This window comes from Lucilia cuprina, chromosome 4 (genome assembly GCF_022045245.1).
Source record: "Lucilia cuprina isolate Lc7/37 chromosome 4, ASM2204524v1, whole genome shotgun sequence".
NCBI lineage: Eukaryota > Metazoa > Arthropoda > Insecta > Diptera > Calliphoridae > Lucilia > Lucilia cuprina.
The window spans coordinates 69,328,729-69,393,217 of record NC_060952.1 but is presented as its reverse complement, the minus strand read 5'-3'; the positions used below and the strand labels follow the sequence as shown (position 1 = coordinate 69,393,217).

The 64,489-nt window shown below is 28.7% G+C and overlaps 2 protein-coding genes across 3 annotated transcripts; both read left to right on the top strand.

Moving 5' to 3' along the window:
* The first annotated feature begins 4,069 nt into the window (after positions 1 to 4,069).
* Positions 4,070 to 27,753, top strand: LOC124419546. Of its 2 annotated transcripts, XM_046949515.1 has the most exons (7): positions 4,070 to 4,234; positions 5,243 to 5,386; positions 5,662 to 5,922; positions 7,658 to 8,107; positions 15,557 to 15,897; positions 18,330 to 18,609; positions 26,567 to 27,753. In XM_046949515.1, the coding sequence occupies exons 1-7, from the start codon at positions 4,105 to 4,107 to the stop codon at positions 26,875 to 26,877; spliced, it is 1,917 nt and encodes a 638-aa protein (XP_046805471.1). In that variant the 5' UTR covers positions 4,070 to 4,104; the 3' UTR covers positions 26,878 to 27,753. The 2 variants fall into 2 exon arrangements, with proteins under 2 accessions (XP_046805471.1, XP_046805472.1); XM_046949516.1 differs by lacking the exon at positions 7,658 to 8,107.
* Positions 27,754 to 38,824: 11,071 nt separating this feature from the next.
* LOC124419267 lies at positions 38,825 to 39,952 on the top strand. Its single transcript, XM_046947899.1, has one exon. The coding sequence runs from the start codon at positions 38,825 to 38,827 to the stop codon at positions 39,950 to 39,952; it is 1,128 nt and encodes a 375-aa protein (XP_046803855.1).
* The last annotated feature ends 24,537 nt before the right edge of the window (positions 39,953 to 64,489 follow it).

The following is a 64,489-nucleotide window of genomic DNA, read 5'->3' as shown; positions in this document are numbered from 1 at the left end:
AGAATATATATACTTTATAGGGTCGGAAAATTATATTATAGAAATTACAAACGGAATGACAAACTTATATATACCCTTCTCACGAAGGTGAAGGGTATAAAAAGAAGACTAAAAGTTATTTTTGAGCTACACAGAAAAAAAATCAATTCAAAATCAAACAAAAAATTCATAAAGCCAAGTATTTTTTCTTTACTAAAATAGAACCTATCAGGAAATTCGTAAAACCAAGTACTCAAATCCGTAAATTCTTTATGCAAAAAATTTAAGGATTTTTCTTATTAAAATATTATACTATTTACGAAAAACATTAATTAATTAAACAATAACGCAAGTTATTTGTACTTGTACTGAAATTCAAGCAAATTTTTTATCTGAAACATTGTATTTTCAAAATACTATTTCTTATTGAACCTATAAAATTTTTTTAAAAAATATTAATTTTAACAAACATTTTACTAATTCTATAAAATTAAATTTGTTGTAAGTCCTTAAATACTTACAACTAATTTATTTAGCATTCTGGAAACTACTATTTTTTACTGAGAAAACTGAAACACTTATACATTATACATTATAAACCAAATAAGAATTATATCAGTACATTTTAGTACATTCAAAAACTTGTTTTATACAAAACTCAATAAAACTCAAACTAAAACATTTATTGAATCAGTAAAAAAATTTGACTGAAAATTAAATTTATTTCAATAAAGTGTTTGTCAGCATATGGAATACAACAATAAAACAAGTTTTTGAATGTACTAAAATGAATTCTTACTTGGTTTATGGCATTTAATGTATAAGTGTTTCAATTTTCACAGTACAAAATAGTAGTTTCTAGAATGTGAAATAAAATTGTTATAAGTACACAGAAAAAAATGAAATTAAAAATCAAACAAAAAATTCATAAAGCCAAGTATATTTTTACATATCACGAAATTCGTTAAATCAAGTACTCAAATTCCATATGCTGTTGTATTCCATATGCTGACAAAAAAAAACTGAAACAAAAACATTTATTGAATCAGTAAAAGTATTTACTTAAAATTAAATTTATTTCAATAAAGTGTTTGAAGTGTTTGTTAGAAAATGGTTTACTTCTGTGTGAAAACTCAAACAAATTCGTTATAAACCTAAATATAAATATTTATAAGAATCGAAATTAAATTTAAGCAAACGATTGTTAGAAAAAAAATGGGCTTATTTTTTCTGTGTATATATGTAAAGGTAGAATTATCCGAACGTTGCTGTCCACGTACTGTAACGTACCGTACCGTTGCCACGTTTGTGCACTTATAGAACATATAAAAACGTAACGCTTGCCTTGGAAATAAACAAAATAATTTAAGCTATTATGCGTTTTTTTTTAATATAAAGGTAAATTAATTAGCAATAACTTGCCTTTTTTGTTATTTCTTTAAAACTATTTTATGTAGGTATTACAAAAAATTCAAAAATTATAAAAAGCAAAAATAAATTACATAAATATTCAATCAGCTGTTCGAAACAGTGATGGTTATTGAGAGGCACTTTCTTTAAAATGGTTAAGTAGAAAAAGGACCAAAATTAAAAAAATATATATGTATAAGTAATAGCGTTTAGCTCATCAAGCGTTTTTTTCCTGTTGTTTTTAAAATTATTTTCAACTTTTTTTTAGAAAGTATTGAAAAATTTAAAGCTACCTTTAAATACAAATCAATGATTTTAAAAATATAAATTTTTAAAATAACGTCTGTATTTAATGAGATGGAGCTCTCAAATTTATACCATTAAATAGCCCAAATTGTTGTCTACAAAATTTTATGTAATATGAAGTAACGTTATATCGGTATATTTTTCAGATAACAGAGATAACGCCTGATTCTATAATTCTAATTAGAAAGTATTTTAAACAGTTTAACTTTGATTTGTTGGAGTTTGAATTAATTTTGTTTGTTTTCTATTAAATTTTATGTATACACATTACAATCATCACATATGCATCCTAAAAATTTAAAAGGTTTATAAAATTTCAGCATAATAATATAAAATTTCAAATTTGTGCAAACAAATAAAAAAAAGTATGAAAAAAGGAAATTTGTACCACAGTTCTATTCTACATACAAAAGTGCCATCACTGTTCTACAAATATCACTTAAAAACGTTATAAAATTCTATTTTATACAGGTTGAAACGTTACGGCTACATTTTGGTAAGCATTTTCATAGTCTTTCCTTAATCAAAAACGATCAGCTGACACATTTTCTTACAGTTACAGTACGTTGCGCTTGGGTAATTCTACCTTTTTTACTTTTTTACAATTTTTAATTTTTTAGAATTAGTAAAATTTTTGTTAAAATTCAATATATATTTTCAACAAAATTATTATAGATTCAATAAGAAAAAATATTTATCTGTTTCAGATAAAACATTTGCTTAAATTTCAGTACAAATACAAAAAACTTGCGTTATTGTCTGGAAATGTTGCGTTATTGTCTGGAAATGTTGCGAATATTTATATTTTAATAGGAAAAATTCTGAATTTTTTTTCAATAAAGAATTTACGAATTTGAGTACTTGATTTTATGAATTTTGTAATAGGTCCTATTTTAACTAAAAAAATACTTGGCTTTATGAATTTTTTGTTTGATTTTGAATTTAATTTTTTTCTGTATATAATGAGCTATGTGCGTTTAAGTGATTTTGGCAAAAATATTGATACACATTTTCGGGGAATATATATTTGTATGGGAGATTTATGAAATTGTGAACCGATTTGCAAGCTTTTATAGAGAAACAAAAATGTTGTGATTTCAATGGAATTATATTGCACAGTTTTTGTGAAAACTGTGTAAAAAAATCCTAAATAACATATCCCGAGTGAATCTTTTTGCCGAAATTCATTGATTTACTTAGTTTCGTCTTTACATGAAAGTGTTTTAGAAAGACGAACTGAAATAACTAAATCAACTCAGAATTTGATAACGATCATAATATATATACTTTATAAAAATGAGACTGAGGCCCCAAATCGTTAGGGAAACTGAATTTAATGTTCTTAATTTCTCCAAATCGTTTGGGAAATATTCTAGTTTAACGGAACAGAACGGAATATAATATTTTGAAACCAGTTGAAATAATTTGAAACATTTAATATCATCTTTTTATCCCAATAGAATAAAATCTTTAAAATATGTTGAATTAACCAGGAGTATTCAAAATTATAAAATATAACCTTTCTAACACAATCTTTCAACAGGAAATTTTGGAAGATTTGGTTCTTTTCTTTGTAATATATGTACATTATTATAAATATTGTTATTATTTTTTATAAAGATAAATGAAATTATAGTTGGCTTTATGATTTAGCGCGTTGATGATATTTTTTATTGCCTAAGGAAAAACAATATTTCCAGTTTTCAATTTTAATACAATAATTTTACATTTAACAAACCACACCAATAGAATGAGAAAACTTTATTGTAACAAATTAAATAAAAATCGCACCACATCACTTTTAATACAATTGACATTTTTATTTAATTGTATTTTGTGGACAGTTTAATATGAAAAAGAGGAAATTGAAAAATCTTCTTTAGAGATAAACATGTTAACTTTTTTTATTTTTATTTGCTTTCTTTAATTTCTGGATTTGCCCAAGGAGAAACAATACAAATAAATAAAATCGCACTTAAGAAAATGTGAAACGGAATTTAAGTTGAAAATTGGCAAATAAAAAGGATCTAAACGCTGATAACTGAGGTTCCTCTAAGCCCCATTTCACTTTAAAGTCTTTGAAAATTATAAGTTTTTTGTTTTTTGCTACTTGTTATGGAAATTTAATGAGAATAAAGACATTTTCTTTTTATTTTAGTATTTTTTATTTTGCTCATCTTCAACGCAAACTTACATAGATATGTGCATACATATATATTATATGCTTTTGCTTCTATACAACAAAACTTGTAGTTGCAAATGTTGTTTAGTTGGAAAAGAAAATTAAGTGTATGAAACTAATGGCTTCTCTAGCATTTTTCTATTTAATTCTTTTTTTATATAATTTTCGTTTTTTTTTCAATCTTTGCAGATGAGTTTCGTTCGAAAGTAGCTTGTGAAAATGACAAAATGCCACTTGAATGCAATCCTTATTCAAGGATTGCAATATACAGTGCTTCCTTTGGCTACATAGAACGCGAAAGTGTACAATGCCCGCATAACAATTCACAAAACGCTCCAGACACAAATGCTAAACAGAGTAAGTACTTGATTATACTACAATATATTCAAAATATTTGATTATAAGGGTGTTTTTAACTTTTTAAAAATTGTGTTTCGGGTTAATGTAAAGCATCAACTGAAATTTATATGATATATAAGTTAACTTGTTCGTCATTTCTACGGAAACATAAGTGAATGTCAAATATCTTGGCATAACTTTAGACTCTAAGCTACTCTAAGTGTATCCGGCGTACACTCATGTACACCACGGTCTTAAGAGCTATTTTGACATACAGTTGTTTGTTTGCTGGAGAGCGGTGGACATACGACTCGCCTTTCTATTCTAAACAAGATAAAAAGATCTTACAATTACTGGCTCTATAAATTACCCCCATCAGGCCACTCCAAAGACAATGCTAAATATAACTTCCCTTATAACACACCACACTACAAAAGATAGCCAATAATGGGGCAAGAAACGATCTCAATAAACACTGATGGTTCAAAAACAGAAAGACCTACAGGACCTAGCCGATGAACTAGACTTTTTCTTGTCTCTTTAACTACCCAATACTTGCACTACCCGATATCCGCAACCCACAAAACCTAATCAATCTATCATCCATTTAATAGGAATCTTCAAGTGTAAATTTTAATATGTAACAATAATGATAGAACCAAAGTGATAAAACCAAAAATTCCCAATATTAAAAAAGTTTAAAAAACACCCTAATCTGCGTACAATCTGTACAAAGAAATATGCAATTAAGGTTGCCACCTTAATTTAGTCAGACATATCAACGCACTCACACACATACATTCATATATGTAGTAAAATATTACACCATAATTGTACGAGTCAATGAATAAGAAGAAGAAAAGAATACAAGATGGAAAATTCTTATCAAGTCATTGTTAAAATTACATTTTAGTCGGTGTGTGTGAGTGTTAGTGTTAGTGTTGCATGGAATAATGTTTTCTACTTTTTTAATTCTCTTTATATTTATTTGCTCTTCTTTGTGTTTTTCATTCAACAACTATTTAGCTTGCCTGGTTTCTTATGCTACGGAGACTGTTATGCAAATTTGTCACGGGCGACGACGTTGCTCTATAACTGCGGATGCTGGTACTTTCGGCAGACCCTGCAAAAACGATATACCCATGCATTTAAAGGTCGTTTATACTTGCAGTAAGTACTATGTAATATATACGTAAATTATTTAAATCTACATTCATGCAAGTGTAAATAGAGTAAATTATACGAACACATACATACACAAACGAACAAAAATTAAACAGAAGAAAAGATATTCATTTTAAATTATATGCATAAATACACACATACATATCTACTTTACTATTTATGAAAAATCTACTTATATATGTGTACTCATATTTAAACGATATTTAATCGTCAGTTTTTTCTCGCTCTTCGTCATCATTTATTTATTTTGCATTTTTTAGTACCGCGTAAAGTACTTAAGGATCGCTATGAAACTGCACCGGAACCAGATGAGCCTCAACAAACTGAATTGGATTTAGATCAAGATGAACTCTATGATGAGGATCAATTTTACAAGGAAGGCGAGGCTATACCACCGGCACCTAAATTACAAGGGGCAATACCAAATTCTGGCTTTCCCTATGATTTCAATATGCGTTCTAGCGAACCCACAACAACACTGATGCCATCGATACTCTCACGCAACGATAACTCATTGGAGGGTAAGTATCGCAAAACTTCATTTAAAATTTTTAATTATTTTTGTTGTGTTCGATAACTAATAATGAATTCATACTCCTTAAATTGTTTAAAAGTGTCTGCTTGCAATTAAATATAATAATGAAAAATGTATTGCAGTCCTTTATTTTTCAATTAAAAACTCAAATATTTCCATTGCTTAATATATGTTCATACATACATGCATATATGGAGAATTAAACGCGTTCTCATTTAGTTATTTAATAATTGAAATATTATTTATTGATTGCCAGTAATAAATTATTGAATGACTGACTGACTAACTTTTTGTTTGCAAGTGGGTATGTTCATACTATTTCCCAGAAAAAACTCTTTGAATACGATTATTGAGGTTAATGAGTCATTGAAATTAATATAAAGAAGAAAAAATCATCTGAAATACAAAAACTTTTTACAATTTCAATAACAATAAACGCCATTAAGGGAGGAAATGCAAAAGCTTTAATTGATTGTTTTAAGGGCATTGAAAATACAATACAACTATATGTAAGAGCATAAATAAAAGTACACGGGTGTAAATGTTTTTTAATAAAACGATTTCATTCATTATGGTTTACCAAAATATAAATAAACTGCAATTATTCTATAATTAAAATAATGTAAGTTAATCATTTTCAGTTGGAAAATATTTAAGAATGCCTATTTAAAGTTATTTGTTCTTTCGGTTAAAGTTTTTTGTCTGATCGATTTCACTTTTATAATCTAATGAAGATAATTAATTATTAAAAGGTATTATTTAAATTTCAGTTTAGTTTTTGGCCATAAATTCTATAAATTAACTAAAACCATATTAATTCAAACTATAGAGTTTTTAATTCTTCTATTGTTAAATAAACCATTCTTTTTTAATTTTAGATATGTCTATTATTTTCGGTGTGAGATCGATTTTTTTGTAAACCTTAAAATTAAAACTTTTTTTAAAGTTTTTACTTAATAATTTTTAAATGTCTAAACAAATACTCGTAATTTCTATATGTATAAAACAATAACATTTTTAACTATGTTTTAACAAATTGTAAATTTAGGTATTTAAACACCCATGAATAATAAACCAGCCCTTAAGAAATAATTTACTTTTGAACGGAATACATATTAGGTTTGAATAGATGCAAAAAATGTTATACATTTGATAAACAACATAAATGAAAACACTCCTATTTCTTAAGAGCAAGTCTAATTTATATATATTTTTCCAAAAATTTTCTCTTCTAAACGAATCTTGTTTTTTATAGAATTGTTAAAAGTTTAAAAAAAACAACTGAAATGAAAAAGAATGTCTGTGAATGAATGAGTAGATGTTAATTGTCAAATATTCATTAGTAACAAAGTTTTCAAATGTTAAAAGGTTTCTCTTTCTAATTTTACATACAAGGAAGTAAAATGAACATTGTTAGAATGTGTTACACATTAAACTTGTACCAAAGGAAACGAGAAACTTCCTACGTACATACATTACATTTTCCTCCCGTATATTTAAAAACAAATAAACAATTCGTCGTAACCACCACATTTGTAACTAGAATTCGCATGTGTTTGTGTTCTAACAAAAAATTTTCATTCATACAAATATCCTGCATACTTCAACATGCGCCTTTAGTCTTGCTTTTTCACCTATGAAGTCTCCTTAAAATACCTTAAAATGAATTGCAACTAAATTAAAGCTCAATGGCTTCCTATGTTATATGTGCTATTTCGCAGATGATCATAATGATAGTGATAATGATGATGAATACAAGTATAATAATGACAAGGTTGTTGTTAACCATGATGACGAAGATAATGATGACAGAATTGACAATGATGATGTTGAATCATCATTATTCAATAAAATTAACACAATTCACAACCTGTCAAAAATATTCTTCAGTAATGAATTAGAGTCTCCAGAAACTACAACAATTTTCTCATCAACGAAAACCTCAAGTTCTGAGAATTATCAAACTGATGTTGGAAATGGCAGTGATGATGATGATGATGATGATGATGAATTAGCAATTTCTCATCATTACATTTATCGCAAAAGGTGTCAAATGGAGGATGATTGGGGTACAATTGGTTTAAATTGCACTGATGATGACATTATCAAAGAGCGTGTTGTCGTCATTGGTTTCCTTGTCAACTGGATGAAAACTTTTATTCATATTAAAAGTGAGTTCTTTCAAGAAATCTTGTTCAATGACTATAAAAAATATTAAAATTAAAATAAATCATAGCATAGTAAACTCCATTGCACATTTATAATTAGTACTACTAAAACTATTTAATGATGTTAATTGGATAATTTTGATTTAAATTATATTAAAATTAAAACGTTTGTTTGTGTGCAAATACTGTATTAAGTTTTATAAACTGAATGAATAATATATGTTTGTCATATAACGGGGAGATTGTTTTGGTTCCAAATAACGCGCATGACATTCCTCTATTCGACATACCTATCGGAAAATCTCTTGAAGAAATCAACTTTATGCATTAAATATTTCTTTTTTTAAACATTCTGAAAACGACTTACAACTGAGAAAGTCAATAATGCTAAAGATATTTTCAGACTACAATACTGAGTATTAATACATTTCATAATAAAAATATTATAGAATTTGGTCGGTATATCAAAAAATCTGTAAGAAAAATACATAAATATTTCACACATACTCTTTATCAATTCTTACCTTTATAAATTCAACTGTGTTCTTAAATTTTTCGTTTATGTTTAATTTATTTTACTTGCCTGTTTATTTTTTTTCAGATGAAAATTGTTTCTAACGTTACTTTTTTTAATTACAACTTTGATACATATGAAAAATTAGAAATTTTTAAAATTTTTCAAAAACTTTAAAATACGGTCGGTATGTCATAAAAATCAGAAGTATTTTTTGTCATAATCAATCCAATTGTATTTAGACTACGAAATTGTATTATACTACATGATTTTCTGACAAGTATTAATATTCAGTATTGTAGTCTGAAAATACCTTAATATAGACTATATACACTTGTGAAATGACTATAGTCCGTAATTAAAAGTTGTTTTTTGAACAAATTTTTCAAAATTTGCAGTGTTTTGGCATAGAATAATTGCGGTTCCTCGGTTATGTAAAATGTATAAATGAGAAAAATTAGACATTTTAATAACGCGTTGTACAACTTCAATATACCCAAAAATTGAAACCACAAAATATTAGCATGCTCAGGAAGAATTCTGGGTAACCGAGGAGATCAGGAACCTTGGGAAGGTTCCTGACGGCGTAACAAGACCGCAGTATATTGGGCTGACTATCGTAATAAACTTGGTGAATATAAAAAATCTTTCGAAAAGCCAAACTAGACTCCTGTAAACTTTTCGTAAATGACGTACAGAAGATAAAAAATTTCCTATCCAAAACTCATGTTAAGCCGGAATCTATGATCGATGACACGGCAGGAGGCTGGAGTATATAGCGGAGACACCTAATAAACTCTCATTTCCCACCCAGTATATCGAATAACAGGTTTTCGTACATCTGTCACAAATAAGTATTTACTGCATGCTTGAAATTAAAATATACCCCATTTAAATGGCAGGATGTAATGGTTATATTTATAACCAAAACAGGAAAACCTAGCTATGCGATACCTAAGTCCTATCAACCGATATGACATACATCCTTCCTACTTTAACCGTTCCAAGGTTAAAGTTAAGTATACCAGAAAAAGACCTTAAATATAAGCAGCATGCTTATGTAATGGGTTGTCCACTACATAGGTTCATCCTTTGATAGTAAACTGTAAACACTGGCGGTATGGTATGCATTGACATCGAAAGCGGCTTCAAAAACGTGCACACTGGTACTCTTATCCTATTCCTAGACCAGTTTTATGTTGACCGGGTACTCCGTAACTGCTAAGGAGCAGATTGATAAGCTGCGGGATGTACTATGAAATTATCAGGAAAATGGTATTTCGCGGTATACCACAGGGTGGCATTTTGTCACCTTTACTCAGGGTTAGCATGATTAATAGCCTTCTAATAACCTTAAGTGAGAAAGGACTTACCCCTGTCTGCTATACAGACGATGGGGTAATACTTTTAAAGAGAAAGAATCCAAATTACTTGTTTAGAAGAGCTTAGGATACAGCCTTGAACGGAGATCTGTCTTTTCACAAGAAAGGCAAAATTTTCTACGTACAGTGAATCAACTAAGTTTTTGACTACATTTTTTTAAGAGAATTTTGTTTTTTATTCATAAATAAAATTCGAAAAAACAGGTAAAAAGTAAATATATGTTTTCAAAATTAAAATAGAGATTGTGTAAAATGGATAATAATGAGGGAATTCCGATATAAAAAATTAGTTAAGATTTCTAGAACAAGTGTAAATCAATAAAATATAATTATGAAATGTTTAATCAATAACATTAAAAAATATAAAATAGAGTAATAGATGAAATGATCCAAAGAATTATTAGAAAAAAATGCACTGAGTGCTCTTTCAAAATCTCAAAATCAAATAGTTTTCCTTGAATCCAAGGAAAACTATTGAACTCCTGACTTATCTTTTTCAAAATCTATATATGAACTAGGAGGAATACTGTGTTTAAATTTAGACCTCTAAACAGACCTTAGGTTGCTTGGAACCAATGTAAAGTGAACTGTCGTGTAGTACAGGAAAAATACATAATTTAGATATTTTAAAATAGAGGTGGTTATCATACCGTTACGTCAACAAAAGCAATATTTTTCACCTAATACATATACTCATATATATTTAGAACCCAAATCAAAAATAACTATCCAGATCCAAATACGCCTACTGTATCTTATTCATAAAATAAAGAATTAAAAATATGAGGTTGAAAATCAAGATTTTAGCATTTAATAGTTCTATAGTGGCATATGGTGATGTCCCCAAAATGACCAAAAACCCGGATTATTTTTGTTATAATATATAGATTTATACCTCACAAAACATTTTTTCTAGGTCCAAATCCATTGATTATCTAATATATCATGTATCCAATTCAAAATTACTTATTATTTTCGAAATTTAATTAAAGAAATGATATATTTCATGTTAAGTCAAATATTGATACATTCTGATATGTATATAGGATAATAAATCGGTTAAGAAATGTCCAAATTTATTTGTACCACTACTAAAATATCTAAAAAATGTTATTCTAATATATAGGAGTAATAAAAATATTAAATTTTAGAAAATAATGCAGCAATATTAAAAAAATGAACAAAAAACCTAAAAAAGCAAAATACGTTATTGACCCAAAAAATTAACAATACGTTCACATTTTATCAAAAATCTCGTTAATTAATATAACAATTTTACATTTTATGGTAGAAAATTAAAATATAAAATATTCTTTAAAAAATACAACAAACAAATTGCTTTATTTTGCTAAAAATTGTTGTTCAGATAAAGTTTTTTCTTAAAATTTATAAAATTTTACATAGGCAAATTATTTAATTGATTCATTGTATACTGAACCTTGCTTCCTGGCAAGAAGATACCAGTAACAGACAAAGTTAAGTACTTAAGTGTAATCCTTGACCGGAATTAAAATGATACCACATAGAGGATAGGATTAACAAGGCACATGGGAGATGGGCGATATAAGGCATGAAATGGGGTCTTAGTACTACTATGACAAATTGGCTTTATAAAAGTTTAATTCGATAAATTCAAGCTTCTGCTTCAATAATCTGAAGGACTGCTTTAGACGTAAAGTGCAATATCAAACTTCTACAGGGAGTTCAGCGTACATGCTGCTTGGGTATAAGTGGTGCCATGTGTACTTCTTTAACCAAGGCTAGATATTCCACCCATTGAAACATATTTAAGAAAGTAAGTGCTTAATATATTTACCAAAAGGCACAAGGCAATTAGGGCGATATCAGGTGATAGAACTAAATCTAAGACCGTATTTAATTGTAAGAAAACTTTAACTTAATACTCTCCCAGATGTTAGGTTTATATCTTATGGGTACCAGCCCACAGCTCGAGGCAGTTAACCTGACAAACGCAAAACCATTCGACGCAACAAGAGCTAAACTAAAACTATGAATGAGAGAATCTCATAAGGCCTCTTGGAATAATGAAACAGTGGGTAGAACCACGAAAATCCTATGGGGTTTCCCTGATGAGAGCAAGACGAAAATCACCTCAAAATGAGCAAGTCTGAAGTTAGTATGATGGTACGTATTCTGAGTGGATACACACGATTACAAGGACATTTATGCAATATTGGACGTGCGGATTCATTCGAATGTTGAGCATGTGGAGAGGACAGTGAAATCGATCACTTTTTTTGCTACTGCCAGTCATTTGTCGAAGTTAGATCCAAGTATCGTGGAAGTGATGTTATTCCGGAAATAACATTCCTGACTAACACTGATTGGAAGATTCTTAGAAATTACGTTCAGGAAACTGATTTTCCTTTTTTCACGATAAGGAATGCACAACAGGCTTGATAGCATTTTTTAACTGAATTTTTTTTCCAAAAACATTAATTTTCGAAGTCACAAACAATTAAAATATAAATAAGTTAGAGTTAATTATGGACCGATCTTCATAAAATTAGGTAAATAGATTTCTGCCCCTATGTAATTTACTTGTATCGAATTTCAGCGCTAAGTCAGTAATGGGCGTTAATGTCATTTTTTGGAGAGGACCACATATGAAAGGTAGGGTCAATTATGGAACGACCCTCATAAAATTTGTAACAGAGAATTTGACTCATATAAGACTTATTTATGTTGAATTTATTTGCTAAACTCGCATTTTTAAAGTATGTATCACTGTTGAGGCTGTATTTCGGAGACTATGTAAAAACGTGAACCGATATTGCCCATTTTCAAAGAAAATAAACCTTACCTATAAGAAAGATTTGTGTAAATTTAACTCTCTAGCTTTTTCCGTTTGGATTCTATCGTGCTTTCAAAAGACATAGAGACAGACAGACATTGCTAGATCGAATTTAATAAGGACCCAGAATATCTTTTGTGGGTCTATGATCAATAATTCGATGGGTTAGAAACGATATGACAAAACCACTGTCGTATTTGATGGTGGGTATAAAAATTAATTATTCAACCACAGTGTAATGAAATAATAGCAACGAACGTATACTATGCTAATGCTATTTGACACTGAACACTAAGAAGTGAAACGCTGTCATTTTTTTACAACAACAACGTTACGCTCTTCTCACAGACGAGTTCTGTGTAACACATATGTAAGAAACTTACTCTCTCTCCAAACTTCAAAACTTTGTCGCGAAAATTCGTGGCTTATAGAACTTGAAAATATTTTTTATCACTTAACGTTATATTTTATTATTTTTTTGCACACTTTAGATATATTTAATAGCCCGAAAAGATTTAATTTTTTACAAACGAAAAAAAATATTTTTTATTTTTTTGACATTTAATTTTTGTTGTTGAAATTAAAACGAAAAAAGAACAATGTTGTAAATTTTCGTATGGTACAAGAAAAAAATATTTCAACTAACTTAATTATTATTTTAATATTGCAGATTAAAAAGCAAAGATACGTTCATATATAATGTTTATAAATAAGTTATGTTGCAAAATATTTAAAGAAAACTTCTAAAATATAAATTCAAATGAAATATTTTTTTTAAATTTTTAAATCCGATTTTTTGCAACTATGTTGGCTTGAGAATTCTACTAATACATTCTTAGAGTTAGGTACCGACTGACAGTAGACTTAGGTACTTTTTGACAGCGTTTCACTTCTTATTTATTCTTTGCTATTTGATATAAAGTTCTTAAAACTAAATAATTTTCTATGTTACTAGTAATTTTTAAATATAAGTTAATAGATAAAAATACATGTAATTTTCATAATATTTAATTTTATTAAACAAGCAATGATGTTATTCGGATTTTAATTCGGAGGTTAAATTTTTGAACTTATGCCCTTTTCAAATATAATTTGTATTAATACTATAAAGGCGTTCTAAAATGATGTCGTCAAAGATATGTATAGAATGGTTGTGCAAATAAATATGTATTTAAAGGTGTGAACGTTGCTTTACAGATGGACGGTCGTGAGATGGACTAATTTCAAAAAAATGAGTTTTTTTTAGATATGAATGAACAAATTTTATGTTCAGCAAATTCCGAAATAATAAAATGAAATAGTTTTTTTTTAAGAAAATAATTTGCGACTACAGTTGATATCTTGATTTTTGAAATACTAATTTCAATAAGTAATTTAAAATGTGCATATAAACACTTTATTTGTTTGTCTAATAAACATTAATTTTTATTTACATTTCTATATGCACAATAATTGAATATAATTTGTATGCAAAAAAAATGTATTTTAAAGATGTTGGAAAAATTCCTAAAAGGCGAATTTATCCACGAATATTTAAAATATTTGGCTATATTTAATTTGTATTTTTGGTCCTTCGTTGCGAGTTATATCCATGATTATATTTTAGAGTATTAGGAAAAAACGCAATTTTTGGAATCTATTTTAACTTTAAACCGTTATAACTTTGGCGGCTTTGCTAAAAATTATTCACGAGAATATAATTGTACATATAAGATGTAACACACTTTTTACACTTTTCAATCGATTTCTGTCACACGATCCCCTTAAAATTGTACACAAGTCTTTTTTTGGTTAAAGGACGATCGTTATTGAAAATGATTGAAATCGGTTCATTATTTCTCCTAGCCCCCATACAACCGTACCCCCCGAATAGGGCCATTAGGCTCATAATTACGTTAAATGTTTTATAATGTCAACAAAAATCAGCAAAAATTTGTTTTATAGAACAATAAATAACAATACTAATTTTTATTGTGATCGAGTATCATTTGACCCTAGCCCCATACAGACTCCCCTTCAGAAAATGACATATCACTGAGATATTTTTGAAATAGACGGACAATCGATTTCTAAATGGAAATGTGATCCATATTTATACGTCTTATGAAGTTATGACACTCTCCATTTTATAGTAGTGTAGGCAGAATATGTATTATCAAATTTAAAGGTACTTTTTCTTGTTAAATTTGCTCCCACTTAAAGACAAATTGATAGATTTTGTATTCGATTACATTTGCTAAATTTACAAGGATGTGGTTTGTGTCCAACCAATTCACAAGATGAATATTTATTTTATATTTACAAGCAAAACAAAAAATAATATTCATAAAAACATGAAATCAAAATATTGGAAAATATATATGTATGTATGTATGTATGTATGTATGTATGTATGTATGTATGTATGTATGTATGTATGTAGGTATGTTATTCTATATTTTTCCCAGAGTATAAAAAATGTCTAAGGAGTATGAATAAGATAAAACAAAATACAATTGGCTTACAATACTTGACTAAGATATTGTCTTGTTGTAAAAAATAATATATACAAAAAAGTTATCTAAATATAGTATGATAAAATGTAAAACCACATTATTTGTATTTTATTTACCAATATGAACTATTTTTCAAATAAACATTTATTATTTTTATTGTTTTCATTTATCATGTTTAAATATTTTTTGTATTGTTTAATTATTTGCTTTGTATTTATGAGCTTTTTCCTTTTCTTATTTTTATAGAAAATCAAGAACAATTCTATCTGTATTTAATCATATCTGTCGCTGTTGGCATGTTGCTGAGTCTGACTCTGGTAATTGGTCGTCTGACCCTCCAGCGAAGGCGTTCTTGCCGCAAAAATAGTCTATCGAGCTGTAGTAACAACGAGAAAAATAGCAGTGATAAAATGGGTAGCACCGGCGGTATTGGTGGTGGTGCTGGTGATAATAATAAATTTCAACATGAGCCAACAGCACGTGAAACACAATTAAGCGGCTCCTTTGCAGATGATATATCTGACATTGATGCTGACATTGACTTGACTAGTCCAATGCCAGTGCCAAGTCTTTCAACGAGAAATGAGGTAAATAAACTTATTTCTTTTGTTCATATTCTCTTTTGTTTCATGTCCTGTAGTTAAAACTTTTATTTTGGGCAAACTTTTGAAATGAAATGTGACATTTCTTATATTTATTTCTGCATTGCTCTTCTCTACTTACACAATTCTGACAAATGTTGCAATTCGAAATTCCTATAATGTTTTAAACGATTTGCATAATTGTTTTAACTGACGGATTCAAGAAATGTTTACAATCCATATTTATTTCCGCAGTTGAATTGTATGTTTCTTGTGTTGAAGTGTACAAAACAATTTAATCAATTTGTTACGTTGCTGTTTGCCATAAGTATTGCAAGCACTTGGGAAACCTCGTTAAATATGAGTTAAAGTTAAGTCAGGAATTTTTGATTTTTAGTTAATAAAAAAATGAATCTTATTTTTCAAAATCCTGTGAGATTTTAACTTACAAATTTCAAAAATTTTAGGAACGACATTACAATAACTTTTAAACAGCAACCAAAAGGTACTGATTTTATTTCTGAAAATCGTGGAGCATGTGTATTTTTAAGTTAATCAATAGTTGCAGGTGGTCGTAGACGGAATTAGGGCCAGTGGGTAGCACCTCGAAGTTTGTCACCTCGGGTATCTATGGTAAAAATTCCAATTGATACGAATGAGCTAAAATTTAAAATATGTGTGTATAACTCCTTTAGAAATTAAAAATACATTTGTATTTATGGGTTATCTCTTTTGATATTTATAAAATACTAGATATACCGATCGTGCTTTCTAACCTAAAAACATTATAAATGAAAAAGCCTACTTTTCATTTGTCACGCAATGAAAAGATAATAATAATAAAAGTTAATTTAAATTTGAATGTAACCTATAAATTTTATTTATATAGAAAGTGTGAAGCTCACCAGCGAAAGTCCGACCATTTTTCATCAAATGTCAAAGTTTTTGTATATTTTCTTACAAATTTTTGAAAACACAAAAACAAATTATATGAAAATTTAAGTGAAGTGAGGGCAAGGAATTTATAAAATAGCCTTCTAAATTTCTTTGTACAAAACTTTATGATTTTAGGTCTATTGGTTTCATAGATAAACGAATTTGTATATTTAATCCATATTTCTTACACAAAGTCCACATGGGTGTCAAATTTCTGGCAAAATTTTAGGATTTTGGCTCTAATGGTTTCTTAGATATACGAATTTTTTGTATTTAATCCATATGGGTGGTTCCGATGCCCTCTAATGAAAGTCTGCTCACTCACCTCCAAATGTTAGGAAGAATATTGAAGTTCTTCGTTCAACCTTTACTCTATAATTTTCCCATATAAACAAATTTATGTTTTGAATTCATATGCGAGGTGCGACGTTCCCCATTAGTAGTCGGCCAATCTACTACCCAAAATGTTTAAATGAATGTTAACGTTTTTCGCGCAAATTTTGACTATTCTAACTTCTAACATCCGATTTTAATACTAATTTTGTATGTAGGCGTGGCTTCTCGTCTATTTGAAATAATTTAAATTTTTTGGTCGTGTTGAACTTATTTTTAAGAATTAAACTGTTCTTTTCCATTTATAGAAATCGGCAGTAAGTCTATTTATAACAATATTTAATTCAAAAATTTTAATTTTTATTGGTCAATTACAACGATTTTTGATTGATCTTGTATGTTCAAACTTTATGCCAGAGATATAAATGAAAAATTGATGTTTTCAATTTGCAAATTTTTAATTAATTCCTTTCCACAAATAAAATGCATTTTGTTTCCAATTCATTTGAATAGAATTGAAATGACCATGAATTAATTCAAATGAACAAAAAAGAATTAGCAAAACACTTCCAACTAATTGGAATTGAATTGTTTTTTGTAAGTTTTTTGTCTATCGGCTATTTAAGCTCATTTTTACAACTTGCCAATAACCTAAGGTAAGATTTTATAATGCTGATAAATTGTATTATATTATATGTATACGGGAAGATAAGCTGGCAGAAAATTTTCCTTACGCTTTATAGATATCATTTAACTAATGCACATTCAAACTAATTGTAATTCATTTTACAGAAACATTTGAATTAAAAACGAATTGCATTTAATTTTTACAAATTAATTTGAATTAGAAATGAATTGAAATTAATTTCTGCCTAATTCGTTTGCTTTGATTTGAATTTCATTCAATAATTTTTTCTTATGAAAATAATTAAAAATGTATCTAATACGTATTTACAACATTTGTATTTTGTTTAAATTCTATTAATTAATTTAAATTATAACGAGTAAAACATACGAAAATTAATCTAATGTTTAAAAATTTTAAATTTATCCACGCAAAAATACTGCAGAAATTAAATACTAGTTAACAATTTGCGATAATCTGTATTAACATTGTTATTAATTTGTTGTTGTTATCATAATTTGTACTTTATCTCTTTTTCTCTTAGACCTACATGACATATGCCCCAATACCAAATTGTACATACGGCTCATTGGGCGACCATTCATCTACAAATTATGGCACAGCAACAACGATGCTCATGCCTTCAACATCTCAACACAATAGTTTAATGATGCCCGCAGGACACAATAGCAATAACAGCAGTGGCAAGCCAATAGGCTGTCCAACAGTGGTCGGAAGTAGACAAACAACGCCACCTCCACCTGGCTCACTTTACACCAGCATGGGAGTCTGTTCGCCATCCGTTAGTGGGACAATGACAATGGGTAAGTAATAGAGTTCAGCGACTAATAACGATATCATCCATGCTACTCTATGTAAATAAATTATTTTTATTTCAGTAAGTATGTATGTATATTAGGGATATAACATATTAACATTTTGCAAATTTTGAATGCAAAATGCTTAAATTTTTACTTTAAATTATATTTTAAGACCACTTCCACCTAGAGACACTCCAAATGTTCAATAAAATTTAAAAAAATGTCGTTTTATAAAACCTTATTACGTTAGTTATACCCCTAATATAAATATCTATTTATTGGATACTACCAACAATTTTACAAGTACTTGTATATGGATTTATGTATGTACCCAGGCCAAAACAAAAATAAATTGCTGTAAACAATAAAATAAAAATCTATAAAAAACTTTAGGTACGAGAAAAAAAAAACACTGAAACACATGTACGCAAAATTTATGATTTTTTTTCATAAATTTGTACATCTTTAGTATCACTTGAGAAAGGAAACAAGCTCTTTATTATTTATGAACTTTTATTTTTTGTTGCTGTTTTGTATATGTATGTATATGCACTAAGGTGGTCCGGTTGTATGAAAAAAGTAAAGTTGTTGCTACAAAAAATAATCTTTAGTACATTCTAAGTTACAGTCGGTCAACATTTTTATCTTGAAGTAAACATTTGTTGAGCTGAGTAAAAGGATATTTTATATAATATCAAGTGAGTGAGCTTTGGCATAATGTATTAGACATTTTTGTTTTAGTTTAAAAATTTTACAACAACTCAATGTATTTCTTTTTGACAAAATTACAGCTTAGCTCACTAGTTCGGACCACCATCCAGAACTACAGGGAAACTCAACTAATTGCAAGAATGTAGCATATGATTTTCAAATTCAACTTTTTAAAAAAAATTATAGCCAAAATAAGTTAAAGGGTCCATAAAACGGATAATAAAATATATGTCAAATATATTGAGTATCCTTTTTTGTTTTCGAACATAAGAAGCACACAAAAAGCAACAGGTACCCAACGTCAAATGAGTTTCGTAAATTTAGGAAGTTGGGTATATGTATAATCCATCTTTATGTCATGTTTTATTTTTCGAATCCTATGATTTTAATAAAAGTTCTATATGAAATCAGAAAAAAAGAGAATATTTTTACTCGAAATGAGATTACGACAAAAACAAAAACAATGTTCAAAAATTATTCTTGTAATAAAATAGTCATATACCAATCACATGAAATTTTACTACGTGAGAATTGTTTTGGCAATTTAAAAAGACACCTGAGAAATGTGGACATTCAAAGTGGGAAAAAATAAACTAGCAAACATTTTCTTGAAAATATAACGAAAATAAAGCTTAAAAGTGCGAAATATAATATACATACACAGAAGTAATTTTAAAGAATCGGTCAATACTATAAGAACCTAAATCTCTTTGTTAAATTTTATAAGAATCGGTACATAATTGACCTTATCCGCCATATAAGTTCCCCTCATAAAATTACTTTCAACTACTGCCTTAACTGCAAATATGTTTAATACAAACCAAAATTTGTCTACCAAATTTTATAACGATGGATTAATAATGACTCCAACCCCCATATAAGGTCCCCTTAAGAAGATTGGTTCATAACTGATCCGATCTTCTTAAAAAATACTAAAAATTACTTTAAATCTAACAACTGGCAATGTAGTGCTGAAATTTATCATAAACAAGTTTTATAGCAACAAACCTCTCCCTATCTCCAAAATGTTCTTTAGTTTTACGGCACAAAATTTTATGGTGGGTATAAGATTCAGCATGGCCCAATATAACTTGAATACTTTTTTAAATAATATTTTATTTAAACCATAAAAGCTAAATATATGGTTTCCAAAAAAAGGAATTTTTTTATGAAAATCAAAAATGCCATTTAAACGGCTAACTAAATGTCACAATGTTATTTAAAACAACATGGAAACATATTTACAATATTCTAAGAAAACGTTAATAAAATTAAAAATTAATATGTTTTGGAATAGATAAATGGACGTTTTACCTATTGATCAATATTCGATTTAAAAACGAAACCAGTTGGTATTGTACTATCCTAACGGTATGATTGTTTTGGGTTCGGTTCTACCATAAATTCTGATTTGCTTCACTTGAACGGCCGTATGCTCATGCTTGCTAAATTAGATTAATATATAATTTGCAATTGTAATATAGTGGATAAATAAATTTGTATTTACTAGCGATAATATAAAATATGTTACAAGAACTCAATATAAAATAATTTGAAGTAAATTTGTCAAACTATAGAAATTGAGAATTTTTTGGATATTTAAACTAACTATTATATTAAACTTAGAAACATGAAATTAAGTATGTAGAATTTGGATTAAGTGAGAACCCATACAAGGGACTTTTTGGTACTTTTTTGTTCTTCAAAAGGTACTTTTTGAAATTTCTACAATATTGAACTAAGAAATAAGAAACTAAGTTAGAATGAATAAAATGTGAATTTTTGGCACTTTTTTAGTCTTTAAAAGGCATTTTTTGAATTTTCTATAATATTGAACCTAGTAACATGTAATTATGTATGAGGAGCCCTGAAAATCCTTACCGTTTAACAAGTGGTATTTTTGATTTTTTGTAATAAAATCTGTGCTGTCTGTTTTTTAACACATCATGGTGAAGGGTATATAAGATTCGGCACATCCGAATATAAAACTCTTACTTGCTTTTTAAGTCAATTTGGTGAAAAAACTTACAGCACCGAAAGCAATTTCCAAAAAGTATTTGCACGTTTTTTTTACCAAAATTATTTTAAAATTTTTCATGTAAATGTATACTATTATCTATAATGCACACTTATATTGCGATCTTTTATAAATTACATAACAGGCTTTAAAATATCAATATTCTCTTTAAGATAATGTAATAAAAATGCAAACATATTGGCAAAAAGATTAATTTTTCTCATCTCATTCCATTTGCTTTTGGAATTTAATATAACTCCAACAAATTAATGTTATTTACTGAAAAATTTTGAAACTTAACAAGGTTCGTGGTTTTTGTTATATAGGTTAAACAGTTTATAATCAAAAAAGTACCGTCACACCTAAAGGGTTAATGATAAAACTTTTGTACCATTTTTCGACGACCCTATAACTCATTAATTATATTTATAACTGTAGAACTGTAATCTCGCATATTTAATTACGATGGCATAACTATTAATTGTTGATCGTTTATTATTGTCAGTTATAAAGTCATTTTATTGCAAATATATGAATGTCACATATATACATACATATATCATGCATATTTAAATAATAGTATATTTGTCAACAAGTTTTTTATATAATCCATACATATTTATGTAAGTATTGAAAACCCAATAAACAGTTATACAACCACCATTAGTTCTATATTTGTAAAAGTTTATCATTCGGTGTATAAGGCTAAGAAACTTACATCTAAGTATATTTTGGGTTCTTATGAAATTCTGAGTCTACTAGCTATGTCGGTTTGTCTGTCTGATTAAAGGAAATCTACAAACATTTCCCCAGCCATTTGATAATAAAAAGCAGCCAAATCAAATAAACTTTCAGGCAAAAAATATATATTTTGTTTTAATTCGTAAGAAACTACTAAAGATAACTCTATGAATTTTGACTTTTTGACAGCAGTACCTAACTCTAAGCATGTGTTAGTGAAAAGTACCTAACTCTAAATATGTGTTAGTAACAAAAATGTATATGTATTGGTGCATTCTAAACATACAGAGTTTTATAAAAAAGTTACAATTTTAAATTTGTTCGAATTTTCAATACCAAAAATTGAAACTCTGTTTGTAAATTAAAATTCAACAACAACAAAAATGAAATGTCAATAATTATACATTTTGTGTGCACAACCGTAATTTCGCGTTAAATCCTTTAAAGTGGCCAAAAAAGTAAGTTAAACATTTGAGTGTTTTGACAAGTTTAAATTTCTCACAAGAGAGTCGAATTCACACGACACTCGTAGATGTGAGAGAGTAATTTCCTGTATATGAGAGTCGGACTACTTGTTATGCTTTGTTTAGTACTATGTTAAATTTTTCGATTTTTTTTTATTATTGCAATTTGATCCTTTACTGGTAGTACTTATGTGCACAAAAGCATTTATCGATATCTTTATTGGTTTGGGATTTAGCAAAAAGTCATATGTGTTTAAAATTATATTGATTTAAATTTTAAAACCACCATAATATTATTTTATTTACAGTAGTTAATCTGATACCGTTAATAATGGGTCCATATTCACCTTTTGGTGCACTGATCAATTTAAAATCACTTTCTAGGACGATCAAATCTTATCCGTACTTCCTTCAATATTTTTATAGGAACTTTTTATTTAAAGTACATATACTCTTTATTTAAAGTACTTACCATATAGTAGTACATATAGGCGAAACTGAAGGGGTTTTCAAAGAAGCATTTTTATTGTCTTCACACAGACAAGCTCTGAGAAAATAAAACAAACTTATGAGAACTAAACGCACTCACTAAACATCAAATTTTCTTCACAAATTTGCGAGGATATTACCACTTATTAGTTTTTCTTATCACTTAAACTTAATGTTTATTATTTTCTTCAACACTTTTCATTTATTTAAAACCCCGAAAATAATTTATATTTTACAAACGAACAAAAAAATATTTTTTATTCTTTGACATTTTATTTTAATTAAAATTGAAAAATGAAAAGCTGTACACAAAGAATAAACAAGAAGTGAAACGCTGTCATTTTTTTACAACAATAACATTACGCTCTTCTCACAGACGAGTGCTGTGTAAATCCAACACATACGTAAAAATACGTAAAAATTGTATTCTCTCTCCCTAAACTTTTTCGCGAAAATTTGAGGATAATAGCACTTTGAAATATTGTTGATCACTTAACATTATATTTTATAATTTCTTTGCACAATTTAAACACATTTAATAGCCCGAAAATAATATATTTTTTACAAACGAAAAAAAAAAAATATTTTTTGTTTTTTGGCATTGAATTTTTGTTGTTTGAAATTAAAACTAAAAAAACAATGTTGTAAATTTCCGTATGGTAAACGAAAAAGATATTTCAAATAAATAATTTATTTTTCAATATTATAGATTAAAAAACAAATAGACATGTTTTTTTAAAATGTTTATAGATAAAATATGTGCAAAATATCTTAAGAAACCTTTCAAAGTATAAATTGAAATGAAATAATTTTTTTCAATATTTTTCAATACTATTTTTTGCAACTATGCTGACTTGAGAATTCTACTAATACATTCTTAGAGTTAGGTACCGGATGACAGTAGACTTAGGTACTTTTGACAACAGTTTCATTTCTTATTTATTCTTTGGCTGTACATTTTAGTATTGAAAATTAAAAAAGTATTTTACATACTTTTTTTTTAATTCAACAAAAAAAATAACAAAAAGACGTTTTTATAATACGTTATGAGATAAAATATCTTTTCAAAACAATAAATAACTAATACTTTCATTCACTGCCATATAAAATTTCATTAATAACACACAAAGAATAACGTAACAAAAAATACATTTTTTATTTAGTACCTTTTGAAAAACTGTGTTTATTTTTGTGATTCTACTAATACATTCTCAACAGTTAGGTCTTTGACAGGGGACTTAGGTCCTTGACAATTATGCAAAGCAGAGATACAAGCCGATGCAAAATGATCGGCGGCAGCGGCGTAACCATTTTAGGTCGGCGGCGGCATATTATAGAAAATATCGGCGGTGGCTAAATTGTCGGCTCAATTTAACCTTTTCTTCAGAAATTGACCTTATAAGCGTTTATTATATTGAAAAATCTCTGTATAATAGTCTGTTTAATGAGCTAACATATGAAAGAAATCAATAACTTTTGGATAAAAAAAAAAATATATAAAAAAAATAAATCATTAGAAGTCACACTTGTGTGATTGTAAACGCACACGATCTTTATGCTGTGATAGCAGAATAGAAAGCAACTACCAATATTACGAACGTGTGACAAAAGCAATGCCGAAAAAATTACATTTCGTGCCTGTTTTGCAAGACTCTTTGCCAACAAGTTCGTAAAGCATGACTGGTGTCCCTACCTCAAAATGCATAGTCTGAAACAGGTCATATTCACGACCTTTGACTTCCACTACATAATTAGGACCGCGAATTTTAGATCTTTATTTAGATTTTCTGGATAAAACGGAACATTAGTTTTAATTTTATTTCGTTAAATTCTTATTTTAGACAGTGTGTAAAGATCACAGGTAAATATCGCTGATGCAAAATATGGATGCAATGCTAACATCCGCTACATAGTATTATATTAGTCACATATATCGTATAAATTCTCTTAACCCATATTTTGAAAGAAATCTTAAACTCTGCGCATAAAATGGGGAAAACTTCTAATATAAAAAATGCTTTTCAAAAAGTGGAGTTTTTTGAATTATGCTAAAGCGCGATAAAATTTCTATTATTTTTCATAATACGTATTAATTATATTAGTTAACAAATCTGCGAAGAGACATATTTTTTAAAGCTTCGCCATATATCTAAAAATCACCTAAACTAAAGAGGTTTTTGTTACTCTGAAAACTTTGTTAAAATTCACATAGTAGTCATATTTAAACAGGGACGATATGTAAAAAAATACTAAATGATTTATCATTGAAAGTAGATTGAATTTAAGCTTTCGCAATTTTTAAATGTGTAAAAATATTTAACGTATTTAAGATTCGGCAAAGCCGAATATAGCACTATATTTATTGGGTAAATGTAAATATATAAAAAAGTTATTTTATTGAATGTATAATATACATTTGCTATAGTAACATATTTAATTATATTTATGTATAAGTAATACTACTAATAATTGAATACTCATTTACTAAAGAATTATTAATTGTATATTTATAAAAAAATAAATACCAGAATTATTTAATTACTGTTGCTAATAGCTTAATCTAGCATTATAAGAATTAATTTTAAAACACTCCAGTTTTATAATTCAAGATTAACACTGGGATTTGTCTTAATTATACCCTACATCACATTATTGGGAGGGTATATTGGGCTTGTGCTTATGTTTGTAACTTGGAATTTCACATTTGTCCTATACCCAGCTTAAAGTATACCAATCGGCTCAGAATAATTTTCTGAATTTTCTGTCCGTCCGTCCATGCAAACTTTGTACTTAATCAACTTACAGGTCACAATTTTGAAGATAAATCAATGAAATTTGGTACATCAACTTAGAGGTCGCAATTTTGAAGATAAATCAATGAAATTTGGTACATGATATTCTATTTCCCCAGGTTAAGATCGGTCCATTATTTCACCTGGCCTCCATACAACTGTACACCCGAATAGGGCATGTAAACATTGTAATAAAACTACAGGGCGCAATTTTGGAGATAATTTAATGAAATTTGGCACATGATCTTCATGATTATGTTTAATATACTCTTATCTCGACATAAAGCGGCATAACCAAGTTCTATACTAGCCTTGATGACCCTCATTAACTTTCTAATTATAGGGTCTCATTTGACCCTAGCCCCTATAAAAAGCCCCTATCAACATTTTACTTAAATATCCACAGTTTTATTAAAAATGGCTTATGTACATCTGAGGCAAGGTGCAATTCAACTTAAATGCTTTATTATGAAAACTAAATTACATTTTATTCGTATACAGGTGTAGGTTATTATATGGTCGGCCTCGCCCGACTATAACTTCTCATTTGTTTTGAATTGAAACATAACTGTCTATTTCTCAATTTTCGAAACAATATTTTCTTTCTTCTAAATACATTGAAAATATAATTAAAAATGTTTTGTTGTTTTCAATATTTTGTATTTTCAATATCATTAAAACAATTAAATAATATTAATTACAAAAAATAAAAATTTTACAAATTCAATTTGTTCATATTCTTTTAGGTCCCCACATCCTTACACCTTCAATTTTAAATACAGCATCCAATCAAAATATGGGAGGTCCTTCATATTTAAGTGGAACGATAATGGTCCCAGGGCATCATCATTCACATACAGGAACATTACGAAGGCAATTAATACCAACAAGTATGGGAATGATGAACACTACTCAGTCTTCTTTAGTGGGCGGAAATACAGGTACACATTCAATGGTAGGAGTACCAACATCATCCAGTGTATACTATGACACCACAATACCCCGACATCTTAACCGAGGAGTGTCAGCAGATAATACACAATACTTTTACGGATGACATTCATTAAATCGTAAAGCTTCGTTACCAATTGCAATTGCCGTGAGACCAGCACAAATGAATTTAAACATGATGCCCCTAACAGCTACTATGGGTTCGATGACGGGTTCACCGGCCCAAGCAACTTGTAATAGTCGCACGGGTACACCTACTGGTACGGCATCATTAAAAGGTACCATGATACCAGAAATACCATCTATAACCGTGACTTCTTCACCAAATCCGAATTCAGCCCAAACATTTATGGGTCCACGACATACATTAAAATCGACAAACAATGATGACATACAACAAAGCCAACTACATAATTCGCCCCAGCGGCAACCTACATCGCAAACTCACAATGTAGCTAATGTAAGTGGTGATGAAAAGTCACAAACAAATCAAGATAGAAGTAATTGTTTCTAGAAATTTTTATACCAAAAATAGTTTATTAGATTATTATATAGTATAAATATCATTTTTTTCTAAATATGTACATAAACATTTTTTATTAAGAAATTTAGCAAGTTTTAATCCTCTGCGGATTAAGTATGTAGTACTTAAAAAAAATTATAAGTTTACACATAGATATGTACATATGTACATTTGTATGTATCTTAAAACAATTGTATCTATGTATTGTTAAGTTAAGTACTCTTATGTTGTAAGTACTAGTAGTACTGTAAGACTTGTTTGAAACAAAGTTAGTGACTTTATAGTAATTAACGGTTTTACAAAAACAAATACAAACATACGAGTAGATTTTTTATTAATTACAATTAATATGTATTAAATGAGAAATACTTATTTTATATGTAAGTCTATTAAGGAAATGTAATCAATTTTTCCATCTATCTCCTAAACTATAATAAAGAAACGACATCAAAGCAACAATTGTATCATAATATACTGTATTTCCTAATTATTAATTCAAAAGTTAAATAAAAGTTCAACTTAGATAAAATATAAAAACTAAATAAATACATATTTATAAATAAATAAAATTCGAAACAAGTATGATACCCTACACCAGAGCATGTTAAAAAATTTTTAATTTTTATAATAAAATTGTTATTACCTACTGTAATTCGAAAATATTTTTACAAGGGGTTATATGGAGGCGAGGCTTACTGTGGACTTATCTTTATTGATTTTGGAATAACGGCCCGTTGGGCCAACAGAAAATTATGTGCCAAATTTCATCATAATATCTTGAAAACGACGACCTGTAGCGTGCGCACGAAGTTTACAAGGACACACAGAAGGACAGGAATAACTTATTCGACTCAAAAAGAGATTTTGCTTTATACTATAGTGGTGTAGGGTATAATAAATAATAAATAAATATATTTAATGACGTTGTAGATAACATACTGGTACAATTATATATCATCGTACATGCATAAATTAAATATTTTATAATAAAAAATTGTTATTTTTAATATTTTTATTGTATATTGTATTATGTATGTATAGATTTATAATTTTATTATTAATTTTGTTTAAATGCTGAAGGATTGAATACGTTACAGAAAAAATACATGAAATTTTTTAATGAATTGTGTATGTATGTACATTAATGTCCCGAGAAACGGACCTTTTAAGAATTTCATGTATTGTCAATCGATGCGTATTTATGTACCAAACATACAAAAAATATATATTTTTTTCTAATGGTCCTCAGTTTCCTACCAGCGATTGAAAATATTGAATCAATTAAAAAAAATATATATATTTTTCTTGTAATAAAAGATTGCAAACCTTGAAATAAGAAAAGTTTTTCAATCGCTAGTAGGGAACTAATACTCTTAAAAAAAATATTTTTCTTGTGTTCATTACGTTAATACGCATCGACTGAGATTCCTGCATCCTAATGTACATTAGGGTGGTTTTAAAAATGTCGAATTTTTTTGGGGAAACTGTTTGTTAGGTCCTTAAAGTTTTAAAAATTCGAGAACGGTTTAATGCATTTACCTTTGTCATACATCAAATTTAAGTCGATACTGTTTATAATATTTTATATGGAATATAAAAATGCATTTCTTTTTTGATATTCCCCACTTCTTCTTTGGGCAGTAGCTTCAAAATATTCTCGTTTACATCTATCTTAGATTTATCAATCGCCGACCTTTCTTTTTGAAACCTTTTGAAAATGACTGGTTGACTTATTCGTTTTGTGGTATCTTAAGTTTGTATTGAATTTCTTCCGTGTATTTTTTACGGTTTATTCTACGCTGTTCGTGGATTACTATTCTGAAGATCTTATATCTTTGGGATCTTCCCCGAGAGCTTCTACTGCAGCCAAAATGATACAGAAGCATTCCTATCGTACACCTTAAGATGGTATTAGACGACATGTATTTTACATATGTACTGTAACTATTTTATCCTTATGAAATTCCGAAGTTATGTCAAAATTGTTATATAGTTGTTCATAATTTTTGCTATCACATCTGTCTTTTTTCGTATAACATAACCTATACATGTCATTAAATGTGTAAAAATTGTTAAAATTATAAATTTGTTTATTAAAAATTCAAAAACATTTCATTTTTTTAAAAATATTTCAAAATAAAATAGCTGTTTTGTTTATGTTTGTCACATGAAAATAGAGAACGCTTTAATCGAAAAAATTACATATGTATTTCCACATATATTTTACACATGCAATGTTTCATGTATGTATCAGAAAATATGTATGTACAATAGATGGAAATTTTGACAGTACATATGTAAAATACATTTCGTCTATTACCACCTTTACAGCGATCCAGCAACAATTACAATTCTTTTTTTAATTTAACTTCTACTTAAAATATAACAATACATTTTTAAACTAGTTTGGTTTTACCTGTTTGGGGTCGCCAGTGATACTGTAAAATTAACGGTATACGATAGCAAACATATTTAAATGAAATAAGATTGCAAAGTATAAGTTCATAATAACCAATAATAATACAAATAGTACATCTTCGCTCACAGGGGTACCAGTCACGTTTTTAGGAATAATGACTCTATTTTTTCGGTTTCAGTACTACTGGTTCATATATTATGTACAATATAAAATATATAAAATATTATAAACAGTTCCAGAGATATGAATCGCCGAAGTCGCAAAACTAACAAAAAATCTAATAGAAACAATCTAGGGAGTGCCCAAAAAAATTCTGAAACTTTTTACCCTATGAGATAAAACGACTCTAATGTACATATGTTTGTAGTATGTATAATAGACTAACAAAAATGGTGCTTGAGTTATCCTTCATAAAATATATGTATATTGTTTTGTCAAATGTGCGATGTTACCCATAATATTTTGAATGTTATCCTTTCGTGTTGAAGAAAATATTCTAAGAGTAACCAGCTTGTTCTGTTTTATGATTTCAAAACCATGTTAAGTTTATCAGTGACCGTTCGTCATTTGGTCTCGTTTCAAAACAGAACCTTTTTGTTCTATTTTATATATTATACCGTATTTTCTTAAACAATATATTGAAAATGTATTGAAAAGTTAAAAATGCGTCTAATGCTGTACAAAATTTGTAAAATTGTGCTTATATTTTATTTTAATAAAAAAGTTTTTTTGATAATATCCCAGATTACGAACGGCTATCGCTAAACGTATTTGATTATAGTATGTAGTAGTTTCGAAGAGTGCGTGTTGAAATATGATAACTATTGTCCAATTCACAGTCATTGTAGCGTTGTATGCCATAAAAATTTTTCAAATAAAATTTAAAAAAAAAAATCAATAATAAAAAATTACGATATATTACGATACAACCGTACAACACCAACTGTGGATTGGACATAAAAAATTAATATTTAAAATTAAAAAAAAATTAACACAGGTAATTAAATTTTGAAAGTTATGTCCCAAATCGTAATCATGCACGTTTAAGGCCAAATATCTGTTTCTATGTAAACGTGTTTTAACTGTCAAAATAAAAACTTAGAAATAAACTGAAACCCCATAATTTTTTTTAAAACGGAGTATGCCATGTTTCGACGTTTTTCTTTGCCATTTCAAATGTTAATATTTTACTTACAGTACCATATAAACGCAAACATTCAGAGGAATAAGCAAAAAATTGAATCCAGATTTGAAAATGTCTTCTTGTCATTATGTGCCTTTTCTAGAATTTTTCGACTTAAGATCACAGTATCCCAAATATGTGAGAAATATTGACCTCGTTACCTTAAAGGTTTATTTCCAATGAAACAAAAACGCACTCGTCGAGTATACCAAAAATTTAAATTCCCTTAAGAAACTACATAATGTATAGTATATGTAGCACATATTCGTAAATATATATTAATAATGTAAATATTATGTCCATTATTTCGTTTGTTAAGATGTATGATTTACATTTTTCCATTTAATAAAATTGTAAGTTTTATTTAATGTATATCATGATAAATTATGAATAAATTAGTACTTGTTTTTAAGTTTTATTTCTGCCTTGGCGTATTAAATGCGATAGACAAAGTTGTATCTAGTAAATGACATGAAAACCATAGAGGCTATAGAATAATTAACTGATATGAAAATGAGAATTATTATATTAATATAAGAGAAATTGAGATTACTATGTATAAGAGATTATAATAAAGGAATTTGAATTAATTAGATCCTAGATATATGTATTTATAAAAAGCCAAATTGTTTTTATATTACAACTCACCTACAGAATAAGTTACTTAATTTATTTGTTAATAAACAAAATATTTGATAAGTACTTATTTTTCACTTAGGTATGCACGTCGTTTTATATTACTACAACACTGGCATAATCTAAAATTCGCGTAATTTAAGTGGTACAACTCATGTATCTTACTAAACTTTAGTCTGGTGTCCTTTATTTATTTAAATTCATATCTTCAAAACATTTTTTTGGGATTATGTCAGTCTTGTAATAAATGAGCGATATGTTTTAATATATTCTTAAATAATATGTATTAAATTTTACGATATGCAATAAAATCTTTATTAACGAAACGCAATGAAATTTTTAAAGTTTTCTAAATTTATCATTTAAAATTACGAAATATAAAAAATACCATCAGGTCAAAGGCAGCCTGAAAATTCCCGATAATTTTAACAACAATCCCTAAGTATTATTTCAGAGCTAAAATAATACTTTAGAAATAAATAGAAACAAATGAAGGAAGTTTTTTATTAAACATGTTTGTCTAAATATCGTCACCTGAAATGCAAGAAGGCGTAAAATCAAAAAATTTAAAATTTTCTTTTGAATTTAAAATGGTGCACTGCATTAAAATACATGTTGTCTCAAATTTTTGAACTTTATTGTCAAAAATTCCGGTTTTATTGACATGAATTTCAAAAGGGCGTAACAACAAATTTGTCATTTCCACAAGTCAGAAAGTCTTAAAAAGCAACATAATGGCTGTACTGTGGGGTGGGTCGATTTACGAATAAAAATATGTTATAACATTTTCAAAAATATAAAAAAATATTTTTTGACACGCCTAGAAATATCGCCCTTTTTGTTTTTTATATATTACCCCGCCATTTTAAGTCCGATCGTAACATATCATATATCAATATTTATGGCCTTACTGTAGGTATATTTCACTCTTATACAATTTTTCTAAATGGACGTCATAGTAATTGCGCGAGTTCTGATCTCGGATCCTTCCCCAAAATCTGAAATTGTGGCTATACTGGAATTTAATTACATGAAATAAATGCTCACTTTTATGTTTAATGAGCTACTAAAAATATTTTTTCAAATAAATTTACAACACAAAAATTGCATCCTTCCTCTATCTAAACAAAAGAAAGATAATTTTATTCAGCATTTAATTAAATTAAATAATAACAAAATCACGTATTTACATAAAAAAAATTCTTTTATAGAAATCGATGAAAAATTTAAGTGTTTCTACTAATTTTTATAAAAAGTGATAAATTTATTTTATGATAAATTAACCATTCTTTTAAATAGTTACATATTTTTAAAAAAGTTCTTAAAATAATTAAAACTAATAAAAAACGAATGATACCATATATCAAAAATATGATATATTTTTTAATATAGCATTTACATTGAAATTTGTCGTAATCTCCATATACTATTTGATATTTATTGATGAAAAACTTATTTTTTGAAAGATACTATATATGGAAGTTAATATCAATTAATTAATATCCTATTAAAATTTGGTGTTTGATTTATGATATAGATATGCAGAATTTCATCATAATTGTAGTGTTTAAAAGGGAATTAACGACCTTGAAGCCATTATTAAAAGCTTTAAAGCCCTTTTCGGGGAGTTGTATGAGGGCTAAGGGAATAATGGTTCGATTTAATCCATTTTCAAACACTTCTTCCTTGGGTAAAATTAAGCATATCAGCCTATTTGCATGGAATTATCTTGAAAATTTCGACTTGTAGTTTGATTACAAGTCGGATGGACAAAGCAAAACCACTTAAGTGCTGTAGGATATAATAAACTTTACGGTTTTTGGATAGGAAGTAGGATCTGGAAGGGTTTGTAACTGAATAACAGTCAAGCCATAAATATTGATATATTACATGGAACGATCGGACTTAAAATAACGACGTAAAATATTAAAAAAACTAAAAAGGAGGTATTTCTAGGCATGGTAAAAAATAATTTTTATATTTTTTGAAATATTAATAACGTTTTTAATCTTAGGGGGTGACTGACACAACTTTTTTTGCCCACCTTTTTGTTGTTACGCCATTTTGCATTTCAGGTGACAATATAACTTTCAGAAAAATAACAAAATTGTGTACCAGAACTAGACAATATGTGTCATATTAAAGTCTATTATTTTCGTTTTTATACTCCACACCACTTTAATGGGGAGGGTATATTGGGTTTGTGCTGATATTTGTAACGCACAATAATATTGGTCCTATACCACCTTAAAGTATACCAATCGGCTTAGAATCATTTTCTGGCAAAGATCGGTCCATTATTCCAGTTAGCCCCAATACAACTGAAGTCCCTAATAGAGCTTGTAAACCTTATAATCAAACTAGAGTTCGCAATTTTTGAGATAAGTCAATGAATAAGTCAATGACATCGGTCCATCTTTTCACCCAGGCCCTATACAACTGAACTCGCCAAATAGGGCTTTTAAATTCATAATTATGTTTAATACACTCGTATCTCCACAAAAAGCTGCAAACCAAGTTCTATACTAGCCTCGATTAACTTTAAAATTATAGGGCTTCATTTGACGCTAGTCACTATAAAAAGCACCCATCAACATTTTACTTAAATATCCACAGTTTTATTAAACAATAAATGGCTTAAGTATATCTGAGCAAGGTACAATTCAACTTAAATGCTTTATTATGAAAACTAAATCAAATTTTATTCGTATACAGGTATGCTCGGCCTCGCCCGACTATAACATCCTATTTGTTTGTTCTTAACGTCAAAACTTAAACTTAGTATTTATAAACTGGTTAATCCATAAAAACGGTTTTTATTGCATATTCCGGTTTTTTGAAAACATCGATATTCGGGTAACCGGTTTTTATATCTCGGTTAACCGATTTTAAAAATTTTTATATTTTTATATTAAGCCGTGTCCGTCTGTCTGTCTGTTAAAATCAGTTTTTAGAGGACAACAGATATCGGCGAGATCCGAATCTTCAATAATTCTGTTAGACTGCTTTCGAGAAAATCGCTATTTAAAATCAGCAAAATCGGTCGGTAAATAACGGAGATATGAGCAGAAATCCGAGCCAACCTCTGAAAATTTTTAAATAGGCAACAACAACACTGTATATTAGAAAACGATGTACACGTGTGTGTGGTTTTATTCAGCTGTGTGTTTTTGTTTTGTGAATTCTCTTCGTATATTTGAATGTAGATTGGTTTTATTACGTTGTTTACTTTGTTTTTGTTTCTCTTTGTTTTTCGTTATGTATGTTTAATTAGAATCTAATTATACATACATAATGATTTCTTATTACTTGTTTTTTCGCTCTTTTACTTCTACAAGTGCAAAATGTAGTAGTATATGTCTGCCGATCTTGGTTTTACGGCATATACCGGCGGATAGAGAGGCAGATAAAAAAGTCACCACTACCCACACACTATTGGCATTTTTTCATTGAAATAGCACTGAAAGAAATATTTGGTTATTTTTAATTTTGAAGATTAAATTGCATTACTGTAAAATGCGAATATTTATAAACAATGTGTAATCAATGTACTTAAGAATGATAATTTCTTCAAATAGAAACAACATTTCTAATTAAAATGTACAAAAAAAGTATGAAACAAGATTAACTTATTTACTTTCATTGTTATGCATTCTAGAAAATTATTTAGAGTGTACGTTGTTTTTGTAAATTATGCTCTTGCTTTTGCAAGTTGTTTTTTGTTTTTTCAAATTGTGTTTGCAATTTCTTTAACAAAGCTACATCAACCTGCCTTGTTGAATGCTGTCAAGCAACTAAATAAAATATTTGTATTTTTGATACTCTTGTTTAGAGGTTCGTATGCGATCGTGTTGTGTACATGTAATTTGCCGAAAATCTTCGTTGTCAGAACAATACTAGCGCCGACGTCTGAATTAGATGTCTCTTGGTTTTGATGCCTTGCGTATTTTGTTTTTTATTTCGTTTTGCGTTGTTGTTGTTCATGTTGTTTTGCTTTTGGTGTTATAATAATATAGTCGGGAAAAAATTTATAAAACTAATACATATGTTTAAAATACACTATGGTGAAGGGTATATAAGATTCGTCACAGGCGAATATAGCACTCTTACATGTTTATTTTATTGTGTTGTTTAATATTGGATACAAAATTGTAATTATTATTTTCCGTTCGTATTTATAAAAACATACCGAAGATTGTTTAACAAAAGAAAGGAAATGTTAACAAGTCAGAGTGTAATATACTGCTGTACCGAATCTTAAATATCCTCCACCAGCAAGCTTATATGGTGAGGCCGACCATATAATACCCTATACCTGATACACGAATAAAATGTGATTTGGTTTTTATAATAAAGCATTTAAGTTGAATTGTACCTTGCCTCAGATATACTTAAGCCATTTATTGTTGAATGAAATTGTGGACATTTAAGTTAAATTTTGAAGGGGGCTTTTTATAGAGACTAGGGTCAAATGAGATCATATAATTGTAAAGTTCAAGAGGGACAATAGGATATCATATACCAAATTTCATTGAATTATCTTCAATGACCTGTAGTTTGATTACAAGGTTTACATAGACGGACGGACATAGCTAAATCGACTCAGAAAATGATTTTGAGACGACTGGTATAGGAGGAATAGTATTGTGCGTTACAAACATCAGCATAAACCCAATATACCCTCTCCACTAAAGTAGTGTAGGGTATAAAAGGTAGTATAACTAGGGTTGCCAGATTCCGATTCCAATTTGAAATACAGGGGTTATAATCCATACAGTACGAATATATTTTTAGTTTTCCCCGATCACTTCGTAAACTTAGTTTTTAAGAAAAAAAAAAGAAAGTTTTAAACTTAAAAAATTAGAAGTTTTCGTGTTTTATAAAAAAGAAAACAACATTGACTTTTATTGGAAAACCATTATTTTACGGACAATTGGGCCGACAAACACATATGTACATTAAATATAAATGAGTTGAAAAGCTAAAAAAGGCTCTTTTCATTACTTCCGAATATATAATACCCTACACCAGTCAGTATGTTAAATAAGTGGAAAAATTTTAAAAATAAAGCATTTAATTTGTTCTTTAACCGTATTGTGGAACATTTTTACGTATAATTGACAAAAAAACAAGGGGAGTTTGTATGGGGGCTAGAGTCAAATAAGGCCCGATCACTATAAAAATTAGGCCCTATTCGGGGCGTACGGTTATATGGGGTCTAAGCGAAATAATGGATCGATTTCAACAATTTTCAATAGCGTTCGTCCTTGAACCAAAAAAGAGTATATGCCAAATTTCGAAAATTGCGACCTGTAGCGAGCGCACAAGGTTTACATGGACACACAGACAGGCGGACATAGCTAAAAATTGCTCATTAGAATATAAAAATTGCTCATTAGGATACAAAACCAATTTTTTCGTCGCAAATCTATTGAATATCGTTTTTGTGCCGATTAATATGTAAGCGGAAATCAGCCATTACTCACAATAACAATACATTGTAATGTTATTATGGTTCTAAAAATTGTTTTCACATTGAAAATATATTTTCTTTCGCGCTATTTAAAAATATTAAATTAAATGGCAAAACTTAAAATAATTTTGAAAAAATTACGACAAAAGTTGTTTTAAGAAATTCCAAGAATCTTTAAAGTTTGATTTGATGGTGTATTTTTATTTTCTTATTGATGAATATATTATTATTTCAGGCTCGAGTTCAACTCCTACCTGGGGCAGGTTTTAAATTGTTAATGGTATTTTTAGAATACAGAAAAAGTTATTTTTTTTAGACACAAGCAGAATGGAATGCATTTATGGGACAGCTACGGCAGAGGGCGAAGTCGACTTAAAATTGTCAGCGACGGCTGAGCCAAAATAATTCGGCGGCGGCTTAAAGTCGGCTCAGAGCCGAACATTTTTAAGGAAATTTATACTCTGAAATTTATGTTCAAAAATAATGTAAATATCAACGTTTAAAGACTGGGAGGATCTGATTAAGATATTAATAATAAATGATTTTTAAAAAAGGCTCAAAAGTTTATAGATTTTGTCTACTTTAATTCTAATTCTCTCTTGAATCTTAATGGAGAAATTTTGGATGTTATAGCCATATTAGGGAACGAATAAAAAATATTTAAATTAAATAAAAGTTCCGAAACACATTCACATTTATAAAAAAAATACAAGTATGAAAGTATGGTCTGGCGTAGCCGACCATATGATACCCTACACCTGTCAGTATGTAAGTTAAAAATGGGGATTGTTTAAAAAATAAAGCATTAGGTTTGTTTTTTTACTTTATTTCGGAATATTTTTACTATTTTATTGCAAAAAAGGAGATTTTTACTTAAAAATGTTGATAGGGGGAGTTAAGTCTTCCTTAACATTATTTATGTAGAATTTAAAAGTGTTATTAGTGTTTGTAAGTGAATTTTGACCTTTAAGTCATTTTCTGAAGGGGAGTTTGTATGGGGGATAGGGTCAAATGAAGCTCGATCATTACAAAAATCGGTAGTGTCATTTAAAGATCTATAAAACTAAGTTTTGTCGACTTTTGTTAACATTATAGATCATTTAAATTAATTATAAGCCAAAAGGACCTATTTGGGGGGTACGGTGTTATTGGGGCTAGTCGAAATAATGGACCGATTTTAACCATTTTCAATAGGCTTCGTCCTTGGGCCAAGAGAAGCGTGTGTCCCAAATTTCATCCAATTATCTTGAAAATTGCGGCCTGTATGTTGCACATAGCTTAATCGACTCAGAAAATGATTCTAAGCCAATTGGTGGGTATAGAACGAATATTTTTGTATGTTACAAACGTCAGCACAAACCCAATATACCCTCCCCACTAAAGTGGTATAGGGTATAATAATAACAAATATACATATCGGGAGTATTGAAAATTATAAAATCGCTGGTAAAAATCCTTTGTAAAGCCTGAAATAATAATTTATTCATCAATAATAAATTCATACAGTTCGAGTAAAATTAATACTTAAATATTTTTATTTTCCATAAATGATATAAGAGTTTAAATATTTTGGAATATCAGAATGTTAAATGCACCGTTATGTTAAATAAACCACCAGTCTACAGAAAACCTTCCTGGTTGACAGACGCTTATTTAATAATCGCGGTACTCATACAGTATAATATAAGTGTACTTGGTTTTTAAATAACATTATTTTGACTAGCTTAATTATATACATATTAAAAAAAAAAAAAAAACAATATCACAAATTGAAAAGAAGACAATATTTTCTATATAATTAAAAAAAATAACCAATAAAATGAATAAACCACCAGATCAATTCAATTATATGAAAACACCAATAACGATGGACAAAAGCAAAAAACTTAATAATATGTCTCTCGGAGAAAAATATCTATTGATGATACGCGTTAAAAGTGAAGACTCTCTTAAGAATGTTTCGCCTTTCCTAATAAAAAAAGTTATTGATAATGTAGCTAGTGGTGAAGTTTCTCTGTGTAAAAAATTACAAAACGGTACTATCTTAATCAAAACAAAGAACTACACTCAAGCCAGCAAACTTATACAACTCACCTCTTTATCATCTGAAATTCAAGTGGAACTTAAAGAACACCCTACACTTAACTTCTCAAGGGGAGTTATATATTCTAATGATCTACGAGATATTGCAGAAGAAGAAATTCTATCTGAACTGAAATCGCAAAATGTCTGTTCGATTAAAAAAATAATGAAAAAAGTTGATGAAGTTTTACAAGAGACTGGTCTTATAATAATCACATTTGCCGCTACTACTTTACCTTCCGACTTATATGTTGGATACGAGAAACTTAAAATACGACCATACAACCCACTACCGCTTAAATGTAATAAGTGTTTTCAATATGGCCATATCTCTAAAATATGTAAAAATGATAACATCTGCTACAATTGCGCACAAGCATATCATCTTAATCCTGAATTAAAAGAAAAATGCACCTTACCACCACAATGTACCAATTGTAAAAACCTAAATTACGAAAATTGTAATCATCCATCCGTAAGTCGAACTTGCCCTGTATTTCTCATAGAAAAAGAAATACAAGCTATAACAACAATAGAAAAAGTAAGCAAAAAACAAGCCATAAAAACATACCAACAACGTCACAACAATCCCACCACAACATACTCTTCAGTTGTAATAAGCAACAACAAATCATCAGAGAACATATCACCAAATTCTCAAACACGACCCATAAGAAAATATGAAGACATAGCGAGCGAAGACACCACTGACCAATCTGATATCGATAAACAAAACACATCAAAAAAGAAAAATTCTCCCAGCAAAAATTCAATTATTCTACCAAAAACAACATCAAAGAGAACAAGATCACAAGTTAAAAAACAACTGGAAGAATTACTTAATTCAAAACGGACAAAAAATTAACCTGAATATCACAAAATCTACTCATCATCTACAACTTTATTCTTATTTTCTTCTATTTTTTTGCATTCTCTATTTCACATTCATTACAGTTGATATATATTTACATACATTTATAAAACATATTATTGTTTACTACATTAATTTTATGCATGCATATTCATTATTTTATTTTGTTATTATTGTTACTCATTGGCTAATATTTATTATACATTTAAATTTATTGTTATTATACTTAAGACGTTACCAAACATACACTTTGCTAAATTATTTAGTAATTTATATTACATTGTGGCTTATTATTAAGATACCATTGCATTTAAAAATAAATGTATATACTAACAATATTATATTGGATATTATATCTAGTATAAAGCTCTATATGACAGAATGGCATTGAAAATTCTCCAATGGAATATAAACGGACTAAGGAACAATTATAATGAGCTACTAATACTTCTGAAAACATACTCACCAAAGATTTTATGTATTCAAGAGACCCATGTACATGATACCGCCAATATTAGCATACCGATTAACTATACGATGTATTCTAAAAATACATCAACTACAAGATATGGTGGTGTGGCCATTCTGGTACACAATTCATTACAACATAGGGAAATATATTTGAGACCAAATACAGAAATAGACACTACTTGTATTGAGATAGTTTCTAAGTTTAAATTTAACGTTTATTCGTCTTATGTTAGACCGGACCAACAATTTTCAAGAGACACACTTGATAATATATTTGGCGAAGCAACTTATCCTAATATTATCACGGGAGACTTTAATAGCTGGCATGGCAGCTGGGGTTCCCCGATTGATAACAGAAAAGGAAGAATCTTAGCAACTTTTATTAATGAGTCAACTTATATAACCCTTAATGATAACTCATCCACACACTTCAGCACTCACGGAACTTTCTCACACATAGACCTGACTTTCTGTAGCACTTCTATTGCCCTACATTCCGAATGGCAAATTTTAGATAATTTGCATGGTAGTGACCACTACCCGATAATAATTACTCTTTTTCATAATACCCATTCCTCCACCCCTAACCGCATCCCTAAATTTAAGACCGATCTAGCAAACTGGGATCTATATGAACGGAAATGTTTAGAATTTGAATCAAATCGCCAGATTAGTGATAATGTCAATAAAGAAGCTGCTAATATATCCAAAATTATTAATCAATCTGCTAATATTGCTATACCTCAGACTAAAAACATATTCTACAGGAGGGTCCCTTGGTGGAATAATAATCTACAGAATCTCAAGTGTCAAAAAAATAGAGCCTGGAATCTATATAAACGTAATATGTGTCTCTCTAACCTTATTCATTTTAAGAAGACTAGAGCCCAATTTAAAAGGGAAATTAAGCTGGCAAAATCTAAATCAATAAATCAACTGGGATCCTCTATAAACCCAGCTACACCAATAGCTAAGATTTGGTCCAATATAAGAAATTTCACCGGCTTCAAAGCAACTAACTCCATACATTGCATTTCAAAACTTAATGACCCTAATACTAGAATAACAGATATGATTGATATGACACAGGAATTTGCGACCTTTTGGTCCGAAAATTCAGCAGACGTGAAATTTTCTCAAGCCTTCGGTACTCATAAAACCAGAGCACTGAATCTTGCTAACATTACCAATCCAACCTCTGATGCATTATTAATCGAATACCCTATCCGAATGTTTGAATTTACGTCAATTTTAAGTAAACTAAAGGGTAAAACACCCGGTAGAGACAGAGTATCATATCCGATGATTAAGAACCTCCCCCATTATGAAACAAAGACTATTAAATCTATACAATCTAATTTTTACATCATATATCCCTCAACAGTACAAAAATAGCATTGTAATTCCAATATATATCCCTCAACAGTACAAAAATAGCATTGTAATTCCAATATATAAAAAAGGCTGCGATAAGACCCTTGTTAGTTCCTACAGACCGATTTCCCTTAACTCCTGCATCTCTAAGATACTAGATAGAATAGTTGCCAACAGATTATGGTGGTTTTTGCATGCAAAAAAACTCCTTGATAGCAGGCAATTCGGATTTCGAAAAGATAAATCTACTATAGATCCACTTCTATACATGGACTACCAAATAACAAACTCCTTGTCACTTCGAAAACATATTTCGGTCATATCGCTTGACTTCGAAAGAGCCTTCGACAGAATAGGGATTCATGCTATTATCGACCAACTACATTCTTGGAATATTGGCCCCAACATTACAAATTACATAAGAAACTTTATGACTAATAGAAAAATTTCTGTAAGAATTGGTAATTTCTACTCCTCTCCCCATTCATTATATAATGGTATCCCTCAGGGATCTCCCCTATCCGTCGTCCTCTTTTTGATTGCCTATAATAAATTATGTTCAATTATTTCCTTTCATAAAGAAATAGACTTCATTGCATATGCAGATGATTTCAATATTATAATAAGATCTGACGAAAAGAAAAATCCGGTAATTGATCTAAGTAGATTATTCTGCGACATACACAATTGGTGCTCCAATTCGGGAGCTATCCTCTCTATTTCCAAATGTAAATATATACATATATGTCGTAAGAAAAATTGCAACTGCACGATTATCTCTACTCCTACAAACCTAACAAAAGTTGTTTCTATGAAAATACTTGGTTTACATATTAACTCATCATACCGCTGGGATAACCACATTAATTATATAGCAGCTTCCCTACCAAGTCGACTTAAGATTATAAAATGTCTGTCTAATCCTAAACTAAATTGTAGCTCCTATACACTCATATCTGTAGTAAATTCGACAATTCTATCAAAAATCAATTATGCCCTATCAATTTATGGTCATTCTCCAAAAACAGTTTTGCACAAAATTAGAACAGTTGTCAATGCTGCTGTTAGATTTGCACTTGGAGCTTTTCGTTCAACTCCAATTAGTAATATGCTCTTTGAAACAAACATTCTATCTATCGAAACTCAGACCAAATTATTAACCACAAAACTATTAAAATCTATCTCGCTTAGCTCTGACACACCCCTATTACAAATAGTTAAGAAATGCAAAACCTCAAGGAAAATACCTAGAATTCCATCCACCATATTCAGATCAATTGATAATTGTACAAAATTGAATCTCCCAATTAACATAATTAAAACTACCACTAAACCTCACCCACCATGGCATCTCGAAAAGACTACTATTAATACATCTTTACACTCGTATACGAAGTCAAACTGCAGTCCGAACCAATATCAAAGCCACTTTTATGAACTTAAAAATAAACTTCACGGCCATACATTTCTATTCACCGACGGCTCCAAATTCAATGATTTTACATCCTTTAGCATATGTACTGATAATTCTATAATTAAAGTAGCCATTCTACCCATGTTCACTACCATATACTCCGCTGAACTGATAGCGGTTTATGAGGCGGTTAAAAGTGTATGGCATGACAAGGGAAAATACGCAATATGTACTGATTCTCTTTCCACTCTATTATCGATTGGTAATTTGAATAATAACCAACATTATATATCCGAAATAAGAAACATTTTAATTCAAAGACAACCGGACATAAAATTAATATGGGTACCTGGACATTGCGGTATAAAAGGTAACGAGTTCGCGGACAAAGTCGCAAGGTCGGCCTCTAATTCCCCACTCCTTACATTTCCTAATTACAATAACAAAGACTGGGAAAGGTTTATTCTATTAAGACTAGTCCAGGAATACAAGGAGAATCTTATTAATAGCACCTCATTTTGGTACAGGAATTTGAATCTTGAAATGACTGATGCTCGCTCCCTTTTACAAAACTTGTCAACTAATTTCAATAGAATAGATATTATAAAATTCGAGCGCTTAAGGCTTGGACATTCTAAATTAACACATGGACACCTAATGAATCTTCCTACATCGCAAATTTGTAACTGCCCATCTCCCGTTTCAAATCCTTCACATATCTTACAACATTGTACTCGATTTACAAATATAAGACATAACATTTTTGGAAATTCTGACCCAGTTAGAGCCTTATTTAATCCATACAAGGTCCCCTCCCGAAAATAACTTAAAGGTACATAACTCATTACTAAATTAAGATATACATAGAAAGTTTGGCACAAGTGTTGCTCATATATAGAAAAACAATATTGTGAAATGTTTTTTCCGATCGATCCATAATTGATCATAGCTCCCATACAAGGTCCCTTTTAGAAAAACACGCATACAAAGTTCCCTTCCAAAAATCATAATTCCCTTTCCTACATAACTCATAACCAAGTATTTATATCCATTTAATATTGCACTTATATTCATAAATTCACTATAAAATTGTTTTACGACCGGTCCATATTTGGTCATAGCTCTCATAGTAAGTCCAGAAAATCACTTAGATTCACAATATTTATTAACAATATAGATACAGAATTCTGAAATTTTGTCTTTATATATTTAATTTGACATAGCTTCCATTTGGCAAAAATATTATTGTATGTCCCTCCTATGAATACTTTCATGTACAGTTGTGCTCAAAATAATAGGAGTGAAAATTTGAAAAGTTTTGAATATAAATTTTTTAGGGAAAAGTTTACAATTTTAATTAAATATTTTTATAATTTTTTTATTAAACTTGTTCTCTAATTTTTATAACCGTTATTTTGAATGTTGAAGAAATTTATATAAAAAATATATATTTTTTAAAGTAATATACAAAATCTATTGTTCAAAATCATAGGAGTATTCGATTTAAGTTCAACTATTTTAAAATAAAAAAAAACGAAAGCACTTTCATCTAAAATCTTATTAATTAATGTGTGCTAGTACATCATTCATTTTTGTAAATATTTAATTTAGAATTTGGGTATATGAACCTCCTGAACTTGATGTCCATCCGACAACGGTTTTGAGGGGTTTGATGACACATGTCGTGGCCGATTATCATCAAATATACAGTAATTTATTCAGAAAACCTTAAAAGATGTTATACGCGAGGTCTTTTAACGTTTTGATTTAGAATCAGTAAGTCGACAACCATGTAATGGCCTACTTCCTATGGAACGAGCTTCAACCAATTTAGAATCAAAAATATTTTTATAGGACAACACCGCTATTTTATCAAATTTGTTTATTGGGAATATGAGAGCAGATCTTGGACTAATATGTGTACCTACAATATTTGGGGTACGATACCATTACACAATTTATTAGACCATACCATTTTTGTCAAGACCCATCATGAATCATTCCTACTATACAACTTCCTTCAAAGTTGGTTAGAGCTTAATATTTTTCGTTTAATGGGCTTCCAATGTATTTTATGAATTCATTTAGATTTAAAAATGTAATTTGTTGTCGTATTCATGCATTAACAATTCATCCAATTATGAAACCACCTCTAAATGTGTTACTTGGCAACTTAATGGGTTTCACTATATGCTTTATGGTCTGAAATCAATTTGTTTTTTTTTTTAATTTGTTTATAAATTAATCTGAACAAACTGAATATTGATCACGATGTTTAATAACTACGATTTGACTTAGATTCACTAGTTTGGGGCGCCCTAATGGGATTAATTTAAAAAAATGATAAGCGCTTATGGGAAGCTGTTATAATTTTTGAATGAAATGTTTATTTTTTATGAGAGATTTTTAAATATCTGACTTCCTAAAGTATTCAAAAAGTCTTTTAATGAAATTACCACGAGAATTTTCATGTTTTGTTCGCGATATTTTTATAATTTTCAAGATATTTGAACAGATTTCAATTTCGTCAATTCTGAAATTATCTTTCAGGATTTTAAAGGAAATAATTGTGAACTGACCTCAAAATCATCTAAATATAACAGTTTTATATCATATTTTATAATATTTACTACGAATAAAGGAAATTAATCTAACTTATGTAAGATAATATACGGTACTCCTATTTTTTTGAACAGTCGTAATCGGATATGGATTTCGAAAAAAGTTAATACCAAAAAAACTAATGAACCTATTTACAAAATGACATTTGTTTTGTATTTTAAACCAGTCTGTATGTATGTTAAAAATGCGGATTTTTTAAAAAATAAAGCATTTGGTTTGTTTTTTAACTTTATTTCGGAATATTTTTACTTTTTTTTGGCAAAAAAATAGATTTTTTTAAGAGGGCTCAAAGAGGAGTAGGGCAAAATATGGCCCTATCCTTAAAAATGTTGGTAGGGGGAGTTAAGTCTTCTTCAATATTATTTATGTAGAATTTAAAAGTGTTATTAGTGTTTGAAAGTGAATTTTGTCCTTTAAGTCATTTTCTGAAGGGGAGTTTGTATGGGGGATAGGGTCAAATGAAGCCCGATCATTACAAAAATCGGTTGTTTCATTTAAAGTTCTATAAAACTAAGTTTTGTCAACTTTTGTTAACATAATAGATCATTTAAATTAATTATAAGCCAAAAGGCTCTATTTGGGGGTACGGTTGTATGGGGGCTAGTCGAAATAATGGACCGATTTTAACCATTTTCAATAGGCTTCGTCCTTGGGCCAAAAGAAGTGTGTGTTCCAAATTTCATCCAATTATCTTGAAAATTGCGACCTGTACCTTACGCACAAGGTTTACATGGACAGCCAACCAGACGGACGGACATTAATCGACTCAGAAAATGATTCTAAGCCGATTGGTATACTTTATGGTGGGTATAGGACGAATATTTTTGTATGTTACAAACATCAGCGCAAACCCAATATACCCTCCCCACTAAAGTGGTGTAGGGTATAATAAAGTATATTTGAAAGATTTCCATACATTTCGGTTAACAAGTTCTTTTGTTCTCGATTAACAGACAAACCGGTTTTGTATGAATGTCCAATTTTCGGTTAACTGAAAACACGGTTTCTTCAAAAGTCTGTTTTTAATAAATTCTACTTAAACCTAAGTTTTTACGTATGTTAAAAAAATAAAACTTGAATATTATATACAGTAAACGTCCAATAGAACGTACCCTCTTTATTACGAATGTCCAATAATACGAATGGCAAAATTGTTGCATTGTCTACTCTATTGTACAAATAAAGACACAATTTTTCTGTTCGACAGTACGAATAACGCATTTTTATGGGAATTTTTGGTTTTATTTATGTATGAATGAAGTTTTTATTTTATTATTTAGGTATCATTCACCTTTAGCTCAGTAATTTAGACATTTTTTATGTATATTTACAAATCAGCAATTATTTAGTGTTATTAACTCATTTTCTTGGAATTTCGATGACCCAAGAGAAGAAGTTAAATTGGGTCATAACGCCAATATGAACAATATTGAAGTCTCAAAAGCGATGTTATTGAAAAGGCCGTAGGAATCATTTTACAAAGTAATAAACATCAATGTTAAATTATGGATTTTCTAATAAGTAAAACTCCATATTCAAATGGGTTTAAGCATTACTATATGTGAACCTTTAACTATTCAAGGTTTTTGAGAGAAAATTTTGAATTAGAGAATTCAAGTTTCTAATAAAAATTTATGCAATCTGAACATGCTTAATACATTTTAGAACAGATATGTACATGCAAATTGTCTTTGGCACACATATTTTCAAAAACATTAAAATTTAAAACCTTCTATATCTCATTTCAACCATTGGACTTTCAAAAATAATAATTAGTATAAGTAAATATGTCCTTTTATGCCTGCTTATGTACAAGAAATTTATTTGAAATAATACACATTTATTATATTTTATTTCGTTATGTAATTTTTCATTAAAAATAAAAAATCCAATATTTTATGTGTATTATTTGAATTTAAACATACAAAATGTGTTGTTCAATAATACGAATTTTTCGGTACTACGAAAGGGCCTGACACTATATAATTCGTACTAGTGGACGTCCACTGTATTATGCTTTTGTATGGAAGTTATATAAAAAAACAAGTAAGAAATTATAGTCGGATGAGGCCGACTACACCTGTTACAAGAAAATATGTCATTTATTTTTCATAATAAAACATTAAAATTGAATTGTACCTTGCCTCAGATATACTTAAACAATTTATTGCTGAATAAAATTGTGGATGTTTAAGTCAAATTTTGAAGGTAGTTTTTTATAGAGTCAATGAGGCCTTATAATTATAAATTTCATGAGGATCATCAAGGCTAGTATAGAACTTGGTTTTGTAGTATACGAGTATATTAAACATAATTATGAACTTAAAAGCCCTATTCGGAGGGTTCATTTGAATGGGGGCTAGGTGAAATAATGAACCGACGTTAACCATTTTCAATAAGCATCTTCTGGGTTTACATGGACGGACAAACGGGCGGACATAGGTATACTTTAAGGTGGGTATATGACCAATATTATTGTGAATTACAAACATCAGCACAGACCCAATATACCCTCCCGACTTAAGTCTATTTTTTCATTTTCAAAGCCAAACCATTTTTATGTTTAAAAACTATCAGCAAATCATTTACTATTACTACTGCTACCTTTAGATTTTGGTAGCAGTAGTTATAATGTAGCAAAAAATAAAAATTTTGATAGCAGTAGTAGAGTCATTGGTATTTAAATATTTTAATGTAGCAGTTGAATACTTCAATAGTAGTAAATATTTTCTTGAAGTAACAATAAATGTTATTATATTTTTCAACAATCAAAAATTTGGTAGCATTGCTACTTTATTTAGGTAGCAGTTCTAGGTTGCAAAGCTACTTAAATTTTTGGTAGCATAAAAAAAATAATTTTTTAATTAAAATACGAAAAAAATACGTCATTCAGAAAAAAGGAGCAATCTGCGGAATAAAATTCTAGAACTTGGATTTTTGGGTCTTCTAAAGACATATTTACATATCATATAAACGCGATATTAATTTCTCATTGCATTTTCGCAAGAGTTATTCTAGGAGGACTCTATTTCCACTACTAAAAGGATTCATGTACATTTATCAAAGGGTTATGTATCAAATTTTGTATGAAAATTAGTTTCATACAATTTTTATAAGTTCTAATGAATAAGTCAATATGATTATTAATGTAATTTCCTATAAGGAGATTTTATAATTCCTTCGACTGAAAATCTTATAAAAAGCCTTCGACGGGAGACCATATACAGACGTTTTTAAGTAAGCATGTAAAATTGCTTTCTATTGCTACTTTTCAAAATTAGAAATAAAATTATTATATTTATGAGCTGGGGCAGTAGTTTAAGTTTTATTTAGAACTATTTCTACTGCTACTGATTTATTACTACTGCTATATTTGAGATTTAGTTTTTTATAAGTTTTATCCAAAATTTTGATATGAGAAAATGTGTTTTTTATACTTATTGTAATTAAGCGTCGTTCGTTATATAAAATGTACTCTGAAAGATGTACACACAAGCAGCTTAACTTTAATAAATTTCAATTTTAGATATATTAAAGTTACGAGTGATCGAAATACTTTTAAATTAAATAAAAATGTTAAAATCATAAAGCCGCTATTTTAGACTTCAGAGCAAATTCAAAAAATTTTAGAATTTCATAATTTTTGTAATGGCATTATAATAAAATAATCAAGACTGAATATCTCAAAAATCGATGATGCACAACAAGCCGCTAATTTGAAAAAGGCAGTTAATTATAGATTACGGATACGCATACTGCAAACTTTCATCAGAATTACGATTTTGATTAAAGAAATTTATATAAGTATATTTTCATTGTAAGGGTTATTATATTGTACATCCATTTAAATTCAGAAATTGAAGCAGCAATTTTGATAACCGCAAAATATATTTCTAAGACGATCTAGCCATGTCCGTAGAAAGCACGATAGAGTGCGAACAAGAAGAGCTAACGAGATAAATATTGCATTAATATTTTTAATTAATGCAGTTTGTTTGGTATTAAAAAGTGGCGTGTAAACAGTCATAGCTGGTTGAAAAACATCAGTATGTCAAAGAAATTTCAAATTCTAACTATTTTTTGAGGATCGGTACGTAATTGTTTCCTCTATAAATGGCATTTCTCAAAAGGCCATAACTGTCTTAAAAATACCAGTAGAGCGATAAAATTCGGCATGAACTAGTTTTATATAATTTAAAATCTTTCTCTCAAATATTAGGAACATATTATATTACTTCAAAGCCTTCATATAAGGATTAGAATGCATTGATATTTAATATAACAAGTTTTATTGAATCTAAAATATTTGTAAAATCTTAGGATGATCCAAAATTTACCATAAGCAATTTTACAGGAAATCAATACATTAAAAAAAAGAATCGATATGTTAAAAATAAGTACTACCATCGCCCTGACTATGTTACTATTTATATATGGGAACAGATTTTGTACCTTACCCTCACCGATTTTGATTTAACTTGGTCTTCACATTCTCACATTTTATGAAGGTTCAAAGTTCACACTTTTTTAAATTTTCCAACAAGCATTAAATTTGTCATCATAAATTTTCAAAATATTTATCCGCATAAAAAAAACATTTACTTTTTAACAAATTTTTATATTTAATGGATTATTACATTTTATTTAAAATTATATGCACAAATTTGATATTAAAATATTACGTAAAGAATATAATATACTTTTGTACAATTAAAACATACAAACAGCAATTTTATTGTATAAACAAAAATACCAGGGTACACTAAACAGGTATATGCATCACTACAACAATACAAAAACAACATGTATTTTGTTTTTGTAATTGTATGAGCTCAATGTCAAAATAAATTAAAATATTTTTTGATGTTTGTCTTTTAAAAAAATTCTTAATTTTATTTCAAAAAAACATGCAGTGATTTTAAATGGAATTTTAAGGGATATGCATGTTTATATACTTATATTAAGGTAGATGCTATTGGTAAATGTTACAGAGGAATTGGCAGAGGACCTGACAAAAGCAAGATTTTGGAATAACCTGATTTGTGCCACGAAATTTGTATCTTTAGCTACAAAAGTTTGGCAAACGAAAGTGGGCGAAAACGGGCGCAATACTAAAGATTGTTGATATCTGAATTGGCCTGATTTGTGCCAATAAAGTTGTGTTGTGGCTACCAAAGTGTGCCTAAAGACAACAACCTTCTCAACGTGCGCAATACGGGGGATAGTTGATATCTGGAATGACCTGATTTGTGCCATTAAAGTTCTATTCTAAACGGATGAAGTTTGGCTAAAGACAGCGGACCTCAGAAAGGGCGCAATGCGGAAGATGGTTGAAATGTATTTTTTGTGCAAACAATATTATTTTTTACAAACTAAACATTTTAAATTTTTTTATTATTAAAATTTTATTTTGTTTCAAATAAACAAAAACATATTTTAACAGAGAAGGTATGCAAATAAGAAAACAAAAAAAATTATCAGCTGTTCGATTGCATATACCTGTTTAGTGTACACTGAAAAATACAATAATTTTATACTTAATTGAATTTGTTTGTTGGTTCTTGAGAAAATAATAAAACAAGTCAGCGTTTTTATTAAATACAAAATTCTCTCAATGGCGGTAAATGTCAACGCCACCGCCTTTGTTATATTCACAAATAACACAGCTTTTAAGTAGGGTTCTATAGTTGAAACGAAAAGTCGACTTTTCGACTTTTTTCATTTAATTAAAAGTCGACTTTTCGACTATAAGTATTTTATAAATAGTCGACCTTTTCTGACTATTTTTTGACTTTTTTCGAGTTTTACCGACTATTTTAGAGTTTTCGACAATTTTTGACTTGTTTCTACAATTTTCAAGTTTTCGACTTTTTTCAACTTTCAGACTTTTCGATTTTTATTAACAAAGTGGACTTTTTTCACAGACATAGTCGACTTTTTTCGACAAAAAGTTGATTGTTCGATTATTCTATTTATAGAACCCTACTTCTAACTAGATTCTAGTATGGGAGCTGTGACCATATTTCTGTACATAATAACTAATTGTGCAAAACTTTGTCTAAATATCTTAATTAAGTAATGTGTGTTGAAGTGATTTTTCGGGAGACACATATGTGAGATATTTGAAGCTTTGATCAAATATGGACCAATCGGAAAAAAGTTTATAACCATATCTGTTTACAAAATCAATGTATGTGCCAAATCTGCTATCGACATTATGATTTAGTAAAAAGTTATGAAGGAAGGGGATCTTGTATGGGAACCGATAGTGAAAAATATTTCCTTCCATAAATTGTATTCACATAAAACTTTAATTTGTAAAATTTGGTTAAAACGTTTATATATTATAGTTTTTAAATAAACACATCTTCCGGGAATATGTTCAAAGTAGGTGTATAAAAAGCGTACAATTTTGGGAATTATTTTTAAATTTCGATTTATAACTTTACCCGATATGAACCGATTCTGGTAATTTTCAATAGCAAACTGGCAATATATACTTTCTTTCATTATTGTTGGTGATGGAGGGTATAAAAAACTTTTTCCATAATCATAAATTATAATTAAAATAGTAATGAAATTTGGTTGATATCTCCCACAGATTAGCGGTTACTGTGATTTGAATTTTGAGCATTTGCTCACTCTTAATTCCTTACTGCTACGCTTTAATAAACTTTTCACTATATAAAATTTCAGATAAATCGAATGAAGTTAACCCATAAACTGTGAAGGTCAAACAAATTTTTCTGAAAACCATATGAAATATTATTTAAATTGAAATTAAGAAAAATATGTAATGAAGTCCCGTGTTTATGATAACATCTAAAAAAGCCTTGAAGCTTGAATATAACAAAGGCGTTGGCTGCGACGTTAATTGTCATTGTAAGAATTTTGAAATTATTAAGTGCTTTGAAGTTTTTTATTATTTTCTCTTTTAAATTAAATCGTTAGCTTAGAAATTAAGATTTTAAAGCAGATTGATAGCACAACTTGGAATACAAATGTAACATAAAAATATTATATCCTACACTACTTTAGAGGAAAGGGTATACTGCGTTTGTTTGTAACGCACAATAATATTGGTCCTATACCCACCTTAAAGTATATCGGCTCAGAATTGAGTTGAATTAGCTATGTCCGTCCGTCTGTCCGTCCACGTAAACCTTGTTATCAAATTACATGTCGCAATTTTGAAGATAATGAAATTTGGCAAATGATCTTCTATGGTACCGTAGACAAAGTCTATTGAAAATGGTTAACATCGGTCCATTATTTTCACATAGCCCCCATACAACTAAATCCGCCGAATAGGGCTTTTAAGTTCATAATTATGGTTAATATACTCTTATCTCGACAAAAAGCTGCAAAACAAAGTTCCATATTAGCCTTGATGAACCTCATGAATTATAGAGCCTAATTGGACCCTAGTCCTATAAAAAGCCGCCTTCAAAATTTGACTTAAATGTCCACAAATTTTTTTCAACAATAAATGGCTTAAGTATATATGAGGCAAGGTACAATTCAACTTAAATGCTTTATTATGAAAACAAAATCTCATTTTATTTTTGTAAAAGGTGTATTATAGCGCCGGCTTCATTAAATTAATATAATGCAATAACTCTCCAAAGTATTATTGGGGATTTACTCAATTTTTTTAATTTTAAGGAATGAAATAATTATTTTTTTGTAAACTATAACGTTTAGGGTATGAAAAGAGTAAGATACAAGTTGATTTATTAAAAAAATGGTGTAGATTCGTGATGATTTTGATTAAAATTACCCATAAAATTTTATATTTATTACTTATACACCTTTGGTAATCTCGAGGTGTTAGTCGTCATAATTATATTTGACTTATATGAATGTATCTTAAGATTTTGAATTTATTTTTACTACGAACTAAGAAAGTACAATAAATTAAATTTCTTATTTTAAGTTATTATTAAATATAATAAATAACTTAAGCAAGCATTTGTCAAACTATTTAATCAAAAATCCAATTAGCCATATTTTGAATACTGATTATAAAAGCAATAAGTATATACTACTAGCTATACCCAGTGTGCTCCTCTTTGTGCAAAATGCTAACTGTAATAGTTTCCAAGATAAATGAATTTTTGTATTTAATTTTTATGGATGGTGCCACGCTTCTGCAGATAGTCCGCTTTCATGTTGTCCTAAATAATCATATTGACACTAAAGTGGTTCCGACAAAATTTGAAGTCTCTAACGCTATCTATTTTAAATATACTGATTCAATATTTTGTTAACATGGGCGTGGGCCTTCGCCCAATTGAAATTTCAAAATAAAAAAAGTCTATAACTTCTTCTAAGAATACACTGTGAAAATTTCAAGAAAAACAGTTCAGTAGTTTATAAACTTCAAACATACAAACACACATTCATTTATATATTTATACTAGCTAACACCCGTTGTGCTTCGCTACCCCAATCGAAAATAAATACATAATAACCCAAAAAAAGTATTTATTTAGTTACTATAATATACAATTTTTCTTAAAGGTTTATTATAATTTCTCTTAATGACAATATATTTCATTAAAATTCTAAAATAATTAACGATCTATTTATTTCTTACTTGCTAAAATTTAATATATATGTTACATATGAGAGATGCCAAACAAATTATTGCAAGTTCAACAATTTTAATCTATCTATGAAAAATTTTAATTATCTAACAGTTTTCAAGATATACGAAATTTTGTATTTAATTCATATGTGGTGCAAAATGTTATGAATCTAGTTCTATACTTACCTAGATAAACAATATATATTAAAAGTTCGTTCGTTATATTCTAAATGTTATACTGTAAATGATATACGAATTTTCATTTTTTTCTATTATTTTTCTATATGGGGGCTCCAAGCCCTCCAGATAAAAGTCCTCTCTTTTTTTCATAAAAATGTTGAGATGAATATTAAAGTTCATGGTAAAAATTCGAAAAATTTAGTTCTATTAGTTTCCCAGATAAACAAACTTTTGTATTTAATTAATATGGGAGGTGCCGCTCCCCTCATGGGTAGTTCCAAATGTTTACATGAAACTGTAACAGTTTCTAATATAAACGAATTTTTGTATTTAATTTATATGGGAGGTCCCACGACCCTTAACGCTAGTCCACCCACTTTTTATCCCAAATAAACATATTGACATTAAAGTGGCTCCTACAAAATTTGAGGACTCTAACTGTTATATTATCTGAAGAAAAACGAATTTTTGTATTTAATTAATATGGGAGGTGCCGCTCCCCTAAACACTAAAGTGCCTCGGACAAAATTTGAGGACTCTAACTGTTATATTATCTCAAATATATGAATTTTATATTTTCTTAATGTGGGCGTGGCTCCTCGACCACTTGAAATTTCAAAAGTAGCCTATTACCTATTCCAGACATACAGGAATACGCTGTGAAAATTTTAAGAAAATCGATACTTAATTAAAATTTGGACATGAAGGTGAATGTCATTTGAATATAATAATATAATTTGCAGTTCATTCAATAAAAGAACTGCATACATAATGGAGATATGAGCAGCAAAATAACGAAAAATATACATTTGCCCATATAAATGTCGTTATCAATGTAGAAAGTACTTCCAAAAAACGATTAGGGAAAAATATTTTTTGTATTCAATTGAATAACATTTTTTCAGTTTAGAATAAAGCATTATTCGATCGGTAATTCTCAAACAATAGAATGAATATGTTTACAAGCTTATTGTTGAATATTCGAGTACTCAAATACATATTTTTATATTGAACATTATCGTTAAAAATATTAAGAAAAAAATAACAAAAATTCATGTTATAAACAAGTAGGAAAGTATAGTCGGGCATGGCCGACCATATGATACCCTACACCATGAGTATATTTTTACAATTTTTACTTTTATAAAATTTTTATTTTTTGTAATATAAACGATTATTGTTAATTTCAATACAGACCAAATGCAGTCTAAATACAACCTACACCACACAAATGGAATGGCATTTTGATTATGTCTTAAAGTTAGTAACACTTGCGTCAATGCAAAAATGTTATCCGTCTATAAAATTATTTTATTGAAATTCTCTGGAAGCGGTATATGCTATACAAGAGGCTCTTTACAAAATTCGACTCAAAAAATTGTATATATAAAAAAAGTTACTATAAATTCTTATATTTAGCAGTACATTCATCAGTTAAGCCAACATCAATCCCTTAAATATCTTCTACATTAATAGCTACTATATTACTTATCGGCATTTATTCACAACGAGGGTATGATGTATTCGTATACATTTTGTATTTTAATATTTTTGTTAATTTATGTAAACAAAAATAAAAATACGTGTATTGAATTCACACTGAATCTGTACATGTTTCATATATCAGCACAAACGCATAATACCTCCCGACTATAGTGGTGTAGGATATAACAAGTTAGAGTGTTATATTCGCTTATGCCGATCCTTAATAACCTCTACCTGTAAGCTACCATCATCGATGGTGATAGAGGTATGTATGTGGGGAATTTCGTGTCATGTGGTTCTTCGATCTCTTCCGATTTGGATGAAATTTGCAAAAAGGATAGTACTATTGGATATTAGGACAAAGGACATACACAATTTTCAGCTTTATTGGACCTAACAAAAAATTGTTCTTAGGAGTGCAGATAGCTATTTCTTCATTCTTTCTAAAAAAAAATATTTTTTTTAATAATACATAAAACTTTATTTACACGATTTTTAACATTAAAATACTTGAAAAAAGGTATTTTGCAAAAATTTTGGATTTTTCAATTAACCTTTTCAGGAATAGATGTAAATAGACCAGAAGAAACTGTCGAAAAACGCGATTTGGGAAAGTGATTGTTATGCACTTATTCGCATCCATGCTTCATAAACTGAATTTTACTAATCGAAAGTATAGACTCCGAGATTTTCGTTAAAGCAATTCTCTGATCAATCTGATCTGTATGTATGTATGTATGTATGTATGTATGTATTCGGTATACTTTAAGGTGGGTATTGGACCAATATTTTTGTATGTTACAAACATCAGCACAAACGTATAATACCCTCCCCACTATAGTGGTGTAGGGTATAAAAAAATAGTAACATCGTCCCTGTTTTAAATATTAGTACTATGTGGGATTTAATAAAGTTTTCAGAATATCAAAAAACACTTTAGTTTTAGTTATATGACGATACTATAGAAAAATATGTCTTCTCGCGGATTCGTTAACTAATATAATTAATACGTATTTTGAAAAATAACTGAATTTTTTAACGCGCTTTAGTGCAATTCAAAAAACTTCACATAGCACTTTTTGGAAAACAGTTTTTTTATTGAAAAGTTTTTCCCATTTTATGCACAGAATTGAAAATATCATGGGTATCAGTGGTTGTCAAATATCATGGGTATCAAATCTTTGTATGTATCCAGATTATTGTTCGTGTATGACTTTAGATGTTTTTACAACTTTTATAGGGAATAGAATTTCCAATTTTATATTCGCGGATCATCACCTGATTTCGAATTATTTTGTTTTCATTTTCCTTAGCTGTTTCTTAAGGATATCAATTTCATTTATACTAATAAATATATTTTGTTTTATATTTTTGCATTAATTATACTTATTTAATTCTTATAAAATCAGTATTTGTTTATGCAAAATTTCAAATTGGTCTAGAATTTGGAATTTAACTTTCAATTTCAAATTTTATTTTGTGGACTTAATTTACACGAACCAAACTTAATGCTAAATATGGCCTACTTTGATCGCCCCAAAAACCAAAAGGTTAGTGGGGGTCCATTATTTATGGTGTAAATAGCTAGTACAATCAGCAATAAAATGTACATGTAGCCATCTGCATCGGTTCACAGTTGGTCACAGATTCGCCATTTAAGGGCAACTTATGCATGTACATAAAAATTGTTATACCTTACACCACTTTAGTAGGGATGGTATATTGGGTTTGTGCTGATGTTTGTAACGCACAATAATATTGGTCCTATACCCAGCTTAAAGTATACAAACCGGATCAGATTCATTTTCTGAGTCGATTTAGCTATGTCCGCCCGTCCATGTAAACATTGTAATCGCAATTTGGTACATGATCTTCTTTTGTCCCAGGGACGATGCCTATTGAAACTGGTTAAGATCTGTCAAAATTTGACTTAAATGTCCACAGTTTTATTCAACAATAAATGGCTTAAGTATATCTGAGGCAAGGTACAATTTATGAAAACTAAATCACATTTTATTTTTGTAACAGGTGTATTGTATTATATAGTCGGCCTCGCCCGACTATAATTTCTTACTTGTTTTTTTTAATGAAACCAATTATAATCTAAGTTCCAAAAATTTAGATAGTATTTGATACGCTCACAAAAAGTACGTAATCGTGGCCCACAAGAGAACATTGAGCTTTGGTTGGTGGATATTTACGGCCAAAACTTGAAAAAATATTAGTATTCACCAAAATTGGTCGATTGAAAAAAGCGTAGTAAATATTTTAAATAGATAATAATTATCATTCAATTGCACATTATTAAATAAATTAAAATTTACATAACATTACATAACAACATTTACCTAACAAAAAAACTTTAATTAAAATATTATATTTTTAAGTTATGAATTTTAATAATATGTTTCCTCCTATAATTATTAAGACCAATTAAATATACATAGAAATATATAGATTATTTTTTTATTTCTGTAAAAATTTGTGAGTTTTATTACAAAACAAATAACAATTATTAAGTAAAAACATAAATAAATAAACAAATAAATAAGAATAAATAGTTAAGATTTGAATTTGATTGAACAGGGTAAATTAAGTATTTATGTATGTACATTTGTACTTATGTATGTATTACATAATATGCATAAATAAAATGTTTGCATTTTTAACAATTACAAATTCCATTTTAAGCATTTTTATTTAGAATTTCCATTTGTTATTTTGCGGTAAGTTTTAAAATATAAAAAATTATATATTTAGTAATTGTGATTGTAAATAATTCATCAATAAGATAACAAAAATATTTATTATAATATTTTTTTATAAACACGTTGTATAAATTCATATTAGATATTAGTAATTCAAAAAGGCGTAACGACATATTATTCAATTTCGAAAGTCTTTAAAACTACATACATAACAAAATATTAAAAGAAAACACCTACTTATCGTTCGCTGATCCGACGTAAACAGTAATGTGATAATTACCAATAATATGTTATTTCTAATTTTAAGTACAAGTTTTACGAACAAAAAAAATACACAAATTCTTGAAATAAAAGCAGTCGTGATCGAAAGGTAATTCGAATAGAAATTAATTACTCGATAATTAATTACTCGAAAAGAATCGGGTTGTTGTTTAATTGTTATAAAAACTTTTATACAGTGGACGTCCAATAGTACGTACCCTCTTTATTATGAATGTCCAATAATACGAATGGCAAAATTGTTGCATTGTCTGTCTACTCTATAGTACGAATAAAGTCACAATTTTTCTGTTCGATAGTACGAATAACACATTTTTATGGGAATTTTGGTTTTATTTGCCTATGAATGAAATTTTTATTATGTTTTTTTTTTATGATTTCAGTATCAATCACCTTTATCTCTGTAAATTTGAAGTTGTTTGTATTTATTACAAATGTTTTGTGTTTTTAAAAGTCCTATTTACTGCATGTATATATACAAATCAACAATTAATTAGTGTAATTAATTTATTTTCTTGTAATTTCGATGACCAAAAAGAAAAAAATAAATTTATTGATATCGCCAATGCTAACAATATTGAAGCGCTGTTATTGAAAAGGTCGTAGGAATCATTTTACAAAGTAATAAACATCAATGTTAAATTATGGATTTTCTAATCAGTAAAATGTTTTTTATATATGTATGAACTGTCAATTTTGAAAGTAGTATGATTCCACATTCCAATGGGATTAAGCATTACTATATGTGATCCTTTAACTATTCCAAGTTTTTAAGAGAAAATTTTAAATTAGAAAATTGTTTTTGAAAGTATATTCCATTCAAGTTTCTAATTAAAGTTTTATGCAATCTGAACATGTTTTATACATTTTGAGAACAGATATGTACATGCAAATTGTCTTTGGCACACATATTTTTAAAAACATTAAAATTTAAAACCTTCTATATCTCATTTCAACCGTTGGACTCACGATACTTTCATTAACAATTCGTATACGTAAATATGTGCCTTTTATGCCTGTTTATGTACAAGAAATTTGAAATAATACATATTTATTATATTTTGTTTCTTTATGTAATTTTTCATGAAAAATAAAACAAAAATAAATAAAATCCTATATTTTATGTGTATTATTTGAATTTAAACATACAAAATGTGTAGTTCAATAATACGAATTTTTAGGTACTACGAAAGGGCCTGACATTATATAATTCGTACTAATGGACGTCCACTGTAATATGTTTTACAACACTGAACAAAATATGAAAAAAAAATCATAAAAATCATTAATTTAATAGACAGGAAAAGGCTTCTATTAAATGTTTAAATTCTATATTCATGTACTGTTATAATCCATTAAACTTAGATGAAATATATAATGAACAACGCACGTTTTTCTATTTTGAACATCTATACGGTTTGAAAAATTAGCTGATGGATTTTTGTTTTCTAACCACCAAATTTCCTGCTATTTCCTTAACTTAATTTTATTTGATAGATCTGAATTCAATCTAAAAGATAAAATTATCTCTATAAAAAATTGAACTTAAAAATCGATAACTGAGACATATTCTGATAATTTCAAAACCCTTGAATCATTGTGGCATGTTGGGATGTCTTCGTCCTCATCGAAATGCTTTATTATACCCTTCACTTTCGTGAGAAGCCATGTCCGTCTGTCTGTTGAAATCAGTTGTTAGAGGACCCCAGATATCGGCGAGATCTGAATCTTCAATAATTCTGTTAGACATGCTTTCGAGAAGATCGCTATTTAAAATCAGCAAAATCGGTCGGTAAATAACGGAGATATGAGCAAAGATTCGAGACAACCTCTGAAAATTTTATCAAAAGCAACAACGACACTATATTTTAGAAAACGATGTACACGTGTGTGTATGGTTTTATTCAGCTGTGTGTTTTTGTTTTGTGAATTCTCTTCGTATATTGGTTGGTTTTTATGCGTTGTTTATTTTGTTTTTCTGTGTTTTTCGTTATGTATGTTTAGGTAGATGTCTGTTGGTTGTGATGCCTTGCGTATTTTGTTTTTTATTTCGTTTAGCGTTTTTGTTCATTTTTTTTTGCTTTTGGTGTAATAATATAATGTAGTCGGGAAAAAATTTATAAAACTAAAATGTTTAAAATACACTATGGTGAAGGGTATATAAGATTCGGCACAGCCGAATATAGCACTCTTACTTGTTTTGCTGTAAAATTGTATTAATTCAATGTATCCGGTTTAAACTTTATTTAAGTTAAAGTAACTATAAAATTCACATCACATAGATTATAGTATATGGCATTTTGTTCGATAGGTCAGATATGTAGAATAATTGAAATTAGGAATATAACCGATTTCATTTTTACATAATGTTATAATTGCACGAACTGACCACTTAACCTACCACTTGTGGTGGCCCCTAGCCACCTGACTACCCAGGTGGTAAGATATTAATGGAACTAAAATTTGAAAATTTCAAGTGTCTACTCTCTAGAATACTATGGGGCAATAATGTGACCCTAAAGATATAAATTTGAGTCAACCAGATGGTGGCATATTAGTACACAGTAATAATTATTTCTTCAAAAGATGGGTAAAATAACTACATTCGGAAGTACAACAAAAAAAAACTACTTTTAAGAATACAATCTCTATGTTACTTGAGGACAGTAAAGAGACGACTGTCTCCGCTCCGGCTTACAAAGAGGACACTAAAGTGACGACTGTCTTCATTCTCGATTACAAAGGGTTAATTCATGACGAATGACCCAAAACATACTAATTACGATCATCCAGGTGGTTAACTATTAGTGGAAATTACTGTCTTTTTCGTATGCATTGACTCTTTGTCAAACTGCTGAGAACACAGCAGTTTTAATATTACCTTTTAAAATTTGTTTGAATTTTCAATACCAAAAATTGAAACTCTGTAAAATAAAATTCAACAACAACAAAAATGAAATGTCAATATATAGAAAAAAATATTTTTCCAGTTTAAGAAAATAAACAAATTTTATTGCGATGGATCTATTTAAAAAAAAAATAACGCTTTTTTATGGACAGCTGAAATTTCACGTACGATCCTTAAGTTGGCAAAAAAGTAAGGAAAACTTCCTGAGTATTTTGACAAGTTTAAACTTCTCATAAGAGAGTTGAATTCACACGGAACTCGTACGTGTGAAAGAGTAATTTTCTATATGTGATAGTCGGACTTCTTGTTCCACTTTGGTTAGAGTATTAAAAATTCATTAACGCAATTGATATTTGTCGTTGCTTTATGATATCGATAGTTAAAATTAAAAAAAATAAAAATTGCGATACACGTATGCTGTTATAGTTAAAAGATTGATGTTTGCTTATCTGAGGATTATAGTCACATTTTCGTATATATAAAATTTATGGAGTCGTATTTTTTAAAGAGCCTATTCTTGTTTAACATATGATTGAAATTGGTCCATACAACCGTACCCCCGAATAGAACTTTTGCACTAATAATTATGTTATATGTTTTATTATGTCAACAAAAATTGGCAAAACTTAGTTTTATATAACTCTAAATGATACTAAAAATTTTTGTTATGGTCGAATGTCATTTGACCCTAGCCCCCTACTTCCCATCAGAAAAATAACTGAAGGTCAAAATTTACCTATAATCACTAATAACATGATTAAAATCTACATAAATAACTTTCAAATAAAAGTAAATTCCTGTACGTGCATTGATTAAAATATGCTCATATTTACTGCTACTCCACTATGAGTATTAGCGAAAAGTGTACTTTTTGGTTGAATAACTTCTTATTTTTGTTCGTCTTTTTTCTTACTCAATGCCCTATTGAAAAGTAATTTTATCATTCTATCTGGAATGGTTTCCACACAAATGTAAATATGAAAATTTCTTGAAAAAATTTCCAAAATCGACTAACGTTAGAAATAATAACTAATTCCTTATTGGAAATAAGCTATAGACAATTGACCACAAATTCTATTCAAAACAATTAATTTTTGTTATTGATAACGAAAACCCATTACCAAGTAATGTATAAAATAACTACATTACCTACAATACTCATTACCAAAATTTGAAAATATTTTACGGGAAAAGTTAAAAAACAAATTAAATGCTTTATTTTTTACAAAATAATCCATAGTTTTAACATACTGACTGGTGTAGGGTATCATATCGTCTGCCATTCCTGACTACCTGACATTCGTAATTGTTATATACATATGCATACAGAAGAAGATGAAGATAGATTGAACCAAAAAATATGAAATGTAGCATGTAGAGCCCGAAATATGTGAAAGCACGATAGAATCCGAAGGGAAAGAGCTAAAGAGTTGAAATTTTCCACAAATATTTCTCATAGGTAAGGTTTGTTTGGTATTTGTAAAATGGACAATATCGTCCCACGTTTTCGTATAGCCCCATACAAACTATTTTAAAAATGGGAGTATTTGATAAATAAGTCTTATATGAGTCAATTTCTATCTACCAAAATTTATGAGGATCGGTTCATAATTGACCCTACCCCTCGACCGAGTTTTGCGCTTTAATTTGATATAATTAACTTTCTTAAGATTTACCTAATTTGATGAAGATCGGTTCATTAACCCTATTTTCAATATAAGGCCCCTCTGAAAAGTTACTTCAACGCTCACTACTAAGTATAGCGCTAAAATTCGACATAAGTTTATTATTGTGCACAAATCTATCCACCGAGTCTTATGAGTATCGGTCCATAATTGACCATTCCCCCATATAAAATCTCCTTCAGAAAGCTAATTTAACACACATTACTGTACGTTTAAAGAAGAGTATTCTATTTACGGCATATGGTTTGATACTCGGTATATAAGATTCGGTATAGTCGAATTTAACACTCTTTCTTGTTTTATTTACATTAAATAAAGTCCAAGTACTCCTGTACGAAATGAAAAATCAACACTGATTTGGCAAGATTACCTAGAGACGTAATTGGTAGACCGAAATACAAATCTATCTTAAGGCTCCCTAGTTCGGCCCCAAGTCAAACCATTCCACCAGTATATGACCCGACAGCACCACCACCTCAAATTAACAAGGTAGAGGTAGGTATAAGAAGATAGTTTTGGTCAGCGGATTTGTTTGACAATCATCAGGAAAAAGTTGTGTCGCCACTAACGACCATGATGTTTTATGTCACCTTTCTCTATATCAATTGATCATTTATCAAAATTGAATTGACTTAGATTTGATAGTCCTTCTACCGTGTTATAAAGAACTTCCATGAAGGACCCATCTAACGTACGTATGAACATTAGACTCACAAAAAAATGTGTTTGAGTTAACTCCTCAAAATAATCCCTGATATATATATTGAATATAAAATGTTTAAAAAAAGTATTAAAAATATCGTTTTTATGTATTT

Excerpts from the sequence above, each read along its gene's own strand:
- LOC124419546 (XM_046949515.1), top strand. The coding sequence starts at position 4,105 with ATGCCACTTGAATGCAATCCTTATTCAAGGATTGCAATATACAGTGCT. Across the intron at positions 5,923-7,657 it reads CAACGATAACTCATTGGAGG|ATGATCATAATGATAGTGAT; the intron begins GTAAGTATCGCA and ends GCTATTTCGCAG. Across the intron at positions 8,108-15,556 it reads AACTTTTATTCATATTAAAA|AAAATCAAGAACAATTCTAT; the intron begins GTGAGTTCTTTC and ends TTATTTTTATAG.
- LOC124419267 (XM_046947899.1), top strand. The coding sequence starts at position 38,825 with ATGAATAAACCACCAGATCAATTCAATTATATGAAAACACCAATAACG.